The sequence below is a fragment of the Haemorhous mexicanus genome, chromosome 1 (genome assembly GCF_027477595.1).
Source record: "Haemorhous mexicanus isolate bHaeMex1 chromosome 1, bHaeMex1.pri, whole genome shotgun sequence".
Taxonomy (NCBI): Eukaryota; Metazoa; Chordata; class Aves; order Passeriformes; family Fringillidae; genus Haemorhous; species Haemorhous mexicanus.
Window position 1 is genome coordinate 134,639,768 of NC_082341.1, and position 71,421 is coordinate 134,711,188.

General features: G+C 42.5%; 2 protein-coding genes across 5 annotated transcripts; one reads left to right on the forward strand and one right to left on the reverse strand.

The window, feature by feature from the left end:
- Positions 1–702: 702 nt before the first annotated feature.
- ESRP1 (epithelial splicing regulatory protein 1) lies at positions 703–41,374 on the forward strand. Of its 4 annotated transcripts, XM_059863830.1 has the most exons (14): positions 703–1,119; positions 1,326–1,454; positions 2,299–2,412; positions 4,844–4,958; positions 12,146–12,244; positions 12,347–12,401; positions 14,247–14,357; positions 14,444–14,576; positions 14,676–14,718; positions 16,151–16,452; positions 17,964–18,182; positions 20,074–20,272; positions 22,098–22,266; positions 31,047–41,374. In XM_059863830.1, the coding sequence occupies exons 1-14, from the start codon at positions 988–990 to the stop codon at positions 31,135–31,137; spliced, it is 1,911 nt and encodes a 636-aa protein (XP_059719813.1). In that variant the 5' UTR covers positions 703–987; the 3' UTR covers positions 31,138–41,374. The 4 variants fall into 4 exon arrangements, with proteins under 4 accessions (XP_059719813.1, XP_059719785.1, XP_059719795.1 ...); XM_059863802.1 differs by lacking the exon at positions 31,047–41,374 and having other exon boundaries at positions 22,098–23,210; XM_059863812.1 differs by lacking the exon at positions 31,047–41,374 and having other exon boundaries at positions 20,074–20,260; positions 22,098–23,210.
- Positions 41,375–52,593: 11,219 nt separating this feature from the next.
- Positions 52,594–54,124, reverse strand: FRAT2 (FRAT regulator of WNT signaling pathway 2). Its single transcript, XM_059863872.1, has one exon. The coding sequence runs from the start codon at positions 54,022–54,024 to the stop codon at positions 53,425–53,427; it is 600 nt and encodes a 199-aa protein (XP_059719855.1). The 5' UTR covers positions 54,025–54,124; the 3' UTR covers positions 52,594–53,424.
- Between the last annotated feature and the right edge of the window lie 17,297 nt (positions 54,125–71,421).

The window sequence follows — 71,421 nt, forward strand, 5'->3', positions numbered from 1 at the left end:
ACCAGCTTATCAAGGGAAGTCTGCGACAGCCAAGACAACCAGCTGTTAACACACGACTTGTACCAGAACCGTAGAGAAGCTGAGATGCCGCTGCCTTAAGGACAACAGAGGAAAAGGCTTTACCGCCCTGAGCCCCTGGTCTCCCTCGGAGCTGCTCCCGGGGGCAGCCGGCCCGCACGCCGACACAGCGCTCCCGGGTACCACACTGGCCCCTCCGGCCCACGACCAAAGCGGGGAACCCGCCAGGGCTGCTACGAGCGGCGTGGCCATCTCCTCTGTCCTTCCGTCCGGGGGACAGCTGCCGGAGCAGGGCAGGAGCAGAACTGCCTGCCCTCTGCGACAAGTCCCGGCAGGACCGGGCGATCCCGCCCCGTCCTTGAGGAGTTGCACCATACCGGTGCAGCGCACCTCGCCGGCGGAAGGCGCGGCTCCGCTGGGTTCGGGCCGCCGTCGGGGCACGCTGAGGCTCCTCAGGGGCCCGGGGCTCCTCCTCCACAGTCGCGCCCCCGCAACATCTCCGCAATCCCGGTCCGCGCCGGGCGTCCCGCCCGCATTCCCGGCCCCGCATTCCCGGCCCCGCACTCCCGGCCCCGCACTCCGGCTGCCGCCCCCGCCGCGCTGCCACGTCCCCGCCCGGCGGGGCCAATGGGCGGTGGCGCCAGGTGTGTGTTACCTGCACCACGTGGGCCGGGGGTGGGCAGGTGCTACCGCGGCCCCGCGCAGAAAAGCTCGCAGCCATTGCACCTTTCCCAAGAGTGCAGTTAGTGTGGGAGCGGCTACCACCCACCTCGGGGAAAAGGGGGTGGGAAAGAGGGGGAGCCGTGCTCCTCCCCCACGCCAGGTCCTCGGGGAGTGAGGTTGCAGCTGGGGGTTCTGCCGCTTGGGTCTCGCTTGGAAGCGCCTGGGGCAAGGAAAGTTTCCGGCTTCTTCTTTTTCCCCGCTTCTCCCTTTCCTTCTTTTTATCCTCTCTGCTGGCCCGGTGGCACGATGACGGCGTCTCCCGACTACCTGGTGATTCTCTTCGTGACCACGGCGGGCACCAACGGGGCAAGGTTGGGCTCAGACGAGCGAGAGCTGCTCCAGCTCCTGTGGAAAGTGGTCGACCTGAGGAGTAAGGAGGTATTTTCACCCGACGGGGGAGCACCCCGACCTGCTGCTCCCCTTGGCGCCTGCCATGCTGGATGCGGGCAGGGCGGTCTCGGCGCTGGGCTGGTAGTGGGTGTCCCAGGCTGGAGCAAGCTCTGGTGGAGGGTAGGGGCTGGTGCTGCAGGTGGGGACTTTCAGCCTGGAGAGCTGACTCACCCCCTCCTCTGCTTTCTCTGGAGCTGGGGCACCTGCATGACGTGCTGGTCCGGCCTGACCACACAGAATTGACGGCTGAGTGCCAGGAGATCACCCAAGTGGATGTGGAGAGCCTGGCACTGGCTCCACCGCTGGAGCAGGCATTGAGACAGGTGACACCCCATAACTGACCGCTAAGTGCCGGTCTCCTTTGGGAGCTCCCTCGTGGGGTAGAGGTGGTATTATCATCTGTTTATCCCCACCATCAGAGCAGTGGAGCCTGGTACAGGGAGCACCACAAACACATGTGGGCCAGGAAGCCTATAAGTGTAGGGCTTTATGGGCCTTTCTCCCTTTTCTTGATTTGCCTTGGGAAGAACTGAACCCCAAGAGAGGACGGGTAGGGTTAGCTATTTCCCTACCCCACTCTCCTGCTATGCTGGACCCTGAGTGAGTTTCAGCTGAGGTTGAGCCCTAATCAGTGTTGGAAGAAGCCAGCTTTAGGTGTCCCCTGTCAAGGCTCAGTGCTCATCGGTCCTGGGAAGATGATCTACTGAAGTCTCTAGATTAACAAGGAAGTGTGTGTGATTCCCATTGAGGGTAGGGCTGAAAGCCTGTCTTCTTTCTGACATGTTTGAGTGCCCTGTCTAAAAAGCTCTTCTGCCCCAATACTGCCTCAGGTCTTTGCACTGAGCTTTGTCTCATTGCAATACTCTTGCAAATCTTGAAAAGGATTTTCTTCTGTGGTGTGGGCTGTCTGTGTAGCCATATCTCATTAGAAGGGGAGAAAGAGGTGGTTTACTTGTGAAGAGATTTAGAGATTTATCATGGAAGTTAGCATGTGCTTAGCTAGTAAGAAACAAATCTACAGAAGTGAAGGAATAGGCTTATATGAAAAGGAATTTCAGCTCTGTGTTCCTGCTGCCTAGGAATAACATGTTACCAACTGATGACGCTGCCTAGTGGTGCCACTCTGATCTCTGTAACATGTATGTCTTTTCTTGTTCCTGCCAACAGTTTAATCAGTCCGTGAGCAATGAACTGAACATTGGTGTAGGTACTTCTTTCTGTTTCTGTACTGATGGACAGTTGCACATTAGGCAGGTTCTACACCCTGAAGCTTCCAAAAAGGTATGTAGTTGTAGCTTAAATCCTACTCTTAATGTGCTTTTTATGATTTCTTGCAAAACAGATCAACTTCTCTCTAGTATGAGGGTACTTCTACACAACCATAGCGCAAGCATTGCTCATATGTAATGTGCTTAGAGGCTGAAGAGCCTGTCTGTGTGGAAAGCATATACAGTGCCCTGTCCTTATGTGGTCTTGAGATGCCTTTTTAAGTTAAATCAGAAGGAAGAGCCTCTTAAATGTTTGAGAAAGGAGCAATGTATTGACAGTACTTGTAGGTTCTACAGGGTTAACAGGTGGGATGTGGGATTGTTGCTAAATGATTAACCATCTTAGCCATAAACTGTTTTTTGGAAATTTACATTCATGCCTGGTTATAGCAACTTTCAATCTTTGGGTATTGAGTTGACACTCCAAGGAGCAGAACAGTAGAGTGAGGCAGGCTATGAGTGATGATTAGTCCTGTAGTCTGGAGTTTTCCATAACTTCAGAGTTGCCAAATCACTAACAGTGTTATGAAGTCCTCCGTGCTTTTCGTTAGTGATAGGGTTGCAGCAATATGTGAGTCTCTCTGGTTCTGAAATAACTGCCTCAATATTAATAACACCTCATTTTGTGGTTTGGTATGAACATGCATTGCTCTGTAACTGAGCTGTTCTGCTCCTCTCATTGTACCTGACTTCTGTGGCTATCAATTTGCTGTCCCATCTTTGAAGGGACACTGCTGCAGGTCTGTGCTGTTACAGAAGTGATGCTGAATGAGCTTGGTTGTAGTACTTGTTTGTGCTTTAAGTATTGATAACTTTGAAGGCTTAGAAGAGGAACAGTGAGCGTTACTCACTGTTCCTCTTCTAAGCCTTCAGTGAAGGGACGGTTCTTGTATATATAACTTGCCTTCTATGACATAAAACCTGAGAAAATGTGGAAACAGGTTTTTAAAACACTTTCTTCTTGGCTAATAAAGTAAAACTTGCTAACCATTTAAATTATGTGAGTAAAAAAAGGGACACCTCCTACAATTATTTTACTTGGCTTGATGTCAGGGATCCTTTTTCTGTATCATAACAGGGTCACAGACAGGCATCACATCTTTATCAAAATCTTTTGTTGCTCTTTTGTTAAGAATGGTTCATTTGAAATTTGCTTTGTGCTGCCTGTAGATTAAGTAAACCAGATGCTTATGAGACTTGTAATTGTTTTTTGATGAATATCCTAATGCAGGGATTGGAGTGTAGGATCACTAATATCCAGATAGGCAGAAATCTCTAGGCTCTTGAGAAGATACTTGTTTCTAAAATATCCATTCTGAAGCCATCTAGCAACTCCTGGTATTCAGAGAATGAATTGGCATCAGCCATTCCAAAAGAACATAAATGAGGTACAGAACTTCATTTCACATCAAGGAAGAAAATCATGCTAAAACTAGAGCAGGAAATGTTGGCAAGCCCATCTACATTTTCATAAGTCTTTAAAGAGTATCGTTTGCCTAATACACCTGTCCATATGCTAAGATAACCTCTAATGTTCTCAAAGCAGAGTTTGTTTTAGAGCCTAAGCTGTGTTCTTTGGGCTCCCAAAATGTGCTTTCACATAGGCTGCTATCTGTTATAATGCCAACATGCTAACTAGTTGTTAAATCCCAGAAAGCCTTTCTCTGTAGTCTAGAAAGGCCTTGCAGGCAACAAACAGCCAAAAGGAATATGTAGTATTCTGTCTGGGGTGAAGAGCTAGCTGAAGGAGTAAGGCTTTGCATTGGTTTTAATAGCTGTCTCCAAGACTTCTCCATGTCTTCTCCTTTCCACTCCCAAAAAAATTAGAAGCATGTGATAGATGCAATGGTAGGACAAGGAGGGTTTCATTGACTTGTAGTGGGCTGCATAACTTGCTTCTGGCTTTGAATGCTGCAGTTAAAGCAGTTACCATGCATAGGCTGACAACCTCTGCACCATGTCAAGCCCTCTTCTGCACAGTCGGATTTTTTATTTGTTGGAAATAAATATTTGAAGTATGACTATTCTCCAAAAAGAGCCTTTTCTATAAACTAAAATATCTGCTAGTCTTGCCTAATTCTACAAACTGAACAAATTACCCTCTGGCTTTATACAGTTAAAATTGCAATGGAGAATTGATGATTAATGTTGCAATAGAGGCATTTGCTCTGCTACATATATGTTGGGTTTGAAGCTCTAGTAATAATGGTAAATGTTTTTCTGGCAGTGCAAAAATGCATTTGTCTTACTAAACAATATAAAGAGAAAACTGTTTAAGAAAAAAAGTTTATAAACATACTTACCTGGCTAAGAAGAGCTATCTGTAGCAAAGATTGTTTGTGTTTCCAATCTAGTCTAAAGCTATTGTTAGAAAGTTTGGTATCTATACACAAAGTAGATTAAACTCACCCTAATTGACAGTGGTTACTTTATTTCTTTTACAGAATATTTTACTGCCTGAATGCTTCTACTCCTTTTTTGACTTGCGGAAAGAGTTCAAGAAATGTTGCCCTGGCTCACCTGAAGTTAGCAAACTCGATGTTTCAGCCATGACAGAATGTATCCTTTTAACAGTGATGGTGTCTCTGCTGCTGTTACAGTCTTGGCTGAATTTTAGGACAGAGGTGTATGAGTAATGCTTGCAACACATGTTTAGGGGTGGTATAACTTTAATGAGTGACTCGGAGCTGTACTTAGTTTTCTCACAAAGATAAAGATAAAAGCATATGAGGATGAATGCTTCCTTGGAGAAAATCCTGTATTTCTTCTTGACTTCTGTATGTTTTCTTTACCATTTTTATATTAGTCTCTCTTTAAACTTCACAGTTTGGTGTAAGCAGCACTTTTATTTTTTTTCCTCCAAATTGCTGTTGTGAATTGTAATATTAAGTATGGGGGTTGAGTTTTATAGCATCAGTTAGAGTTTTATTTTATTTTAGGCAAGAGCAAATGTTGGGAGACCACCTTAATTTTCAGAAGAGGAGATGGTTATTCTTTGTGTGACCTAGTAGTGAATCTCTAACACAGGAATGCTGTTGCAACATATGGCGTTCAGTCTCATAGAAGGTGCACATGTTACGCCTCACAGGGTGAGGCTTGGCTGGCACCAAGATGCAGTATGTTTCCATTTTCAGTGATAGGGATGTCTAAAACTGCTTTCTGAATAGTCTGAAGGGGTCTGTAACCCCATCCTGTCTGGCTCTTCCCTAGTCTGAACTTCAGAGCTGAAGTTGTGATTTGTCTGTGCCTTCTTCCCTGGCAGTCTCCCCTCTTGCTGCAAGCTTCTGTCCTTATCCCAAAAATAGTCCTCGACACAGAGCTACTGAGCTATTGGAGTAGTGGTCACAAAAGTCAGGTATCAAGGAGGAATAAAGGAATTTGAGATGTTTGTCTTTGGTATTGCTGGCTGATGGTGCTGCTATTGTTTTCAGTAACTTTTCTTCTGACTTGCTTATTGTGTCCCTGGAGTGGTTGCCATTAAGAGGTGATGTCTGTGGCTTCAGAAATTTTTGGGCTTTCACTGCAGAACTACTATTGCCTGGGCTTTGTACCTGTTGGTGGCTTAAAATACACATATGGGGTGGATTTTTGTTAACCATTCTGCTCTGCTTTGTTATCTGCAAATTAAGATTAACCTTGGCTAATGAAGGGGCAAAAATTATTTCTCCCCATATTCTGAAGGAAAGCAGTACACTTAGAGTGCGAATGAATCTGAATCTTTATGTAGAAAAGTGAAATAAATGCTGTGGTGCATTAGAGCTGGATGATGGAAACTTCTTAAAGTTATGGTCAAAACCCTAATACATTGTTTAGGGAATGCTTTGACATGATCTGGGGAAATTAAAGACAATGAGCTACTTCAGCTGTTTCAGAGTTGCCCTTGTTTTCTCCTTATGTGAATGTCTGGGGTATGCCTTTCCACTCTGGAAGGAGTTGTATGACTGTAGCTGCCTGGACTGTCACTGGTCAGCTAGGGCATGGTGATGAACTGTGCATTCCCTCCCTGCTGGGAGAGGGGGACAGACCACCCCATGTTACCTGACTGTCAGGAAGTCTCCTGACAGTCAGATAACTGTCAGGAGTTACAGTTAGTGCTGCCTGAAAGTAGTTTTGGCAATTGCCAATAATGTTTTCTCCAAGCTCTTAGAAGCTTAGTCAGTCTATCCAAATGCACTCAGCTTGAGTCCAAGTTCTGGATAAGATATGCTTCTTAAGGTAAATAAACTTAACTTCATTCTGGTCTTGCATTTATTTTTGTGGCTTATTTTGTTTTGTGACTGCTGAGGCTCTTATTTGTAAACTTGCTATGTTTATGCAACATAGCTAAAATCAATTCTCTCCCCTATTATTGTGTGGGAGCAGAAGATGCAGAGACCAAAAAGACTAAAACAATTTTTGTTCTTCTTTTATTGTCAAATATGATAATTTTCTTTCTTCTCACCTTGCTGAAATGTATTAACCTAATCTCCTCAGTTTCAGAAGCTGCATAGGGTAATTGCCCTTGTAGACTATGGACGTGCATGTGATGTTTCGGATAAAAAGATTGTTTAGGCAGGTGTGGAGTCTAAAGACTAGTTCCATAATTTGTGTGCAGAGTTGTTTAGTCCTTCTTCCTTCATGTGTGGATATGCTGGGGTGTGGACACAAAAACAAATCAGGAATAAGTACAGTAGGTTGAAATGAAGCTGCAGATTAGCGCATAGAATGTGATCAAGCTCTTTTTATTCTTGTAGAAAGTGCAGCTTCTTGGCCTCACAGCTAAAGAGGGTGTGTGAATCTTCTATGATTTCTGCCACAGAAACTATAGTGTGCCAGATACATTAGCATTTGGTGAGGATGGAAGGTTTTAGTATGGAGCTAAGGTACTGACTAGATATTTGAGACCTGCATTTACAGACTGGTAGAAGCATGAGTAGAAGGATTTTGGGGCATATCCCTTCATGTACTTACATCTCCATTTATGTGTGTGGCCTGGTTTTAAGAGGAAACTTTTATGATATTAAATAGTTAGGAGAAAGTTGAGTATTAATCTACAGTCATTGGAGTTATTAAGTTCTTCAAAAGCTTTTGTTTTGATGGGTCACTTTTGTCAAAACAACAAATTACAGGCAAATGAGAAATTTACACAGCTGTTCCCAACTGTCAGGGGAACTAACTTCCTACTGCACAGTCAATTCCAGAAACATACTTCAGTATACAGTACACTGGATTGTAGGTGTTTGGCTATGTATTTCTTGCAGACAAGGCAAGCACAATCTTGTAAAAGAGCATAGAGGTAATAGACTGAATAACTGGTTGGGTTCTCCTTTCTTTAGAAAGTACTTTGTGGACTTACTCTTTCAGGAGGCTACTTGAAATTTGTGTACAGCAATGAAACCATGCCAAACTTAAGAACTCAGGTGAAAGCTTTACAAATCTGTATTCCCAATCCCTGCAAGAAGTTATACATTTCACAACAAACAGCCACTCATTTCTTTTATCTAAAAGTAGAGCAATGTTTAAAATGCTATGAAATTCAAGGGACTAAGGCAGAACTGAGACTAGTTGTAATTATCTGAGTACTACTGCTGCCTAACTCATAGTGTCAAAACAGTTCTTGTGTATGAGACAGTTTTCTGGCAGACTTTGTCAGAATTGTGTAATTGTAATGACAGCAGGACAATTATGAGAAATTTTGAGTAACAAAACTTGAGGGAAGTGATCATGTTCCAGCAGAGAAAAGGACTTGGGTCTGTCGACATTTTTTTTATGTGTAAGCATACAAAAGGAGCAGGGTTGTTCTTGCACCCTCTGTACCTCCCATACTTGCTACACTTCTTGATTTGCAAAGCTTGCTGAGCCAGTTTTCAGCCTGTGAGTGCCTTCAGGGTGGAGTGAATAAAGCTTGCATGACTATTCCTATTAGGTTTGCAGAAGACTCATCCTTTGCCTCGAGATTGGGTGTGCAGAAGCTATTAAATGGCAAATAGCTCTTGCTTCCTCCAGTACTTGGTTTGCTCCATTCACTTCTGAACTGGATGTGTGAGGATAGCTTCTTACTAGAAGTATCTGCCAGTGTTGTCAGTAGAAACTCAGGGGCACTGCAGAGCAGCTTGTTTAGTGTGCTGGGTATTGTGGTACGGAAACTTGATTTGTTGGGGTTTTATTATTTGGTTTGCTTTTCTGGTTTTACCTAGGAGTCCTGGAAACAATAATGTGGAACACAATTATAACCAATAGTGCTTAACTCTGGCATATAATACCCATAATTGGATATTCGGTGAGAATCTTGGATATTGCTATTTGTATTTCCTGTGATAGTACTCAGGAACTAAGTAATATATTACCTTTATGCAAAGCATTGTGTAGAAAGATGTTATCTTCTGTCTAAAGGGACTTAAATAAAAAACAGAACAAAGGGGAAAGGATCAGTGCAGAGCACAATTGCAATGCTGTTTCATGTCATCTCAGGTTAAGTTAGTTATTCAATGAGAAAGGAGTTAGGAGTTGAGAGACAGTGGGAAGGAATAAGTCCTGGAGGACACTGGCAGTGAATGAAGCTGTGGTGATACATCTGAGGAAATAATTTAGAAATTTTTTCCATGTTAGAGAGGCCACCCTAGCATAGAATATACCTTTCCTTCCTGCTCCCTTTAACCTGCTGAGTATTGCAGGAGGTGGTACCACAGCTGCACACCAAGATTAAGTAGTTCCTTGTTTCCCATCCTGCCTTATTTGGGACTGTCTTTTGCTTGTTGCTTCATTAAGAATATACATGTGGATGCTACTGCATATATTAGCTCTGGACAGCCATGTCTGGTTTCTAACACTTCTTTAAATGTGAACTTGGCTTATCTCTTGTAATTGTCTTTCTCCAATTGCCCAGGAGAAGCATCCCTTAAATATAAATATACAGAAACATATATGTGGTCTCCTATGCCTTCACAGAACAAGGAATGGGGTTTATAGACTATTTCATTTATATTTTTTCCCAATTACCATAACTTCTAGTGCCTCTGTCTATAGGTGTCTACCTCTGTGTAGTCAGTCTTGTTCATTAGAATACAGATTTTTACTTAGCATGTTTTTTAAACATGCAGAAAACATTCAGTTTTCTTCTCCAGTCTTGCCTAAAAGCTGTGCTTCTACCTAATCAGAGGTGAAGGTGTGAGGTTATGCCTGCAATAATGTTGATGACTTACTTCCTCCTCTCCACTGTGTTTATGTTTCTCTAGAGTTTGACACCACTGACTCCCTGTGTCTGACAACTAGTACCGGCTTCTGTTGGCACTAGAGCATTTTCAGGAACTGCTTCTCCTGTGGACCAGTGTTTTCAGAAAACGTTTCCACTGAAGAAAATTATTATGGGGTGGGGTCCTTGTTTGTTTTCCTTGTGTGATCGCTTCTCTTCAAATTCCTGCCCCTTTCACATTGCTCATTCCCCTCTCTGAATGCTGATCACTTGTAGGGATCTTTGGCTCAGCACAAAGGAAATATTGAAATGTCTTCAGTTCTGACAGCACAGTCTAACAGCCAAGCACATGTGTATGCATGTCCCCTGCTGGAATAGCTATTGAAACTCCTGCCCCATTTCTCTTGACTTTTGACAGAGGAAACACATTTCCAAAATCTTCATAAATCTTGGTCAGGCAAGACCAGGGTTCCAACACCTGCACCATCAGCGGCTTCTGGTTCCCTCTGTGAACAGCAGAGGCTCTGCACAAGCCCAGTGTGGAGCTGTTAGGTGCTACAGGAGGAACAGATTCAGGACAGGGAGGAGGAGCACTACTCTGCTCTGATACACAAGGTGCCCAGAAACATTGTGTGCTGCTGCTTAGGCACCTTCTCTGTCAGTCTGTTTGTGGGTTATTTTTCTTTCCAACCCCCCCCCTTTCTGGGGGCAGAGGAGGTAGTGAGCTTGAGTGTGTTTAAAGCTTAGGAAGAGAGACTGTGATTAAGAAATTTTTTGTTGTCATAAATAGTCGTAATCTCTTAAACCATGCTTTGGAGTTGCTCAGGCTTTTTGACTTGTTTTTTAAGAAAACTATTTAATGTTCACAGTACTTTACTCCAAAGAAGGAACTAGGAGGGGGAGGGTAAAGGCGATGACTAGGAAACTATTTATAGTCCAGCAGTTGAAGGGGAGGAATCCCTGGTTTAAGTATTCTGGTTTTTAAACTAAGATAATTCACTTAAGCTTCAAATGTTCTTCTAAGACTAAGCATCATCCTCTCACATTCCATACTCCAGTGCACATTTAAAACCAACAAAGTTTCAAAATCAAATTAGCCTGAAGTGTCTTTTGTTGGCACAGCAGCTTTCCTTTCCTTGCTGTGGAAGAGGAATGCATTAATTCAGTTCAAGTTATTTTTCATTTGCAACAACTGTTAAACAGTTTTTTAAAAACCTGTTTCTGTAGGATGTCTTGCTGTCATCCTACAAATAATAGGGAAGACCTTATCTCACAAAGAAATTTGTGCTGGCTCACCTGTTGATGAGATGAAACAACAAAGCCGGTATGAGGTGTTTGTTTCAAACAGAAACTGTTTTGTTCCCTGCACTTCATGTAGGCATCTGACAACTCAAATGTTGCTCAGTTCTAGGTGGATAAAGCAGATTTCTCTTAAAAGAGGAATACTATCTTAGACTATGAAGCAACCCTTGAACATCATAATGAGGGCTCTGGAGCATTTGAAATGGGTTTAATGTAGTCTGGAGGGGCATGTGGGCAAATAATTGGTGCCCTTGGCTGTTTCCAGTGTGTTGCATTATTGTACTTCCATGTCAGGATGGGTCTTGTTTAAGAAACTAATTTTTGCTCTGAAGTCTTAATGCAAACTGATAAAGCTAGTAAAAAGTGCAACACTTATTCCCAGATTTCCTTATTTCTTGTTCTGTTCTTGATTACATTTTTTACCCTTCAGTCCTCAAAGAAAAAGAGTGAAAAAGATAATTTTTAAAAATTTTCTTCATAAATAATGGAGTAAAATTGCAAATAATCTTGCAGTCCTGTAGCCTGGTGTTGGAGAGGGGCAAATATGATGGAAAGCAGGAGATAGCATAGTAAACTGTTTACAGTTGTCTGAAAAAAGATGGTCTTTCTAAGGCCTTCCTGGGACCACCTTCCTGCTCTCTATTGCAGTCATTTCCAAAATCCTTTAGCCCCACAGCTATGGGTTGTGGGACTCTGTTTTGCCTCTTGACAAAACACATGACTGATGGACTCTAACCATATTCTCAAAATGCTTCTGTGCAACAGCACAAAACTTGGGTTGTAACTTCTAATAGGTAAGGTTTAGACAAGGTGTCACTTATGAATTTTGTTGAAGTGGTAAGATACTTGCTCTGCTTTGGGATTTACCTGATCAAAAAACATGTGGTATATCCCTCCATTTCTGGAGCTTTTAGTTGATTGTTTGCTTCTTCTTCTGCCCCAAATCTTCCCCTGAAGATTAAAGAGGATGTTAATTAAAGAGGACAGGGCTCTGGTCTCTTCCACATGCAGCAGTGTATCTGTCAAACATACATATTAAATACATGTCCTTATTATGGAGTCTCATGTCCCCAGACACTTTCTCTAGTGACCTTACACTCCCACAGGTGGCAGTAACTAGAGGCCAAGGCAGAACAGCTAATGTATCCCAGCAGGAAGATGGATTAAATCTCCCCAAGAAGCAACATACAAGGATGACATGAAAGTGTGTTGCTCTAGCAGAAAACGGCTTAGAAATCTGTTTGGTGATGATTGACTTAACTCCAGCAAAAAGATTTAAATCTTGACAAGAACAGTCCAGCATTTCCCTATGGTGCCTCTCAAGTTGAAGATATGGGGAATATTATTTTAACATTAATATCTGACCCATACAGTAAGTGATTATGATGAATGAGTTTTCTTTGTTCCTTCTTTGGTTTTGCTGCCTGTCCTGTACATTGACAAAATAGGAAATAACTTGTGCTGTGTTTCTTAGATCACCGATTTTCAGATCCAGAAAGGGTGAACTACAAATTTGAGAGTGGGCCTTGGTAAGTACTTCCTCCCTCTTCTTGTTGCACATGTTTCAATCCCCACCACTTTTTATTTAAGGTTACTGTTTAGATCAGCTGTACTTCTGTCTTCCTAATTTGCTGATAGTTGTTACCATTATATTTATTTACATTCCCACTGCTATGGGAATTGATTAGATCCTTTAAGTGGGAAAGGGAACAGGCAATCTATGATCAGATGCAAACCCATTTTCTTGTTAGGCTTCAGTGTTGCCTGTTAGTTGCTGAGAGTTCTGTGTTCTGCTAATAAGTGCTTATAATGGGTACTAAGTGTGTTGTGCTATTAACAAAGAATGCAAGCAGTGTTTCAGAAATAACCCTATTAGTTACTAACTCTTGCACTCTTCCTGCAATTTACTACACAGGTACTGCATCTACATAATTTTTTTAATAGGGAAGAAACACTTTCATAAAGATACTGTGCCAAGAATACTGTGTTACCACTCAGTTGTTTCATCTATGGTGATTCTTATTCCCAAATATGTTTTAAACATAAAGGTTTATCTGTTTTTGATGCCTACTTTGTTGCTTGGGTAGTTGGTTTTGTTTATTTTTTTTTTAGCGTAACTGCCTTTTTTCTATGTGTAAATACAGATTTTTCTTAGTGGTTTTCTCAGTGATTTCTCTGCAATATCACAAGATACTAGTGTTAAACTGACCTTATTTATATTCCCATCTTACACAAACACTTCCCTCTTTCAGATTAAGGATCTGTCATAATGGTAGATGATGCTTATACTTTTGAGTCAAAAGAAGTAAGAAAGAAAAAAATGCAACATTGGTGGAAAGTATCCAGAGAGACTAGCTCAGAGGCTAATCTGTTCAGCCTTGTTCTAAGCTTTTTCCTTTTCACTAACAAAATTCTGGGATGAAGTGGAAGATTCACATTTCATTTGAGATAACGAGAAGTACAGAACTAGGAGGCAAGGGGGAACAGTTTGAGACAGACTGCTACAGAAAGGCCACCTGAGAAATGAAAATGTGAGTGAGAAACATGACCCATCAGGCATAATACAGCCCTTTTGTATAGAGTCCTCTACTACTGAGCAACACTTCATCTACTTAATCAATCACTTAAGCCCTTTCGTGCAAAAAAAGCTGTTCCTGCGATAACTGGAAAGGCAGGCTTGGGTAGCTGTGAGGTTTTGTTGAACTTGACACTTTCAAGAAATAAGGGAACAAAAGGGACTGTAGTAATGACCAATTAAACCTGGCTTTCTGTGGCTAAGCTATTCCCGTGCTAAGCAGCCAATGTAGCCTTTAGCTATGTTAGTCTCTAGTAGCCCAGTGATGGCCCCAGTCAGCAATGTTAAGGCTTGACTCTTCAGGCTAGAGTCCTGTGTGTGCTGAGTACAGCCCAGAACAGATTTGGTGTTGGCTTGTGACTGGTTCTTATACACTGTTACAGTAGAAATGATAAGCACTAATCTCTGTTACATCTAATTATTCTGCTTTAGTTTCTACCTAGCTAGATTAGAACTGCAGGTACTTGGTTTTTATACGAGTAATGCTCTTCAGATAATGGAGAAGCACAAATGATGTCAGGAAAGGGAAGTTAATTGGGAATATGATTGAAGAGATGACAGCTCAAAGAGTAAATGTGGTAAAGCAGGAAAGGGGCAGCTTAACAAAGCAAACTCTCCCTTGGAGAAACTTGTACAGTAGCTTTCAATTGTTGGTGGCACTTGGGCCTCACTGCCTTGGCATTGCTATCCAGCAGACATAAAGCAGGGACAGAAGGCTGTTCCTGGAGTATAAATGACAAACAGACAGGTGGGTATGTGGCAGATGTCTCTGCATTACTACTTATTTCTGTGCCTGCAGCAGCAAGATGGAACTTGTGGATGACAATGCTGTTATCCGAGCAAGAGGATTGCCATGGCAGTCATCTGACCAGGACATAGCAAGATTCTTCAAAGGTCTAAATATTGCCAAGTTAGTAGTGAAGAATTTACTTGTACCTTTGTGGCTCTTCAGTTGCACAGATCATGGAGTTTCATCTCTTGATTTAAATCTTTCAGAGGAGGTGCTGCACTCTGTCTCAATGCCCAAGGTAGGAGGAATGGGGAGGCTCTTGTGAGGTTCGTAAGCGAAGAGCATAGAGATCTAGCACTACAAAGGCACAAGCATCACATGGGGAACCGATACATAGAGGTGGGTGACGTGTGACATGATGGGCTTTGAAACCCTCTTCTCAAAACGAATGCAAATTACATGCCAATCCCATGTTCCTTTTTTTTTCTTTTCTTTTAGGTATACAAGGCAACAGGTGAAGACTTCCTTAAAATTGCAGGAGGTAATTTTTAGGGGATGAAAAGGGATGCTTTGTTCCATCAGCATGTCTGACTTTTGACTGTAAACTGCTCCTGTTGAATGTGGCCCTTTTTTCTGTCTTTGAAGAAGTTGGCTGGTGTATTGATTATTATGTATTCTGCTAGCAGCAGTCCAAGGTGGTCCATGATTTATCTGTCTGCCTCTCTTCCACATTCTTGCTGTTTTCAAGCAGCCTGTCAATCAGGATTTGATTGGGCAAAGCGATCTTGTATGTGAACTTAATTTGTTAGGTCATCGTCATGATGGTAAGAATCTAAATGCTATTGATTGCTGAAACAATGAAACCAGAGTAGTTTTTCAAAACGATGTAACTGCTGTTGCTGTGGAGGCTTGCACATAAGAGCAAACAAATATCACAGTGTAAATACAAGGGATTTATAGAACTGATTTTCTTCAAATCAAATCTTTGCCTCAGACTTAATGGGGAGGATTTAGGGGAAATACTTATTTAAGGGGACTCTTGAAATATTTGCTGATAATTGAAAGACTGCGAAATTTGCTCTTCAAACTCTCTTGATCTCTTTTTCCTTCCTCTTTGTCTGCAAGCATACAAAATTTGAATTAAGAGCCAGTAAGCTTTTTTATCTGCAATACTACTTTAAGTTCCTCTTTGCTTCCTGACCAAGATTTGGGGTTGTAAGTGACTAACTGGAGATCTGAGGTTGAGGCTTCAGAGTGGGAAATGCTGTTAAACTGTCAACTGCATATCTAACTGATAGGTTTGGAAGTACTTATGCCATTCCAAGGAAAGACGTTGCACAGTGACATTTGTGAAGAATGGTGTGTCTGGTACAACCAAATTTTGCAGAATAAGAGAGCTGTTAGTGAAAGGAATGTATTAGGATATTAATTTGATGAGCAGCTACCTTTGAATAAGGTAGTGTTATTAGCATCACTTGTTTTCTGAAGGTACTGAGAACAGAATTGTCAGACTTTGACAGTTCTGTTGGGATAGGATTAAATCCTTGAGCTGTTTTCAACCTGCTTTTCCAACTCTCTTTCCCAGGACAATGATCTGGGCACTTGGTTGCCATCTATTATGGCGCCAGAGCATGCCAGAGGTATTCCACAGTTAGACAAGGGGCACAATAGCACAGGCCCTGCTCACACAAGAGATTGATCTTTATTCAAAGGAAAAATAGGCAGTACTTGCAACATTCAAAGCTCAAGGAAAGCACAATCTGTCAATCTCCTCTAAATGATGGGTAGCATTATTATACTTTAATGGGAGGTGTCCTATACAATATATCTAGTTTATCAGAGGGTCATCTTTCCTGACTTTAGAGGCAAATATTGCTCTACCTGCTCAAAAAACACCAGTGGGAGAGGATGTAGTTATGCTCATGATTTTTATATACTGGACTGAAGTGCTTCTGTACTTTTTCTTGTTAAAGGTACTTCCAATGAGGTTGCACAGTTCCTGTCAAAAGAAAACCAAGTGATTGTCAGGATGCGAGGTCTTCCTTTCAATGTAACAACAGAAGAAGTGCTGACTTTCTTTGGCCAGCACTGCCCTGTAACAGGAGGAAAGGAAGGAGTCCTGTTTGTCACTTACCCTGACAGCAGGCCAACAGGGGATGCCTTTGTCTTGTTTGCTTGTGAGGAATACGCACAAAATGCACTGAAAAAGCACAAGGATTTGCTGGGGAAAAGGTACATTGAACTCTTCCGGAGCACTGCAGCAGAAGTTCAGCAGGTAAATGCAAACCCTTCAGACGTTGGCTTTTTGTAATCCAGACTTCTATGCTGGCAGAAGAGGAAGCAAATAATGCTGGGCCTTGACTTGAAAGCTTATTTTGCCTTTTGTCACTCTTGACTCTTGCTGGAATGAGTATTGTATGAATTTCTTAGACTCTGCTCCTTTGAAATGTAAAATCTTGTGGTATAGGGATGTTCTCAATCATAAACAGACCTTTGGGATTTTGGCTTGCAATAGCTTTGTAAAATGTGGATGTGGGTCTTGTGCTTTACACTATGTATTCTGGATTTGACTACGTCCAATGATGACCTTGAGCCAAAAGATTTATCTTAGTCAATGACATAAAAAAGCAAAGCCTTTTGATGTAGTTGTCCTCTCCAGTGTAATGTATCTGAAGAATTCTACAAATTGTCTTTAAGGGCAGATCTCTGCTATCTTCTGCAAGCACAGGCTACCTAGCAGAGGGTGGTTGGGAGTTTGAAACTGATGAGTCTGGCTTGGTGGACCATCAATTGCAGCTAAGCTGTCAGGGAAAGGAAGGAGAGCTGAGCAGACTGTTTTAGTCTCCAAAAATATTTGCAGAGCTTCAGTTGAGGTAAATACCTTTTAGAGTCATGTCTAGAAGTTATCTGTGATGCAAATTGTAGCCATGTCATTGCATCCAAGAAATTATGCAGCTCTGTTCTTCCTAATATGTAGAGATTTCAGTGCTTTGTTTAAAAGGTGACATTAGTGATTAGAAGGCCACAGTGCTCACTTGTCATTGCATTTTTCTCAAGTATTCTCATATGTTTCTTTGTTCAATAAAATCTTCTGATAGCTGTATAAATGCAAATAAATAGTAATCTTGCTCAGAGAGTTAAGGAGTAGTGATTGAATATTCAGGCAACTTTTCACCAGACAGGGTTTTTACTGTTAAAATTGTTGACAAGAAATGTCAGTGTGTCACGGGTACTGTGACTTCGTAATGCTACTAATGTTTCTTGAATGGACTATGGCAGGCACAGTTAGGGATGTGTGGTAGTGAAATGTGCTTCTAGTTCCCAAACTCTCCTAAAGTTTTGCAGAAGAGATATTTTTGGGCAGAAGTGTCATTGTGACTGTAGATGACTGTAGATGGTAGAATGTTTTAGGATAGTTTCACAATAAAAATACTGTAGATATACAGGTTTCATGTTCTGAGATCTCTATTGAGACTTGCATTATCTGTTCAAGTAAATTTCCTAAAACAAAACTGTTTTTCAAGAAAAAACAAAAACCAATTTTTTTTTAAAACAATAGCATGACTATTTATCATAGAATGACTATAGAAGTCAGCTAGATTCTGAGCTTAAATCACAACACAGTGCTTAGAAATCAGATATTTTACAGTTAATACTTGTATCTAGCTCATTAGTATCTTAAAATACTGCTCAGAGTGAAAACAGGTGGCATAGGGGTTATGTTTACTCCTTCTAAGTTGACAAATGAGTAAGGAGACTTCTATAATCTGTTTTTGTTTTGCGCAGGTGCTGAACAGGTACTCTTCCACACCTCTCATTCCTCTCCCAACACCTCCAATTCTTCCAGTATTACCTCAACAGTTCGTGCCTCCCACTAACATCAGAGACTGCATACGTTTGCGTGGTCTTCCCTATGCTGCTACTATAGAGGACATTCTGGACTTCCTGGGAGAGTTTTCTACAGATATTCGGACCCATGGAGTTCACATGGTACTAAATCACCAGGTTGGTAGGCAACATGTTTCTAGCCACTCTGCCAAATGCTTGTATATATGAATACAGTCCTGATGATGATATCCATAGGGAAGCACCTTTGGGACTAGCAGTAATTGTGTTAATGTGCCTCCAGCTCTCCTCTGAAAGTGAACTGGCAATAGATGACTTGAACCCTCCTGTGCCAGCTGCTGCATTTGCTGTAGAGTGGTTTCTTTCACTGAGACCCATGTGCTGAAAGCTAATCTAGTCTTGGAGGGAGAGTTTGGTGCTCCCAGAAGAGCAGCCATGATCCTGAGCTGTGGGAGGCTTGAAGTGAAGAGTCTTGCTCAACAGTGTGCATGATTCCTCTTGTACCTGGTGAGAAGTGCCATCAAAACACAAGTGTGGGCAATGTTAGCTCTCAGAGGAGTGGTTTGTCCCTGCCTTGCTGAACAATGTGCCACAGGTAGATTTGAGGACAAATGTGACTGCAGCCTTCTAGAGACAGGAATTCCCGTGTCAAAAGTCAGAAGGTTTCCTGTGTTCTTTCTTTCTTTAACCAGTCACAGCTAAGCACCAAGATTAACAGCTCATTGATGTATATGAAGTGTCACATCTTTGCCATTGTTTTCTGGAAGCAGTTTCTATGAAAACCTTTTAGACAAAGGATTGTGCATTCTTGTGATCTTTATCTTTCTATTCTTGTGACTTCAGGGGGAGGAGTCCTTTAACTCCATGGAGATGCTCTGAGTGGTTCAATGGAACAAGCTGATTTAAAAACTGCATAAAAATTAGGGTTCTTAAATTGGTTTAGCTTAGGCTGAATGTCAATCAAAACTAAAAAGTACTTCCTGGTCCCAAGTAGGACTTTTGTGTTTCAGGAATATGGGGATGGAGAAGGGACTGTAGTTATTTCAGTACTTGTCTATCTAAAGACATTCCTGTGCCTGTGGGAACTTGACCTAGACAAGGCTAAAAAACTGTAATGAATGTGTAGTGCTGGGAGAGACTAAGAAAAGTGCAAATACTAAAGCACAAGTAATGATTTACAGTAGTATCAGCCCTTGACAGCACTAATGAAAGAACCTGGATGAAGAAATTGGTGTATGCATATAACCCTAAGGTTGTCTGCTACTCTTGCCTTGCCCAAAGCTATCAGACTTTTTTTTTCTCCCCAAATACTGCTTTTACCTGACTACTAGTTTTTTATCTTTCTCAAAGTTCATAAGTTTCAATCCTCTAATCATAAACGACTGTGTAAAGGATGCTGATAATGTTGTCCCCTCCAAAACGAGAAGGACTGGCCCAGAACTTGAGTTAGAGCCAGCTTCAGATTTCTCTCTAGTTTTGGCTACTTCAAATCAGCAGCTGCATGTGGCTAAAAGAACTCCTCCCAGTGGTGTATCCCACTCATTTACACATATAAAGATGGTTTTTTTCCTCTCTGCAAGCTCATATGTTAGACTAGTTAGTACTAAACATCCCAGCCCATGTTTGTCTTCAGAAAATAAAATTTAAAACAAATTGTTTAGCAATGAGCACTTTTATAATGAATTTTAACAATCACAGGTAATAAATGGGGACTAGATCTTCCAATTCTGCATTCATAGTAAATTTCTAAGAGCAGGTCTCAAAGCACCAAAGTACTACTGAATTAGTCTCTTCCATAGGTGTCTTTTTTTTTTAGATCTAGATGTAACAAGTTACAGTGTAGCTTAATCAAAACAGGTGAATAAATACAATCAAGTTATCACAAGTGGGAAAAACTTTAGAGAGGAGAGCTTAAACATGCTGATGAGTGCTCAGGATGACTGGCTGTACTTGACTTTGGAGAGACTTCTTATAACAGCACAAATTATTGCTATTCTGCTCCTTCATGGAACCTACAGAAATATGTCTTTTTTGTCTGCCTTGTTTGTAGGGACGTCCATCGGGAGATGCTTTCATTCAGATGAAATCTGCAGATCGAGCTTTCCTGGCTGCACAGAAGTGTCACAAGAAGACTATGAAGGACAGATATGTTGAAGTCTTTCAATGTTCTGCTGAAGAGATGAACTTTGTATTAATGGGGGGCACTTTAAATCGAAATGGCTTGTCCCCGCCACCATGTAAGTTACCATGTAAGTTTTGCTTGGGTCTTGCCACTATGCTCTACACTGTGTGTGGGTAGGTACTGGAGCTGCTTTGCTGACTCTTGTCCTGGTTCTTGGATAGCATTGTGAAATGGGGGTGTTAAAATAAGGTCTTTTGTCTTAAATCATCACCAGCTTGCAATCATTATTTTTCCCTTTGGTTGTAAATTATTATGACTGAAGAACTACTTTTGCTTTTCCAGTGGCAAATTTTCCCTCCCCTCCCTGAAACTTTAATTGATTGGGGTGAGTGATGATTCTGAAAAGTAATTTCTAAGCCCCGCCTAGACCTTAAAGCACTGTTTTGTGTTTTAACTGACCTGTACTTATATTTTTTTTGTCATGGTGAGCATGTTAAGTAAGAGACCTTCCTTTTTCACCTCCAAAACCTAATTTGAGAAACCACAGGTAATGCTCCCCTTGGAGACCTAATCATGTGTTCTGCCTTTTGAACTGCAAGTGACTGAACTCTTCCTTTGCTTTTTGCTGTTCATATGAAAGGGAGGTTGGCTTTGTGGGAGTGAAATACACATGGCTTCTGCCTCAGAGAATTGCAGAATCTGTATTTCCTTTTAAATTTTGATTCTCAGAGCTACTAGGATGAGCAGTGACTTCTACGCAAACTTTTGGTGGAAGTACTTCAGGAGCTTAAGGGCTAACTTGCTAAGCATCTGTGCCACATAAATCTGAGCCTATGGGAAAAATAATACTTTGCTTCCAAAATGATAAATGGCAAGGTAGTCAAGTAGTAGCTTTCTCTGTGTCTCTCTATGCAAGCATATTTTTTTTGGTTGTAGATCTTTTAAGAAATGTCCTCTACATGCTAGTCAGAATTGCCAATACAACAGCAAACTTCCTTTGGGATGGTTTCTTTTGAGTGCAAGGAGACCTTCAGCTAATCCTTGGGAGAGTTTTCTTTCAACAAAAGTATCTTGAGCAGGGTTCAGCAGTAGATAGTCCTGGGTATGATGGCTGTTCCAGATGGGTTGGAACCTGAGACCCCCTAGGACAGGTTCTTGGGCAGAGTCACCAACTTTTGGAAATGCACAGGTCAGTGTTCCCATTTCCAGCTACAAATGCCTGTGATGCATTCCTCAGATAAGGCCTTTTGGCCCTGTCATTCCACATGATACAATACAGTGAGATGCTGGCTGTAACTCTGAATAGTAAAATTAAAGGCTTACTTTATCTAAGGCTTTATGTTTACTTCTGTGGCAATGGGGAGGAGAAGAGTTGAGCAAAGGAGGAGGGTGAACTGTAATCAGTGAGAATTCATTTAGGGCCTAACATCTTGTTGAAACAGCACAAAGCACACTTTTGGTTTTTGGTTTTTTGTTTTTTTTTTTAATTTAGTGCTAACACTTCAAGCTGCAAAGCCATGAGTTTTCTCACTCTGCCGTTGATTAATTAAGGGATAAGCAGTACCAGGATGAAAGTCTTCTCTGTTTTGTTGAATGTTAAACAGATCTTTGTCACAGAAACTTACTTCTTACTGTGCAGAAATCTTGTAGTTCTTGAATGCAGACTTCATTAAAGTCTTAGGTCAGTTTTGCTTGTCTAGGCTACGTATCAGAAAAGGGACCCTATTCCCAGAGCAAGAGATGATTTTTTTGTGTATTTTTGACTTTCCTGTAGACTAGAGGCTGAGTGTAACACTTTGTAGTCACACTTGCATTGGTGGTTCACATTTCTTTCCTGTAGTGAACAAGGATGAGAAGGTTCCTGATGTACTATGGAGTTGTGTGTATATATATGTATGTATTAGCTCTGGAATTTCAGAGGCCCTAATCTATTTTCCATTTGCTCCCTGTAGGCCTTTCACCCCCTGCCTACTCCTTTCCAGCTCCTGCTGCAGTTGTGCCAACAGAAGCTGCTCTGTATCAGCCGTCCATGCTTCTGAACCCACGAACACTCCAGCCCTCCACAGCCTACTACCCTGCTGGGGCTCAGCTCTTCATGAATTACACAGCTTATTACCCCAGGTAAAGCAGAGAAGAACCCAAGCAACAACGAAGTCGTCTTTTTTTTTTTTTTTTTTTTTTTTTTTGTCCCCAGCAAGTGCACAAAACTCACAAAAGAACATTGTCTGCTCTGCTAAGGACTTGTGATCCCGTGAACAGGTTAATGTGTTTGGTTGGTTGGGTTTTTTTTTAACCTAGGACACACATTTAAGTGGGACATTTTTTATTATTTTTGTTTCACCTAACATTCCTCTCAAACGTACTAGTTTGCTTTGTTATGCCCTCAGTGGGAGTTGACATTTGCAGTACTCTTTCCCATGTTCATAAAGAAACCCTTGGTCCCACTTCAGAATGGCTGGACTGGGGTCTGCCTTAGCAACTTCTGAAATACTGCCTCTTTGTGTTTGTAACAAAGTAACTTTTGACCTTTATGATGAAAATTGTTTACTTCTATGACTACATATTGTATTGAATGCACACATAAAGCATATAGAGGCATGTGTTCTTCCTGTCCTCATAACACCTCTCACAAAGGGCTTTTTGTTCTTCTGGATGTATTAGCTACCTGCTACAGAACAAAATCTCTGGATACCTGTTGCCCTCTGCAGTCATGAGGCCTTGGAAGGAGCCATGTTCCCTTTAAGCCATAAACAATTTCTCTGTTAGGAAATCTGCTAAACAACTCAAGTTTTTTATCTCTACAGCAGGGACCAAATAGCTGCTTAGGAAGCTGTTAAGCAATATGAGCACTTCAATACTTGTAAGATAACAAAGGTTTTCTTATTACTTTACCTATGTCTGTGAAATGACTGTGTTTTTTTATTAAAATGTTTCCTTCACTCATGAGTTACTTTCTATAATGCCTTCAATATCTGTTTTATGGTTATAATATTACCAAACTCAGCCTTGTTAATGTAAGATTAAGAAAAATAAAATTCCAAACTTGCACTGGCAATATAAAACAAGGTTCTCAATAACAGTTCTATATTTCATGAAAACATAGTAGCAGTAAAGGTCTGTGGTTACTGACATGTTTTACTTCTTAAGATAAGAATAGACTGGCCACTGCAGGCTAAATGTCAGGCCCTAGTGATTTCTCACTGAGTGAGTTCCCACATGAGTCTCATCACTGGCTGCTTTGGCTGTGGGCATGTATGTTGGTCACAGACTGATCAATCCCAAGCCCCAGAATATTCTTTTTATATTCTTGTCTAACTGGCAGTTGTTCACTGTTTTTAGGAAACCATTATTACATAGCTTCTCTGCCAATTACAAGTACTGCTCTTTTTAAGAAAATAAGGAAAAATTTCTGGATTCAAGTTGGCTTCTTTGTTGTGGGATTCAGTGTTTAGGTATTGCTTTTCTATCCAGAATGTTTGATCTACAATTTGTATGTACTCCAATAGATGTAGTGATTCTTTGTAAAGGATGTTTTTAGCTTGATTTTTTGGGGGTTCGGTTTCGTTTGAGTTTGTTTGTTTATCTTTTTTTTTTTTCCTTTAATACTTACTGCTTTTCAGGCAAGTTCCTGTGCTTTGTCCAGGATGCAAAAAATAGAGTCCCTTTGAAGTAGCAATAAGAACTCTCCTAAATGTAGCTTTCTGGTTCTGAAGTGTAAGTCAAAAATTATGTGCAACAGGAAAGAATGGGGTATCCTCTGTACTAAGTGTTCCATTTAAAAGCACATCCAGGAAAAGTAATATAGAGCTTGTAGGTAATGATTAGACAATGGTTCATAAATCTAACTGGTGAATATTTATGGAAATAAGGAAAACTTCTTTGAGCTGCTGCCAAAAGCTTCTACAACTTGTGTTTTGCAAGGTCAAGTTGCTTTATAATAGTCCAGCTCCATTTTCTGCACAGAAATCAGCCTAAGTGGTGGAAAGGAGGGAGGTATTGGTTTGGTTTTCAGTACCTATCAGATATCTTGAAACTCTTAGACTTGTCTTAATGCTCTTACAGCTTTGGCAATGAAACCAGTGGTGTAAAGAAACGGATGCCTTCTAAGCTATTAAAATAGCTTTAGTGAGCTCCTAATGAAAAGGAGGGAGAGCAAGTAATTCAGGATCTGTCAGTCTTTGATATCACTGTTCAGCTTGTAATTATATCTGGCAACATGTTCTAACAGCAAATCAGTGGTCTTGCTCTCTACCTAGTCTCAAGCTTTTAAGAAAGAACAATAGGATTCATAGGAAGGAGGAGTTTTCCTTTATCTAATCCTAGGTGTACTAGGTGCTGTATGTACATTGGAAATAACTGCACTACTTGGCACTTGCTAACACAGCCTATATAAACTTTTACTGTATACAAACTTGGAAGCTGTGGCTACAGGGTAAACAGTTTTTTAAAACAAAGCTGAATCTTAATTTGTTTATTAAGTTCTGATGCTGTTTTTATCACTTTTAAGCAGGGCCTTCCAAGCCTCAGAAGTATCTGTCAAAATCCATACATGTAGTAATACATTTATGCTTTTTACTTTTAAAAAAGTTTTTAAATAGCATAGTGGAAAGAGGAGATTCTTAATTGTAGGACTCATAGCCAAAACATGATATGGAAACTGCAACCTGGTGTAGGTTCAAACAAACTAGATAAATTCCATGGCAGGAAATTCATTGTGAGTTAGTGAATACACAGAAACCACACCTGGCTCAGGAAGTCCTTGAACTCAAAATAAGTGGAAGAGTGTTCTTGTGTTCTGTCCCCTGTGGTAAATTCTTGTGCTGTTGAACCAAGGTGGATAGGTAAATTGTTTGTTCACACCTTTTTGGGACTTGTCTTGAGAGATACAGGTACTGCTTGAGAGTGTGGGTCTGTTCCATTGTGTTTGTCTAATAGTGGCTAAGCTGGGGTTATCTCTCTGTTAGGCCAGTGTGTACAGTTCTCTCCATTGGAGTGGTTTGAGTTAAAAGGCCTTTTTATGTGATAAAGGTATGATTCTGACACTTGCTGCACAGGGAAATGCAGGGTAAAGTCTTAGTGTTCTCATGTCTGCTTATGTCCCTTCCTGCTCTGCATAAGATATGGGTTTTCTCATTATACCTTGTAGAAGTATATACATGTGCAGCATACATATAGCACTAATATTTATGTATGCACACATGCAGAAGTATGTGTAAAAGTAAAATGAGCAATAATCAAGGTTAGAAAAAAGTCTTACTTGCTGTCTGTGATGAATCAGATTCTCCATAATGATCAGCAAGGGAAAGAAGTGAGTCTTTTCTAACCTTGGTTATTGCTCAGATTCTTATTGAAGCACAATTAAGTTACAGGGAATTTAAAACTGGCAATCCTAGGAACAAGTGGGCGATACCATTCAGAGCTGCTGCCAGCAGCTTTGTTTATGTATCTCTGTGTCTGGCTAACCAGCATCACTTGACAGAACTGGGTTAGGAAACAACCATATGTGTATTTAGCCTGGGAGCTCTGTCACAGATGGAGAACAGCAGCAGCCAGAAACAAAACCTCTTTTAGTTGTACTCACAGCATCACATCAACACTCTGGACCACATCTCTTAAACTCTTGTGATTTTGTTTTTATTATTATTATTTTTATGCTAAGTATGTCATCTTGGATTGCATGATATCACATCTGCAGTGATGGACTCACTGGATATAAAAGCTTATTGGTGGCTTTTAGTTGCTGTCCAGTAAATGGAGTTCAAATGTTTTAAATGAAGTGTCTGAATTTGGGACTCTTCATTACCTGTCCTTGTTCTGTTGAGCTGTTCTCCATCATGACTTTGTCAAAATAACCTTAACTCTTTTGTTAATGTCACAAATTTGTCACCAGAATGATTGTTTGGGGGGACACTTAATTATTCACTTTCAAAATAAATGTAGCTTGCCAAGGATTAGAACAGCAGGGATGCCTTTAACTACTACCATATTTCATTGGAGGAGGAATGCATTAGCAGAGAAGACTAATTGTTGCATGCCTCCATAGGCTGTCATTATCCCTTCATTTGTAGGTTCTAATTAGTAAAACTGCCATGATGTATGAAAGCAGCAGAACAGTAATGCTCTGATCAACAGCTATCTAGATATCAGGACAGCAAAATTATTTAAATTAAAAAACCAAACCAAACAAACCCCACCTTTCTTCAAGGCTGGTACATCTCTTAAAATGTGGTTGCTGGTAGCAGTGTCCAAGTTTTCACTCGGCCCACCATAGAAAATGCTGCCATGGACACTGGTGGGGACCTCTTCCTTTTGTTGATATACTCAATGACTTGATTTTCAGGTAGCAGCTCTTACTGTCATCTTCTGACTGTTCCTCTGTTAACTAGTGAAACAACTGGATTTGTATGAGGGATTAATTGTTATAGCAGCATTGTGCAAGCTTGCTGCAGAGATCAGTATGAGTATAGTTTTTCCTTGTATCTATTTACAACACAGTTCAGTGGTGGGAGAGAAGATCTGCCTGTTGTGCCTGAAGGCATGTGTGTCATCCATGCAGGTGGCTTTTTAAAACACTTGCAATGATCTCAAGTTATTCATGGCACCAAGGTACATTGCTGGATGCTTCACTTTACTCAGAAGCAGCCTTCTACAGGGGTGTGTTGGAAGTCCCAGCACTACCCAGGGCAGACTATTGCAGTCTTCTGTGGCAGAGCTTCTGGATCCATTCCCCCTGCTTATTGTTGTCATGTTACCATGGCCTTATCCAGCTGGGAAGTTGATTTCAGTAGGCAGAGTGAGCAGCAGGTTATCTGGTTAAGTGTGGGGAAAGTATCTGTATTGAAGGAGCTTTGTTTCCAGGGATAGGTGGAAGGAGGGTTTTCTTGAAGGAGGATGTTTCCAGGGGTAGAGCTGGGTTGATCTTGGAATAAGACTTCTTGGACTCTAAAGCTTTTTTTTTTTTTTTTTTTTTAAATTAAATAAAGTCCGCCTTGTTGAGTATACCATCTGTAATATTCCTCCGTGATTATATAGTCATAGGGATCTAAATGTTTCTGTTTGATTAACAGGTGGCCTGATGGTTTAGTGCTCCTACTTCTGCTATTTGTCAAGTTATGCAGCCTTTCTTTAAATGTGGCTAAACATTCCAGTTGTGGAACAGGAAAATCATTCCGGCTGCATAAATACTTTTGCTAGTAACATGTCTTGTTAGTTTTTGTGAACAAAGTACTGTGTTAAAACTTTCAACTTTGGTGCTTATACCACAAAATATACTATTAACTTTTGTATGAACCACTTCTAAAAAAGAGAAGCTGCATTTCCTCATGGGCTGCTTTCCAGTAGTGAACACTATAGAAATTTTGCTGTAAGCTTGTGTATATGTGCACATTATAGTCATGTCCCATACCAGCCCCAGGAGTATTTAAAATCCCTACCAATTTGTGAAAAGATCTGCTCTTCACTGAAGTCTGGGATCATCTGTCAAATTTTTTTGAGTATTTCTGAAGGCTCCTTGGTAATGTGTGTCCTTTACTTTCTCTGTTCCTCCTGCTGGCTTCAGTCAGAGGATCTCACTTTGAGCTGCTGCAGAAGTACTCTGGGTCTGCTGAGCTTCCTAGGCCTCGAAAAGAGGAGACATAGCTTAATCTTGAAAACTAATAGATGAGTCTGACAAGTTCTTTCACTGCTAGTGCTCCTCTGAGTATTAGAGTAAAGGATATGAAGTAAGACTAACTTGCAATCAGGACCTGTCTTACAGTCCTGAAATTAATAGAAGCTAATCAGTAGTTTGATGAAAGGATATTGTGAGTATCTGTCACAAAGCAGACAATAGTTAATATACTTCCTAAACAAAAAACTTTCAGGGCTACAGATAAAAAAAGTCAAAGGAAAAATAGGGATAGAAAATCTGCAGGGAGAGAGCTGAAACCTTTAGATGGTGTCTATGCACGTATTTGTTCCTATGTGCAAATAGTGCTGGGTATGTTTGTGGTTCTGCTGATGGACCTGCAAGATACTTGGCAGAGATCTGAAAAGCTGCTTGGTTATGTATGCTGACTGCTCCCAAATCACACCCACTTGTAATATAAACCACAGCTTCCTTCTGGATATTGGTATCTGTTAAGCAAATGTATAATGGAAAAACTTGTTGGGAAATCAGGAGAGACAGTGAACCTCAATGTTTCCACCCAATATTTTAGTGATGAATATTTGGGATCCCTTGAGGTGTATAAATGCTGCTTGAATGCCAATATCAACCTTTAGAACATGTGAAAACTTGTTCTTGCATCCAAAACTGATTTCTGAAACTTAATTGTTTTATTTTGAGATTCTTTGGAGAATAAAACAATCTCAGAAATACTGATTGGAAAAAATCCAAAATCTGCCTGTTGATGAGATTCACAAAGAGGGATAAGTTCATAAGGAAAAAGGTTTGCATTGGGAAATGCTTCATATCATATTTGATTTCAAGAACTAAGCAGATATAAACAGAGTTCAAGCTCTTGCACTGCATTATTGTATTGTGGTATATACCTACTAAGAACAACTGTAGAAATTCTGTTTGGCCTGATGTAAAACATGCAAGTCTTTGTTCCTGAGGCTTGTTTGATTAGAGAATATAGGCTGGAATACTTGTATGCCTGCCTTGATACTTTTCACTATGTTTTCATGTGTCTTCTATTGACTTCTTTTCCATCTGGAGACATGCCCACTCTAAGTCACTTGCTGCTGTTCTTCTGGGAGGTTGTCACCCCTCAGTCTGGGTGAACATAGAATTGGCTGGGAACAGTCTGTATGTCATCTTCTCTTAGGGAGTCAGAGCAGGTAGCACCCTTAGCCTTTGAGAAATGCTGTGAAAGACCTGAAAAGGAATATCAAAGTTTCTAACATCTACAGATTGAATATTTTGGGCATAAGAAAATATTTTTCTTTATTACTCCTGTATAAATTATATTATTGTGGCATTAATATTGCTTTAAAACAAGACAAACCTGTATCTTTGTGGCACTAACCTTTACAATCTGGCAGTTGCCATTGACCACAAAAGATGCTGTGTCTAAACAGTCCATGAAACATAAGTAAATGGAAGCAAATGCTGGAAGCTGTGAGGAGCTCCATTCCCAGATGAATTTGGCAGATACTGACCTGGAGCTTGCATCCAAACTGTGGGTGGGCATATCCGCCATGGATTCATATCCTTACTCTATAGCTACATTACAAAAAAAAAAGGTTGGAGACAGCATGTGATGGCTATAAGTTCTAAAGCTGAATGGTGCACTCGTGGGGAAGACTTTTTTTTGGCTTCATTAGTGTCATAAGCTGACCCCTGGGTATTATGTTTGAGAATCTGAGTACTACAAAGGTGAATTGACTGTGGTAGTTTTTTAGGGATTAGTATGACTGCTAATGTAACAGAAAAGGCATGCAGGAAATGATTAGTAGGAAATGTTGTGATAAGTTTGTATGAAGATGGTTCTCTACAGCATAAAGTCTTACCTTCCTTCAGCTGTCTTTTCTGACAATAGGCTCAAAATTGACAAAAGTGATTATAAGTGTTGTCCTCAGCACCAGATTATCTCTGCTATCTAGTGGAACCACCAGTGAAGATGTTGTCACAAACGTACCCAGGAAGGCAGTTGGGATAAACAAGCATTATAAGCAGTTCCTGTGGAAAAAGGAAAAGCAGCTTTCTTTCTAGACATGAACAGCTGTTCCCTGTAGAAGCAGCAGTGTTAAACCTCAGTCAATTTCATTCACTTCCTGAAACACCTTGAAGAGGGTTCTCTGCAGGGAGGCTATAAACATCTATATATTGTGTCCAGGAATGGCTTGGCTGCTGATTTACTTGTTACCTGCTGTGATGAAACTCTTCTCTTCCATGCTCTGCTGCATAAAGATGACTCAGGGCTTTGCAAATAATGGGAACTTGGTGAGGTCAAGACTGAAAACTGGTGAGGACATATGCTTGGGGGCAAATGTACCTACTGGACTTGGAAGCTACAGAGGCACTCAAGAGGATGAGTTTTAATTTAGAGAGGTGCAATATAGGCTAACATTGTAGTACTCATGTGGAGGGAGGACTCTTCCACAAGGCAGCTTAGGACAGTAGCCTTTGGGCTAAAATTAGTCTTCATGAATACCAGCATAGCTAAGGATTGAAACACCAATGTAAGGACACAAAGGGAAGACTGATAGAGCCCAATAGAAATTTTTTCATTATATTTTCATAGCCTTGGGCTGGGAGTGCCGAAGTGGAGGTCATCAGAGCTACCTCTCTAGTGTGGTGTGGAGAGGTTATCCCAGGTCTAAGGAGTAGCATTGAAATAGCAATGGAAATGGTTAGGTGCTTCATGCCATGCTCAGGAGATAAAGCAAAATTATTGAGGTAGCTTTGAGCAAGCATGAGCTCTTGGAGGAGTGAGTTCTTAATTTTTTTTTACTTTCATAAAATTGAGTAAATAGGAGAAGCCAGTGACATCCTTCAGTATTAGCACAACTTTAGGGGTGAGTAGTCTATGCAAATCTGTTTAGTAGTGAGCATGTTAGCTTTTCCTTCAGAGACTTTGGGCATGTATGGCTGTGCAGGAGGTGTTTGTCTCCAGGGACACTCTCTTGAGGTCAGTCAGTCGGAGCTGCCAGAGTCTGGGGACAGTGGTCTTCAACAAGATCCTGTGTGTACCCATGCGCTCAGCTAGGGAAAGCTGATTACCCCGGTGTTGCTTCTGTTGTTGAATTGCTCTTAATGCCATGGTGGTGGGAGCATTATGAATGTCTAATTCTGTAGCCTGAACTTTACTATCTGCCCAGCACTCTAAGGGAGGTTAAGGTTGCACAGCCAGCTGCTGGCTCTTTTCTGCACTAGTTTGGCTTCTGATTGCTTCTGTCTTAACTTGTGTTTGTAGTATGCAGCAGAGGATGGACTTGTACACACAAATTATATGGCCAGGACAGTGTCCAAAGAATGGATTTGCATTTAAAGGCTCCAGCAGTTAGACTTCCTTAGTGAAGGTAAGATAACAAATCCCAGGAGATAGGGTTTGTGTGTATCATAGTGTTTTATTCAGATAACCGCCATACTCAACATAATTTGTCATTTGCTGCCCTGAGAAGGTGGCTACACTTTGCTGCGTCCAGAATGTCATGCTGCAATATGTAAAACCCTATGAAATCCATAATTTAAAGGATTTTAACTACTCCAGTCATCTTAAGGGTTGCTGCTTTGTATGTTTCCCAGGGCTTCGAATGCATGCTACTTTAAGCTTTAGTAGCAGTGCTGAGAGCCTGCAGAAAGCTTATCAGAGCCAATTTTCTCTGTGGAGCAAAGTGTGGAGATGATGTTACTCTCCTAGCAATGCACTAAAATGAGGTGTTGGTTAGACAGAATAAGCCAGTTTCTTAGTTAACTACAGAATCCAATGTCTAAGCTTCACACTGATGTAAAATTGCAGCAATGAAGTAGTTTGTATAAGAGCAGCTACTTTCTTGCTGTTGTTAGCTTTCTGATCAGGCCACTTCAGCCTTTCAAGTTTGGTTTACTTGATCTTCTGTATAGGAGCAGTCAAAGGGTGAAGTCACCCAGAAAGCATTTGTGCAGAAAAATGCAAGTTGAACTGCAAGGCAGTGTATTGATGGACCATGAGACTTATCGTGTCGTAGTCTCAAAGGAGGATATAGAAATGTATTTGCAAAAAATGCTTCTGGAATCTCTAGTCTTTGAAAAAAATAAGTAGTTAAAGAAGTGATTAGATTTTTTTATGCCCCTTTCTTTCCTCTATTCTGTTTTTCAGTTTTCCCTCTGAAAAATAGCAACAAAGCTGTCTGGTTTTTCTAATTCTTCTGCTTTTGACACAGACAACTTAGCCCAGGGTGTAATCTACTTCTGGTCAAAATCTTTACCTGCAGCATCACCTCACTGTCATCTGCTCCAAGTGTGCTACTTTTGCATGTGTATGAGTGACCACTTCAGCTTGTTGTCTAACAAGCTGGCCTTTGGCTGAATTGATGAAGCTAAATCCTGTCCCTGCACTGACAGTCAGAGCCATAATTAGCTGCTTAGTGGCCTCCTGGCCAAAACTATACTACATCACTTCCATCTACTTATTGTGTTGTCATCCAGTGACTAGATCAGGAAGCTTCCTTATCCCGCTGGAAAAACTCTTGGGGTTTGTCTTTGTTTTCAGCCAGTTTACAGCTTAGCAGTGCTAGTTGCCTGTGTTGGCCCAGAGACAGGAAAGAAGTGGCCAAAGCAGGCACTGAGACATAGGAATGGCATTGCCACATTGGACTTAATTATAAGGCTTCACCTCCAAAGGTAAAAGGTCATGGAATAGTGAATAAATTCAGGTATACTCTTAGTGCAGCACTCGTAATTTAAATGACATTTTCTATTAAAGTTATATGTGTGTAAGGTGAATACTAAAGCTTTTGGTTCTTCTGTAATGATTTTTAATTTAGGAAATCAAGAAATTAATATTTGCTTTTATCATGGTGTTCAGTGATCTGCACAACTCTTTCATGCAGATTCCTCTACCCTTTATGATGTTTTGAACAAACACAGCAAGCCTAGATGGAGATTTTGATTATGTTTCCAGCTTTACTGCTTCTCAAGCCAGTTGTGCTCAAGAAAAAAACTACCAGATCTCTGAAAGTGACCAGATGGGTCTGTTACTGTTTTAAAGTTCATGCACAATTTTCAGACATGCACACCCAGACCACTAAGCCCTTCACTGAGAGCACAGGTGCTGAAATTGTGCAAATCCTTGAGGGTTTCTGCTTGATAAAGTATTAAGCTGCTCTTAACACAAAAATTGTTCAGCCTGAACCTACAAAGTCTGATCTCTTTCATTCTCTGAAATAGCAAAAAAGTCTTTTTTACATAATTTTGCACACAGTTTAAAATAGTTCTTTTTAATTAAAGTGTTTTATAACCTCTAATTTTGCATTTGACATTTTAATAAAAAAATCTTTTGTCTTGTATATATTTGTCTAATCTCTGCAAAAGAAGCCACTGTAAACTTTATATGCAGGCATATTTTACACAGTGCAGAAATAATTAGGAATGTAAAATGGATTATCTAAGGAAAAAAATGCTGTAACTTTGTAAAAATATGTGTGGGATGTTAAATGCTTTCTCTGATTCTTATCTTGCAGGCTTTTCCTATGCACTCAAGTATTTATATTTTAAAAGGCTTACAGGAGTAGGCATTTTCAAACTTTGATCACACTGTGTACTCAGAAAATGAGAAATCCAGTTAACCTCTCTCCTGTGGTCCTACTTTCATATTTCCACTTCATGTTCTCCCCACCCTTCTTGGTGTTTGACTGTCTTCTATGCAAGAAAAGCAATGTGACCTGCATTTAAGACCCCGTGCCTTGTCTGCTCTAAGAGAGGGTCGTTCAGAGCTGGTAGTTTGAGCTTGGTCTCTCTGGACTATAGCTGGTAACTCAGCACCACAACTCTCACTCTTACCAGAGAACTCAGATGCTATACATGCTCCTAAATAACTGCTGTCTGTGAGCAGCCCTGGGTCTCCCTGCCTGCCCTGGGCTGGGCTTCAGGCACAGGAGTAGATCACTACACCTTTCCATGGCAGTTCAAATCCTCATTTAAGCCCTGAAACAGAAACGGATGAGGCTAAAATTGGATAGGTTCTTTGGCACCTTCAAAATAAGTATTGCAGAACTGAAGAATGCAGGCACTTTAGGTAGGTGGTGCTGTAGGAGTTTTTAGTTACTGTGAACCCAAATCCACAACAGTGCCTTGGTATCCCTGAAAGTAAATACAAGGGAAGAAAAAACAAGAGAGTGTGGTGGGGGTGATAAAGTAGAAAAGGTCTTCCAGACAAGGCAAGTTGATAATCTCATTTCTAGTATCTAATAAAAAAAAAAAAAAAAAACCTCAATCTTTCCCCCTTTAATTTTTCCTTGGTTTTTGCCCTTCTCTTCCCTTGGTCCGAGCTTCCCCTGCTCACTCAAGCCATAGTAATCTAGATTTACATTTTATCCTGGAAAACTTCATACTGTTGCAGTCTAAAGTATTTGACAGGGCCTTTTTTTTTTTTTTTTTAAATCACTGTTCTGTAAACATGACTACATTGAACATGATTATTTGATGCAAGATACTTTTAAATGGTATTTTCAACTTTTCCTTCTGAGAAAATGGTTCTGCCTTTAATTATGTAGCACAATTACAAATTAGTAGTTATGCATGAGGAAAATTAGCCTATATAAGCCACTAGGGAAGTGATGGGGGAGTAGAATTTTTGCCTGTTAACTGTGCAGGAGTATCTTAAGTGTTCAAATAGAGACAGATAATGAGGGTATGGGAAGCAGTAGGCCAGAAAAGGTTTGGAAATAAAAATCACAAACTGAATGCAACTATACTTAAATGCTTTTGCAAAAACAAACTTCATGTTGGGTTGCACAAATGGGCTTCTAGTTTGGGATGCCTTTGCATTTTTCCAAGTATTCTCTACAGAGTAACTGTAAAACTTCAGCAAAAACTTATAACCAACAATTTGCTCAAAAACTGTAGAGTGAAGAGAAGCAATGTGAAAACAGCTCCCCCAGGCCTGCTGAAGGCATTAGCATTACTTAATTGGGTGAAAGGAAGCTGGGGAGAGGCATGAGAACAGTATATTAAAAAATGTGGCTACAAAGAAAGAAGGAATAAGTTCTTCCCATTGTATATGGGACAGAAGTGAGGGACGGAGTTACAGGCAGGGATTAAGGGTTCAGAACAAACTTTCTCCTACCAACAGTAGTTAAACACTGATCTGAACTGCCTGGGCAGGCTGCACAGTCTCCACCCTGGTAATCTTTTGGGACTGGTTGGCCAAGCACTTATCAAAAATGGCACTGGTATAACTGATCCCACTGTCAGGCACAGATGTGGACAAGATGTCCTTTTCTGATATTCATCTGTGTGATGATACTGCTTTTTTCTTAGGACCCTGACCTCAGATATTGTAAAGTTAGCTGTACATCTTAGCTCCCAACTCAGATCGTATATATTTTGCTATTTTTCACAAGCTCTCTCATGTTTTGAAATTTTTGTATTCTATATTTTCAGAACTGAATTCTTTATATTCCTTTTCAACATGTCTCTGTTTAAATTCATTACAACATTAACTATAATTTAACCTAAAGCTGAATAGAATATTATTTCCCTGTTATAATGTCTATATGGTTTCGAAAACAAACTAGAAATGTTTCCCAGACAAGGGGGAAATGTGTATGTTCTGTTTTCTTTTTGCAAAATTAGTTGGTGAATCTCACAGCTTTGCTATCCCTTAATATCTCCATTATCTCAGTTAGGCAGGTTCTCAGCTAGAGGCGATTTTATTTATTTAAGCAGGAAAGCCTGAGACTCCATCAGTAAAGATGAAAGTCCAATTCCACAATGTAACTTTCTTGAGGTTAAGAGTATTGATTGAATTTGAGATGGGAATCTATTGCTCATGTGTTTGAATGTGTAAAGAATTTATAATATGAAGGTAACTGGAATTAATCTGAAAAAAACCATGAAAATACAGATTATACTTTCACAAAGACTATATTTAAATTTATTGTGTTACATGGAGAAAGTTCTTCTTTCTTCTCTTTTTTCTATGCTCTCATCTCTGCCCTGTTCTGCTTTTCCCAGTCACCTCCTTGGCCTCTCTGGAGCTGGGAATAGGGTAGAGTTGGGCTGTGCCCCTCACTAGGAGGGAAGGGGATGAGAGGAGACCCAAAGCACCAGCCATCCTGAGCAAATGTCAAAGTGCTGCCCCAGAGAGAGGATGACAAAGAGCAGGCATGGTCTGCTCCCCAGCACCTCCCATCCAGACCATGTCCCTTTCTGGTGCTGTACTCAGGAAAGGAGCCTGTGTTTGCTGGGCTTGCTAACCCCTCAAAACAACTGGTTATTTCAGCATGTGCTCAGACAGGCACGGGCAGCTCCTGCAGCCACACAAGCTCCTTGCTTTGTTGTCATTTAATCGTTAATCACTTGAATGGAGATGTAAACAACTGTGCTCTCTTGTACCCTCACCCAGAAAGGAGCCAAGTGATCCTTTTACACACTATAGGTCACTCTGGGCAGTCAAAGCAAGTGTAAGCAAGATGAGTTTGCTTTCCCCTACCTTTGCCACCTCTGCCCTGCTTGGTTTGTGAAGCTGATGGAAGGTCATGCTGTACTAAAGGAAACAAAGGGAAAAATTGTTTTCATGGTGTAAATGGAACGTGACGATAAAAACTGTTCTTCTGTGGCTCTGGCATGTTGTGTGGCAGTTCCTTGGTGTGTTACCTCCATTTCCCCAGGGAATGTGGTTCTGGTCTGCTCTGGGAGTTCCTGTAATGAGACACTGCAGTAACAGAGTTGCAGCAAACCCTGGTGAAAGGATATACAGCCAAAGCCCTGCCTACAGAACCAAGCTGGAAAACAGCTGCAAAAGCTGGCTGTGACTGCACTGAGAAAAGTTATTAAATACCAATTTTACTTCTTCATTTACTCCTGTGAGAAATGTGGCTGCACACATCAGCCTGGCTGGGCTTGAGGGAGATGACTGATTGAGTGGCCATAGCTGAGCAAGGAGCCCACATAAACTCCAGTAAACCCTACTCTGACTGCCTGTCATTGCCTGTGACAAACTGTCTGAAACAAAGAAATATCATCTCACACTTAAACTTTGGGTTTTTTTCCAACTTTATCTCTTCAGTTAATGAAAGATATCACTTCTTCTTACAAAATATGCCCCTAATCATATCCTGGGGCCATGATTTCATAGTATGAAAGCAACTCCCTTTGAAAATCCCTTCTCCCTCACCCACCAGCCATGCTTGCACCCAGCCCTGTGCCACCACACACCAGCTTGGGTCCTGGGCATAGCTCTGAGGGTCCGAGGATATTCTTGGGCATGGAGAAGCAACAGAGACCTCAAACTACTCTCTAGTTGGCTATTACTGAACACAGTTTGGAGCTGGATCAACAATGGTGGCTGCACGCACAAGGGAGCCGAGCCAGGAATGAGCAGTGCAGGACCAAGGAGCACCATCAACAGCACAGGTCTGTCACTAGAGCATCACGGCGTCACAGGCAATGAAACAGCCTGAGGAGACCCGGGGGGAATTTGGGGCAGGCCAGCTGGAGGCTCTCACCCCCATGATAGCACTAGCACATAAAATCATCCCACACTCAGTCAGGATTTCCCGTGATGGGCAAATGGGGGGAAGACACTTTTCCCACCCACTTTTGTTGCACCACAGAAGAGAAATCAAATGAAGGAGTGGTTTGGACCTACAAAGCTACAAGCCTTGTCTGCCCAAGCAATTAATGACTAATCTCATGCTGATTTGTGAGCCTGACTGGTGATAAAAGAATGGACCTGGGCTCACCACAGTCAGGGAGCCTGGACAGGGAGTGCTGAGGCCCTTCTGTGAATTGCTGCTGGTGTTTGGGAGGTTTGGGCAGGAGCTGAGGCTGTATGAACTCAGCTGCAGTGAGATCCTTGATGGGGAGGGACAGAGGGAGAAAGGGACAGAGGAGAGTCCTCTCTCAGTCACATTTAAGTGGGGACAGAGGAGAGTCCTCTCTCAGTCACATTTAAGTGCACTTAGCAGGGAGAGCCCACCATGGTAGCACAGGAATGAAATGAGAATGTACAGAAATGAGTGCAGAGAAAATTAAAGATGGCCTACATTATTCAGCAAGCCTGGTTTGCTTTTTAGAGAGCTGCTACACATTGGTGCCTGCAGAGAGAATCTATCCATCATCATATAAAGAAGCATCATCAGCAGAATGGGATTTTGTGAGTGCTTGCTCTGAGATCTCTAACACCAAATCCCATGTCTTGTGCCTTTCCATGCACAGGAGCAGTTGCATGGGCTGCTGCAATCCAGAGGCTGCTGGCTCTGTCCATACCGTCCCTCTACTTGCCTTTCTGGCTTCCAGGAAAGAAAGGATCACCCATGGCTTTGCTTAGCTTCCAGTCTGAGCCCCTATATCAGAGCCAGCATCAGGTTCCAGAGGAAGGTGTCTGCTGCAAGCTCCCCAGCAGCCCCAGCTTTCCGCAGGCAGCAGCAGCAGCGTCTGGCACGTGCTCTCCACATGAAAAGACACACAACAGCACTTCACCTGCATGTTTTAGGAGACTGATGTGTAACTTGGAGTGCAAGATTCAGGCCAAATACAGAACAAAGCAGCCCATGTATTAAAAAGTTTCAGGTTGTGCAAGTTTGCCTTCAGGTGAAGTGGGAAGGGTTATTACATGGAAAAAATGTCACTTAAAAGCTATCTCAAAGTAAGCACAAAGTGACAGAGTGACATTACTAGAGCACCCCATTGCTTGTGAGCTATCCCTGAAATACAGTTACAACCAGCTGGGAAAAGCTAGTAAGGCAGAGTTGAGACATGAGCTTTAACACTTGATTCTTTTTCTGACAGCGACTGCAAAAATAGTATTGAATGGCATGACATGTTCATTATTTCTTTCTGACTTCAGGTTAAAAAGCAGCCTATGTTCAAGGAGACTGTACCCAGAGCTAAAAACCCAGCCTGATCTTGAAGTCTCAGGCAGACTGGGTCTCCTTTCCATGTGAGGTCACCAATTGCAGCTACTCTGCAAGTTCAGTAACACCCTCGCCGGTGCCCGGTGAAGGCTTCTGTAATCTTGGGTTTACCAGCTGGGGAGCTCATGGGCTGTGAGAGCCCTTGGTCTGAAATGCTGCTGGAGCATCACACAACATCACTGTGGATGTTCTTCCCCTCCCACACTGCTCTCCAAGCAGGATCAAAAAGGTATAATGAGGTAAAAATAAATAAATAGTGGCAATGTAAAGCTGGGTGCTGTGCTTAGCTGTACACCTCAGGGCAGTAACAGCATATTTGAGGTCATTGCTCAGATCTTCATCCTTTGTCAGGAAAACAATGTTTGGGAAAAGCTCGGAGCCTCTGGCACAGCCACCCCATCTTCATGGGCAGCACCCTGCTTGGCAGAATCAAACCACCCACCCAGCACTGTGTGGCAAGTGGGAAAAACTGCTGGAAACCAAGCTCTTGGCCACAAAGGGTTTGAGAATAAACTCCACTTCTGGCCTATTGTGCAGGTGATTTTCTTCACCTCCCAACTCATTACGAAACCTATGAGCTGTGACCAGCTTTTCTGTTGCTACAAGCAAGTAATTCTGCCATTGACATGTCTGTCTGTGGCACAGTGAGACCTGGCATCGCCTCCACCAGCTGAGGCTGTGGCCACAGAGAGCACTTCCCAGCCCAAGAAAATGGAGCCTGGGAGGTAGAAATACAAAAAGGCAGTGTCTCCCAAATCTATCTCTGTACGTGCTCTGGGATAAATGTACAGCAGCTCAATGAACTGGAAGGAAGGCCATTTCTGGTTTAATTAAATGAGCAGAATAAGGAACCAGATGCAAGAATAAATAAAGAATAAAGAATAAAGAATAAAGAATAAAGAATAAAGAATAAAGAATAAAGAATAAAGAATAAAGAATAAAGAATAAAGAATAAAGAATAAAGAATAGCTGCTGCTTCTCCAGGAGACAACTTCAGAGCTGGGGGCTGGTTTGTGAATGGGCCACTTTCTACTGCTCCTGTCTGTCAGAAAACCACTGTATTGTCATGGCATGTAGGTGACTTGAACTGACATCAGTGATGATCATACACTTGCACTGGAGGGGAAACTGAACTTTCCTTGATGGCAGATGCTGGCTCTCCCTGCAGTGCACACCAGGATCACCTGACAAATCCCACCAGGGTGATGCACAACACACTTGGGGTACTGACAGATTTACAGAATCCTGCTTAAGGTAGAAGGCAGCTGCACAGCAGCTGTAAAAGGCACCTGCACATTCTTATTTTGTTGTGTTCAACTCAACTGAACTAATAAGACAAAAGGCAATTTCAAAGCACCTTGCAGATTACCTTGTCCAAGATATTCTTAAAAGCTCACACAATTAAAGTGCATTTGATATAAAAATAAAGTATCAGTCTTGACAGTGTGTAATACCTACAATGTTTTAACCCAGGAGAATCAGCTCTGTTAAGTGTATCATGTTACAACTGCTGGCACCTGCGAATAGCCTCTGTGTTTCTGGGTCAGATCTTTCAGATCCCAGTTTGTCAGACTAGAAGGGGCTGAACCTCTCCTACCTCTCTCTGTACTGTGCGCTCCAGTACATCTAATGGCCAGCAAAGTGCAACAGAAGCCACGTGTGCAGCTGCTGAGAGTGCTGGTGTCTGTGATTTAGACCATCCTGAAATCAGTCTCTGGCACCCCATTTCACTGTAATTTGGGTGCTATGGAAGTGTTTGTGCTGCTGAGTGATTTCTGTTGTTTCAAACCTGACAGTGCTCACTCTCTACCTCCTGCCCCACCCTGCAGAGCTTACCCTGGTCCCACTCTTTGGAGACTCCGTGACAGCAGAGTCTGAGCAACCACTGGTCTCAGAGAACCTGGGTTTCACCTTACTCTTTGCTAGCCTAGTGGTCTGACTTCTCTAGGGTTTAGCACTAGATGGCTACAAGCTTTATCTATAAGCAAGGGAAAGTGCAAACAGCTTTTATCTCCACAAAGCCAGGCAGCGTGTCCTCCACCGGCTTGGGGTCAACAGCGTCTATCTGAGAGGTTAAAAACTAACAGACTCTTATCTACAAAACCTCTTGCAACACCGAGACCTGAGATATCTTGTTTTCTGGCTCTCGAGACAAAGACCGTGGCTTAGGTTGACACTTTAAAGTTTCATTTTGCCAGTTGGGAGTTTGCAAGGCTTTGTGTGTACCATCCCTGGCCAAACAGTCACATCACAGGGCTGCTGTTATCACAAAAGTGAAACCTATTCAAACTGTCATCCTACTATCGAGTATCCCAGCCCCACTATGTCCAAGGAGAAGCAGGTAGTCAGCTACAGCTGTTTGCTTGATAAATATTGATGGTGCAGAGCAAGGAGTATTGCAACACTGCAAAAGGTCCTTAAAAATGTTCGGAGGATGAAAATTGCTGGCACTGTTGTGATTTTGAAGCTCAAATAATAAATGATTCAACAACTGTACAGTTACCATGGGGATGAATTCTCATTGAGCCTAAAATTACCAAGCTGCTGACAAGGAGCTATTTTTAGTATCAGCAGATGTGTATCTTTAAGAACATCAGCACAGACCTACTACTGTGTGTTTGTGTATGCATGCCTGCTGTAATTGAGTTTTCTCATGCTAATAATAAAAGCAAAAATAAGTAAATGTCTGACCGATGCAACAGACAATGCAGTGATTTTGGCTGGGGGTGATAAGTGGAAATTTCAATTAATACCTGATAAATAAAGCATGCAAAGAGGCTAGATTGCCAGTATGTAACTGAACTAGTAAGCAGAGCCCTATCATTACTGTCAGCTAGCATGCTGCAGTAATGGAGCATCTATTTTTGGTGTGTGTGAGTATCTAACGGGAAGCACTCATCGGCCCTGTCAGAGCCCCACGACACAGGAACACGGAGGCTCAAAGCTGACACGAGCCGCTGGCGCAGATCCTGAATCCCTACGCTCAAAGACGGCGTTTGTAAGCGCTCTCCCTCCACTTCGCACTTGAGGGAGGTGCAAGGATAACCGCGCAAGTGCGCGGCTGAGGCGAGGTGTGAATCCCTGCCGGGCCGTGACACCGCGCAGCCGGTGCGGTGCCGAGCCGGGCCGTGACCCCGCGCAGCCGGTGCGGTGCCGAGCCGGGCCGTGACACCGCGCAGCCGGTGCGGTGCCGAGCCGGGCCGTGACACCGCGCAGCCGGTGCGGTGCCGAGCCGCGGAGCGCTCGCTGCGCTGCCGGCGGCGCGGCGCGTCCCCCGTGCTGACTCACCGCAGCCTTGCCCGGCCGCCGCCAGCCCGGCAACGGAAAGGCCCCTGCACCGCTGACTCGCACTGAGCTCTCCTCATTAACTCTAATAGGACGGGCTGGAGACCTGCCTTTTTTTTTTTTTTTTAGTAGCCTCATTTCGCTAGAGGGTGAGGCCAGAGGGTGACTATAATGACATCTCGTTTGGTGCTAAAAGGATTGGTTTGTTTTTGCCAAACACGTAGCAGAACAGACGTATGGCCCCTTGGCACGCCAGTGCAGTACATATACATGCAAAAGGGGCTGGCTAGCAAACCAGCCAAGCAAAAATCAAAAACAGTACATTGCAGCCGGATAGGATGATAGGGTATATAGGAGACAGTTCAGCAGTTTTGTTAAAAAAACAAACAAGGTCTTCTCGTTTCTGAAAGGCAGGGATGGAGACAAGGGAGAAGACTCTGGTGGTGCAGAGCAGGCGGCAGTGCTTCTGCCTGCATTGCCATGTGAGGCTCTGGTCACGCCTCTCACAGAGAGCAAGAGAGAATAATGGCATTTCAGATAAGCGAGAGAAGAATTAAGCATCAAGAAAAGCCCTTCTGCTGAGACACATTTGGAAAAAAATGTGAATGGTCTACCCCAGAGAAAATTATGGCACAGGCCTGATTAAACCATCCAGCATTCCCCATTTTTGATAATTAATTGGGAAATAATGGTTGGTTCCTCAGAGCTGGCTCTTGGAGATGTGTTGGCCATATACATTCTGCTCTGGAATCTTCCATGTATCTGTTACAAATGTCTGAGTCTGCTAAGAAATACCACAGTATTCTGCCACTGTAGAAAACTCCACACACACACCTTTTTTTTTTTTCCTTAATAATTTATTTTATATACCTAAAACCTTGGGGGAGTTTGGTTCGACTTTGAAGAAGCCATCCCTGTGGAAGCTATCCAACCAATATTCCAGGTGAGATTTAGAGATGCTGTCATTCAGAAAAGCTGAACAACTTGCTTATGCTGTGGGAGATTATAGTGAGAGCTTCGGGAGATCTGGACAGCTGAACTGCCTGGGCTGGCCGTGCCCTGTTAAGATCATACATGTGGGCTTTCTTCTGAGTTTCCTAATACCCTTGCCAAGAGAAGAACAGGAGGGTGTATGTTGGGTAGCAGAGATGTACAGGGCACACAGATATGTCTGAAAGGTGGTCTCAGGCTCATGACTTATCTGAAGCAAAGGATGTGAATTTGATTAAGTACCAAACAGAAACTTGACCTTAGATTTAACTTTCATCTTGAACAACCAGAATTGGAGTGGTTTTGTTGTCCAGGCACAGTGATCAGAAACACCCACACAGGCACCAGCCTAGAACAATTTCTGAGATATCACTGGTACACAGGAAACTGCTTCCTGATACAGAAGGGGGTGTCAGCTCTTGTCAAGTCCCAAGGCACTGGGTTTACAGAGACAAGAGCTGCCACTATGAACACAGTCCTAAGAACGCAGGGGACTGGGTTCCTTCAAATCCAGGAAAAGGCTTTTTTCTTGGCCCCTTAGGAATAACCCTTGCCCTTGGGCACACATGAACATTGCACTGGTTTGTTTCCTCTTGAGTCCAAAGGTATGATCCAAATGATCCAGGTGTGAGCCATGGAGGAAAGTAGGAATGCCCAAACCACAAAGATGACATCTGCCATCCTTTCTGTCCTTTTTGTCTGTCTTTTCTACTGCTGGAGAAGAAAGTGCATGTGTTTGCCTGAGCAGTATCAGCAGAACAGTGGACGTCCTGCTTGCTGTAGATGAGTAATTGGTGCCAGGGGAAAGGATGCTGCTGCTTTTGAAGCCTCACAGATTTCAGTGAGAAACACCAGAATCTGAGAAGAAACTGAGAAGAATGGTCTTTTCGATCATATAACCCTAAATGAGAGTAGTAGTCAGGGTGAATGAACCTATGGCAGGAAAAAGCCTTGAAATTACATGCTTGATAAGGACTACATTTACATAGCCTAGATTCCTTATTCCTAGTTGAGATTTAGGGAAACACTGGGTGAATTCCATGTACAGCATTAGAAAGGAATATTTTGGTGCAAGCAAATGTGCCAGCTTTGTGGGGTCATAGGATAATTTGGGTCAGAAGCATCTCTCAAGAGGTCTCAAATCCAGAAACCTGTCTCAAGCAGGGCAGCTCTGAAGTCAGACCATGTTACTCTGTGTTTTTTCCAGTCTAATCAAACCCACCAAAGAGAGAGACTATAACCTCTGGGCAACCTGTTCCAATATCCACTGTCTTCATGGAAAAAAGGTTTATCCTTAAATCCAGGACATAAGGATGTGGTAAATTATATAATCAGCTTTTTTGTGGCCCAGAGACATCACCAAATAGAGTGTGAGTGTTAAGAACTGAGTAGCAGCAGTTATTCAAGGGAAGCTGTTGATGCCAGGAGCACTCAGGGCCATGAATTTCAGCTGTGACCTATAAATGACAACATAAGTACTGAAGTCTTTGGTACCAACAGAATTTTGTCGTCGTTGCTGAATGTACAATCAAAAGAGCAGCAAGCCAATAGATATTACTTATACTTAATTTTGTTGAGTGTGATATGGGTCAAAGTGCAGTAGCAACTAACTAACTTAAACAAAGAGAAAAAAAAGGCAAGTTAAGAGGAAGGTGTAGCACTGCTACAACTCCAGTGCTTTCAAAATCACTTTGCAACAACCAAGAGTCAATAACCACACAGGTTGTTTTATAGTCACAATTATAGAAATCAGACTGGGCAGTGCTGTACCTCTCCCACTTCCCCACTGAGGCTTCTAAGTGGAGCATTAGACAAAAGGTTCAGATCTCAAGTGCTAGAGTGTTGAGGAGTACTGATGCAGGGCACGCCCCCAAACTATGTCTGTCCAGCCATCTGTCCTGCAAACTCACCATCCCAGAGTCAATCAGTGACAGGAAAAGGGTAAAACCCCAGCAAGACCCAGGCCAACAGCCCACCAGAACAGGAGGAACAGTCAGTGCTGCCCACAGTCAGTGTCCACATTTCCACACCCTTTTGAATGCAGTCAGGCATAGCTATTCAAGCCTGTCTTAGTTTTCTCTGCCATGCAGCTACTTTTTCCCATCAGGAGGTTTGTTTCTACTGACAGTTCTCCAGATGGGTCTCTAACAATCTTTCCTCTCATGATAGGGCTCCATAAAATCTGCTGTCAAAGTTTCAGTAACATCCTTCTCTGGGAGTTAGTAAGGGGCATTGAAGCTTATGTACCCTTTTGGGTTTCAGTGTATATCCTTTGATCTAGACCGGTTTTCCCCAGAGTTGTTCCCATCTTTGTGTTGGTTCAAATCTCACCTCTGTGAAGTGCTGTCTCATCTTCTGTTTCTCTTCCTGGTCAGCTCCAACATGCCCTGAGGAGTCTTTCATATAGAGCATGACTTGCAGTCCCACATTCCTCTCTGGAGGCAGTTTCCACAGGAAACATCCATTCCTACTCTTTGATCATCAGCCCTCAGCAGTAAATGCAGAAGTCAGGTTTGATGGGCTGGCCAGCCCCTCTGTTTCTCACAGGGAGAGCCTTTCTCCCTGACCATGTTGATCAGCCTCCATCCACAGAAGGCAGTTTTGAATCTGAGTAGACACAGGTCACACAGCAGGGCAGCTCTCCTGGCTCGGAAAGCACTATATCATGCAGAGCTATCAGGAAAATCAACTATAACCATGGCCAAAGCTCCAAAATCCAACAGCACCAAAGGGACTCTAACCAAGAAGCAGCCAAACTGCCAGACATCAGGACAAGAGCTGCTGGGGGCTATTCTACCACACAGCAGGTGATATGAAGCAGCTGACTGGCATCCAAGATATTGAGCAACCCAGAGCTCGGGTCTTACCTAGTATGACAGTCCCTACAATTTTAAAGGTTTACTTAGGATGAGATGATTCTCCCCTCTGCTCTGTTTTCCTGAGACCTGGAGTACTAAAGGGGGCCTACAAGAAGGCTGGAGAGGGACTTTTGACCAGGGTGTGTAATGACAGGACTAGGGGGAATGGCTTTTTCTTTGCTCTGAGGGTGGTGAGGCACTTAAATGGGTTCCCCAGGAAAGCTGTGGATGCCCCATCCCCAGAAATCTTCAAGTCCAGGCTTGATGGGGCTTTGGGCAGTCTGGTCTAGTGGAAAGTGTCCCTGCCCAAGGCAGGGCAGCAGGAATGGGTTGTTTTTAAAGGCCCCTTCCAACTCGAACCATTCTGTGATTCTACCACCTCCAAAAGATCACATTTGGTGTCAATTTATTCAGCTCCTCTGCTGATTCACAAGAGCTCAAATAAACTGAACAACTTGTGGAATTGAAATTACCCCTGGAAAATCAGTACTCTATTTAGGTTTACCCTTCAAGTTAACTTCTCCTCTCCAATTTAAAACTTTCTAAAGTTTATGAACTTAAAAGTAGTGCCTCCTGGATAACACAAATTCAACTTCTATGTGTCTGCAACTGTATTTAAAGTTACTAAAGCTGAAATAATTGAGCCTTTCAATAACAGATAAACAAAGCCATTGCAATAATAAGGCAGATCTGTATTATGCTGGCTGCAAACTTAAGTCACTCCTGCATGAAGACATTCTTCAAAGAGTTATTAATCATTGATATATACCTTACAATAAGGATTTTTGTTATGTTTAGGAAGGAGCAGGAAAACCAAAATCCATTTGAAATTCTATTTTTTACAATAATTTGGTAGTTCTGGTTAGGTTTGATCTGCTTTTTCTAGGATAAGGCCTGTTCAGGAGCAGCTATGAAGGAAAGACACACAGGACATAGGCAGTATTACACTAAAACACATTTGCCTTAACTTTTACAACAAGACAGAAAGCAATCCACAGATTTTACTAGATTTTTTTCCCTGAAAATTTAGTTATAAATCTAATTAATAACACATGTCCTTTGTATAAGTCTGTATTTACTCTTAGTGTCAATAAAACATCTGCACATGTGATCCTGAACACAAGTACTGTTTCAGCCAGTCACATCTGATCCATGCTTGTGTGTGCACATGCACAGCACCCAGGCTGAGCATGTTTGCCCTTTAGCCCCAAAGCATCTTTGTTTCACTGCAGATTGGAGAAGAGGATCAACACAAACCACATGTGCTGTGAAAGGCTCTCCAGGAACACAAGGGCAAAAGTGAACATAGGGGCTGTGGATCACTTCTAAACCCCTACTGAGGTAGGCAGTTTGATTTCCAGAGATTCTTGACATCTGTGGCCTCTCTTAAAAGGAAAAAAAAAAAAAAAAAAAGGTGGGAGAAGAACAGAAGAACAGAACTATACAAATGCAGATGTGGAAATTTATGTTTCTTATTTCCATCCTACTACCAGTCTGGCACACTCCAGGCTGACTTACTCCTTTTTTTATGGGAATAAGTTTTCTGTGTCCTGTGATCCAGAATCCAGTCACATTAGGTCAGAGCTGACAGCAGCTGAGGAAGTTTGCATCGGAGGCACTGGAGGAAAGCAGCTGTCAAAGCAGCCTCGTGAAAGCTAACAACAGAGCAGAAAAGCAAGATGGAAAACATAAATGTCTGTTTTTTTACCTTCCAAAACAATGTAGAGATGAGATATCACACCAGTGGAGCATATCTGTGCACTGACAGATCAGTATTGCTGGAACAGCAAGTGCCAGTGCTGCCTGCTGGCACCAGGAGAGGATTAGGAACCCCCTCATCTTCCATTTTGCAGGAGAAGCTGGGGATGTACATACATGCATTCAGTCACCTGCTTCAGCCCTGTGTGGTTTCCTCTGGAACACTAAGTTAGTCTTGTAAACAAGAAGAGGCGTTGCAATGTGGATTGAAGAACACCAATAACCCAAATTTGCACTTTAACTGTGAGCCCATGCTTCTGTAGATTTAAGCCTTGAATCTAGGACAAATCTTGTTGTGATGTGGGTAGAATAAGCCCCAGTCTCTTATGGTAAAATGCTCAAAGCAGTAAATATTTACAATTAAGCCAGCCAGGATCCATTTCCTCTAATTAAAACATTTTTATCCTGGTGCTGTTTCATCCCTTACCACCAAATGAAAAATGTATTTAAGTCAGCACTGCTCCTGAAAGTGATCCCATTGAGCTGGAAGACTACAAATTCCCTGGACTGTAAAATCAATCAGAGATCATGTCCTGAGGGGCAACTGATGATACAAGCCCCATAGTGTGCCAGGGAGCAGTGAAGTTCCTAGGATAAAGACTGAAGTACCTACATGGGAGGAAAATGAAAGCAGGTCCATTTATTCTTGAACTTACCACTTGGCTTCCAAGTTCGAAGCTCCAGCAGGATTTTTTTGCCCCTAGCTTTAAAATTGTTGCTGCTTTAAAATATGTTCTTAGGGTTGGAATTGAACGTATTAAACTTCTTCATACAGCTCAGGAGCTTACAGCCTATCCTTGCACCTCTTCATGAATGAAGTCCTGCCAAGTCAGTAATTACAAGCAGGACAGAGAGACGTGGTGTTTTTTACAATTTCTTTTGATTGCTCATGTCCTACCTAATGTCTGCAGTGATGAAGAGCACCCTTAGCTGGCTGTATTACTCCACCAGACACCACCATATTATATAATGGGAAGCAAAAATAATACAATTTAAATACAGGATATTGCATAAGGAACAGCTAATGCTGCACGCCTCTGAATTTATGGTGCCTGATTTCCTGTAGCTTCCTCTGCTGTGGAGTTTACAGTGTTTACTAATGCAGCTCGGGCACACTGCAGCCTTCCTCTCTCTATGGGCACCAATTCTTTTCCAGCAGCTGCCTTTTGCCAAGGAAATTGCATAATGACAGTTCTGCAGCTTTGACAAAGGTGACTGAGGTTAGTCACACAGCTAAAACATAATTTTTGGAAGAGAAAAAGTGAACCAAACTCATTGACTCAGGAAATGAGTGTGCTGGTGTAATTTTTGTGTCCCCCCCAAAGGCGTTTATGTAGTTATTGTACCACTTTAAGTGGTATTTCCCAGCTACTTTCTAAAAAAAACCAGGAGGAAATTCCCATAGAAGTTGAAAATAATTTTTCTGTTAACTTCATCTGTTCATTTCATTGCAGCTAGGATTTCTACTCTGATTTCTGCCCTATGCTGTACAAACTGAAGATGAAGGACACTTGTAACTTGCCCTCCAACTCACACTGCAAGGTTTGTAAGGAGTTAACCAGATTGTGGCCACCAAGAAGTGACTGAGTGACAATATTTGAAAGTCAAGTGAACGAGCACATCAAAAGCACCCACCAAAAAGCAACTGAAGAGAACAAAGCTACTTAATACTTGGAAAGAGTAATATGACATGAACAAAAGACATGTAAAAGTGAAATACTTCAACCACAAGCTGAAAAAAATAGCCTGGCTAAGACAGGGAATGCAGGGTGAAGAGACAAAAATCATGGAGCCAGGGACTAGAAGGGAATGAGAAACGTTTTTTATATGGAGCTGGAGGAGAAGTCACCTACACTGGGACTGGCCCCAACTGACCAGAACTGAAATTGTGCATTAACCAGCATAGATCCTTCTTCTCCCTTCTGCCTTCCATGAGATGTGCTTGCTATTTGTTTGAAAGGCTTTTTTAAACCTCATTTTAAGGACTTAGGGTGGAGTTCCTAGTTTCCCACCATGTTTATCTTGCCAAGTACCATGCCAATGTAATTTTTACAGCAGATTCTAAGTGCTGGTACAATACACACTAGTGAGCTACAAGGGATATGGGTCACATGAGGGAAATAGCAGACAAAAATCATTCTACCTGCCAGACTTCTGGCTAAATTGAGGTACTTTTAAGAGCTCAGGGAACATGGGAGTAAAAAGAACAAGATATAACTGGGATGCAAAGCTGAGTTTTGGGCAGTCAAGAAAACAGTTGTTCAGTCATACAGAGAAGACTCAGGAGGAGTTAAGCAGCAATGTAGAGCACGAATGAAAAATCTGTGGCAGTCCAGTGCCATGCTAGTGCAACACCACAGAGGCACATTGAATAATGAGGTTGTGAGCCTCCAGTGCATTTGCTTACATTATTTAAAATCAAGTTTGCCCTCAAAACATATAGCCCCCTGTAGATGTAATGAAATCAGATTTCTTTCCCAATGCATTGAAATGTTACTTGTTACAGAAATCTAAACAGTTTACTTTTGACTCAACAGTTCATGTCATCCACTGCAAAATCTGTGTGTTTTGAACAATTTTTTTCTTCACAGTACAGAAAAAAAAGAGAGAAAACCTAGCTAAATGCCTATCATGAAAACCCAATTTTATTCCAAATTTAAACCTCTAAGTAAACTTACATTTTCACTCATTAATGAAGTTTAAGCATACTGTAAAGGCCAAACGTATTTCCATTTTGTTTCTCTAGAAACCAATAACTTGTATTTGAGGGCTGGCACAGACTTAATATACTAAAGAAACCTCACCTCTGAAACACAGATGTATAAAAGCTAGAAAAATTATTATTTCCTCAGTCAACACTTAATATCTTGCTTGGGAAACAAAGCAGATGATGACTTTCATACCACAGTTTGTATGCTTGCATAGTGTAGCACAAGGCAAAGGAAAGGAGAATTTGTAACAAATCAACGGAAACCTTTTGGCAATATTTCAATTGGTCACACATCTTTTAAAATGTATCTTCCAAAGCCGAAATGAGCCCGTTCAATCCGTTCCCTAATGAAGGAGTGACATCTTCTGTATTTTGAAGAAGACAAAGACTTATATGGAAGATGTAAGTGACAAAGATGTGTTGGTGAGTTATGCAAGTTATCTGAAACAAGGGCCAAAATTCCTTTTACTGAATCATCACACACTCTGCATAACACTTAGCTTCCTATAACCCTGTTCATATATACATCTCCCAGCCTTGCACAAAGGAGAAAGTAAAAGCTATTTTAGAAGTAATTTAGGAAGCTTAAAAACCAGCCACAGTGAAATTTATTAGCATCTTTTCTACGCCTCACTCCAACTGCCACTTTATTGAAAAGTGTTATTCTAGTAAAATCCTTAAAAGGAATGTCTCGAGGCTTTCAATGACTACAAAGGACACTTGTAAAGTTAGCTGTTCTCATTAGTATACAGGGGCTAGGGTTTGGGGAGGAGGAAGGGGGGGAGGGAAAGGAGATGCAAAATCGATGCATAATTATCAGTGGCAAAAAGTTCAAGTCAAACTCGCCAGCTTTTAGAATTCCAGCTGACCTCCACACATATATTTTTAACAATAATTAACTATTCAGGCTCCACCAGCTATGCCCAGCTTTTAGCTTATTTCCTCCAGCTTTTTTTAGTAATTAAACTACTCATCCCAGGGTTCAAATTCAGCATCTGCACAGCAAATACCTACTTCCCTGAGCATCTAAAGGACAAATACAAGAATAACTAGTTCTTCAGTTGTGGCTAGTGGTTATATTCTTTGTATTTGCTATTGAACATATTTTTCCTGTAGAAAGAAACAAGAAAATTGCAAATTAAAATTCATTTGAAGGATAACCTACACAGTACATCATTGTAGCAGAGAGTAAGAACTAATGGCAGATCTGAATCTTTTCCAAGTTGTGCAAAATGCCACAAAAGCAGCCCAAGTTATGAGAAAAAGGACTTCAGATGTTAGTAATTAAGGAGGTTCTAAAATTCACTGAACTTTTTTTTGCATTTTACATGCTTTGATATGGAAAAACCGCATTCAACTTATAAATTAGTCAAGATAAAGCTAATAATAACATCGCATACTGGTCCTAATGCAGGAGGAATTCAGTGAGACATCATAAAATGCTTCAGCATCAGTTTCTAGTAGCAGCTGTGGCAGAGAAAGAAATCTAAAATATTTTGTGGATTTAATGTATTCATAAAAGAACTAATCACACAAGTAAATGTAGCTGCTCAAATTGCTTTCTTGGACAAAGGCAAACATCTTCCATTTTCTTTCATGTGGGATTGCTACCTTCTTCAAAGGAGAAGCTTTTACCTCAAATTGAGTGGGGGTTGGGAGATTGTTAAGCTCCAGTCTGTCTGATGTGCTCAGTTCTCATCTTGAAGCTCAATGACTCTTAAAAACCCAGCATAGGATTTTACAAAGGAATCTATTCATAATAGGTATTCAAACTTAATGACCAACATCTAATTATCAAATTCACAGATTTAAAAAAAAATTATTACAGATTTAAAAAAATTATTTTGATTGCTGCCTAGACCTCTTCTCTTTGCTAGTCTTCCCCCCCCCCCATCCTCAGAGAAAGGGAAAAAAAAAAAAAAAATCAAAACAACCTGAACAAGTGACCAACACAAGCCATGTTCCTTCCCCAGTACAAAATATCTAATTTTTGTTTCGGTACGATTTGACTTATAAATTCCAACAGCCACATTCTCGGCTGCTCGAAGGGGCGTCTCACAGCTTACGAATGAACGCTGCTGGCAAACAAAGGGGCTCAGTTGCATCTCCGTGCATTAATAACCGGTGTCCCACTGCATCAGACTATGCGGATTGTTGTGGGGATTTTTTTTTTTTTTTTTTTTTGCTTGCAAAATGGAGATCTTACAACTGAAAGAAGACCAAGGGGGAACGTGCATACACAGTTTTGTTCTCAGGAACCAGAATTAATTTCCCCTTAACAATGAGACACAGACCCAAAAATAAAAACAAGACCACGTTTATTCAATACAGACAGGTTAATTAAGACAGTAAGTCCTGTAAATCAGGAACACATTTCAAACGCTCCGGTACGAAGTGCATATATTTAAAATCAACAGCTGCATCTTGTACTTGAGCCATTGAGTTTGTCGGGGAAGGGTGGATTCAGGGTTTTTCTTTTTGGTAGAAAAAACTTGTTTCGGCTACCTTATGTGAACAATGCATCTCAGGCTCCATTCACTCATTTGTTATTAAGTCCAGCTGCCCTCCAGCTTTGATATTCACATTTTTTAAAACTGCTTCATACAGTCACAACGAGAAATAATAACAATAAACGTTAAAATAACAACAAATAAACCCCCAACAAAAAACCAAACCAGCCCGGGAGGGGAAAGGAAACACCTCCCGCCGGGGTCAGCGAAGATTATTGCAAATGGCTCCCGGGAGACGGAGCAGCTCCGCGGCAGCGGGGGACCGGCGGCGGGGGGGTCCGCGGCCCCGGCCGTCCTGCCCCGGCGGGGGGAGGAGAAGGAGGAGCTCCCGGGGAAGGCAGAGGAGGGAGGGGGGCACAACAACAGCTCGGGGCGGGCGGTGTGCGCGGCCTCGCCGGCCGGGGCTCCACGGGGTCCGCGCCGCGGGTGACCTTGGGGCGGGGGCGCTCGAGCAGCTCCCGCCCGAACCGGCACCGGCCCGGGGGGCCCCGCCGCCGGGACACACTTACATCCTGGCGGAGCCCGCACCGCGCTCCCGCAGCCCGCCCGGAGGGGGCTCCGCCGCCGCCGCCAGCGGCCGCGCTCCTTCGCCCCGGTCACCGCCGCCGTTCGTCCCCGCCGGCTACTGCAGGGGCTGCACCGCCGCCGCCGCCTCGCCGTCTGCGCCGCCGCTCCCCGCCGAGGTGCTGCCGCTGGAGGCCGCGGATGCTGCCGCTGCCGCCGCCGCCGCCGCCAGTTGCAGCCGCCGGACGGCTTCTTTGATGAGGTTGCCGGAAAGGATGAGCTGCTGCAGGAGCCGGTGCGGGTCCTCCTCCTCCGCCGGCCCGTCGCCCGGCCCCGGCGGAGGCTGCTTCCTCCGGCGGGCGGCGCTCCGCAGCCAGCCCCGTCCGCACAGCTGCTTGGTCACCCGCTGCTGCCCGCTCCGGTCCGGCCGCGGAGGCTCAACATGTTGCGAGTGAGCTTGCGTCGGGGCCGGTCCCCGCGGCGCCAGCAGCCCGGCCCCGGCGCCGCTGCAGCACCGCGGCGAGTAGGGGGCGGCGCGGTCGCGGGCGCTGCCCGGCCCCAAGTGCTTGGGGGCGCGGGGCGGCGGCGCCCGCTGGGCGCTCAGTTGCAGCACCTCGCCCAGCTTGGCCACCAGCGCGTCCACCTCCTTAGAGCCCGCCTGTCCCACGGCGACCGGGCGCTCCAGCAGCAGGAAGCGCTCGCCCGGGCGGCACGGCATCTCTGCCGGGTCCCCGCCGTGCCGCAGCCGCCGCAGCGGGACCGGGGCCGCCGCCCGCCCGCCGCCCCGCGCGCGCGCGAGCACACGCGGCTCCGGCGCTGCGGTCGCGGCTGGAGCTCGGCCCGCTGGCGTTGGTTTGTAAACAATGGGTGACGCGCGCGCCCGGGCGCCTCCCACTGCGCCGGCCGGGGTGGGGGGGAGAAGGGGGGCGGCCCTCCGGATCAACCGCTCGCCGACCGCTCCCGGGGCCGGCACCCCGCGCGGGGAGGGCTCGGCCAACAGCGCGGGGGCGGCTTCCGCCACCGGGCGCCGCCGGCCGAGCGAGGCCGCCCCGCGACCACCGAACGCGCCGGTGCCGGTCCCGTCCCCTTCCCCCCCCGTCTGCGCGCCGCGTGGACCGGCCCGCTTTCAAACCCCGCACCTCGGGTCTCGGGGGCGGGGCCGCTGTGATTGGCAGGAGGGGGCGGGGCGCGCGGCGCGGCGGAGGGTCCCGCGCCGCCGCAGGACGGTCACTTGCAGGGGGCACGAGGGGCAGCGGGGAGCGCGAGCGGCGCCCGGTGACCGCCCGGCCGGTGCCGGTCCCGCCCCGCCGTTAACGGCCCGCGGGGCGCCGGTGCGGCCGCGCGCCGGTGCCCCGTGAGCGCCTGGCGGTTGCGCGCGTGCGGTTCTCCCGCGGCACCGCGCGCCCGGAGAGCGGAGCCGGCGCTTCCCAGCGGAGCGCGAGCGGCCCGCACCGGCCTCTGCGGAGCGGGTAATCCCCATCAGCCAGCGCCGTCTCCCGCAGGCTTCCGTGCCGGGATCGCGGCGCGCTCGTTCCGCATCGCCCGGCTCCGACCGCTTGGCTCGCGCTCGGCGAGCGTCTTTGCCCTGCTTGCTTTGCCCGCAGCCGGCAGCCGGCAGCGCACTGGTTTGGGGTTTAGCTCCTTGACGTAGAAATGCTTTCGGAGCCTGCCTTCGCATCACTAGAATTTGTACACGTGCAGCAACTCTGCAGGTGTTCCGTCGGGATTTCTCTCAGCCTGCGGTTTACTTCATCACTTACATCAAGGCTCTGTCCTGTCACTTCATGTCCCAGTCCCATTCCTTCCCCTGCTTCTGTCAATGCATCTTTCAAGCATGGGCTGAAATTTCTATCATGAGCCTTAAAAAAGGTTTTCTGGGTGTTGGAACTCTGGGAACGTAGTCCCGAACACGCTTATTCACGTGACAGGGCATGCGGTCGGTTCCGCTGGGAACAGCTTGTAAAGCGTAAGTTGCTCATACACATAACTGCTCTCACCACTGTGCCCTTGATTAATCAGTAAGCAGTTGGCAAAGGAGAGGCCATGTCCTTTGGTCTGTTTGTCCTCATGTCCTCCTGAGCTACTTCTACTTGCTGTACAGAGCAGGAGACCCTGTGCACAAATGCACGTGTTTGTGAGCATGCCTGCTGTCTGCACATGGTACTGGTCACTCCAGCTTAGGTGTCCAAGCCCTCTACTACATCCCCTGCCTGGATTTGTACCAGCTGGGCATAAATCATGTTACCTAATTGCATATTATTTATTCATGTGCATACTTAAGGTACCGAGACTTTCTTATTTTCAGCACCTTTTTGGTAACTGTCAGTTAAAACTCAGATCAAATTTTTCTACAGATGATGAAAAAGTGAGATTTTGTTGCCCCCTGCCCACCCCCAAATATTTTTAAGAAAACACTTTCACCTTTATTCCTTATTTTTGTGGTATCTATTCAAAAGCAATAGAAGCAGGCCTACACAGATGCAGTGGATGGATCTACTTCAACTCCGAGGGAGATCTATATTCAGATCACTTCTGAGTAGGTAATCTGGTATTCTATACAAGCAAAACTGCAATAAACCAGTACAGCTTATTCCAGCCTTTTCTTCTCCCACAAAAGCAAAATAAACTCTACCAGCAGAAGCTCAGTGCTGCTTGTGATTACCTCTACACCTGGGGCTTTCATGAGCCCGGGAATGATAATCGCAAATCGTGCTTCATTGCATCCCTGACCAACGGCAGTGCTGGGAAAAGCTTGCAGGATCAGTGCCACAGATAGGGAGCTCCGAGCGCAGTCGTTAGCAGAATCCTGATGTTCTCAGATCTTTTTAAATGCAAAATTTTAGTGATCAGTGGTTGACAATGGACTGAGTATCTGCTGAGGGTTTTAGGGCTAAACATCCTGCAGATGTTTACATTGAACAGGTTACCAGCTGAACAAAATGAGATTTGTGGACATTCAGGAGAAGGATGTTTCAGATTTTCCTCCTAGAGGAATTGGGAACCTCAGCCTTAGGTACTATCTGCTCTTTTCACTGGATGATGAGAGAAAAGCAAAAATGCTGAAGAAGATAGTATATCCTATATCTGTGGTTCTCCCTCAAAGATTTGTTTATGTGAGAAAACCGTACCAAAGAGGGCTCAATATGAATTTACATCATAATCATATCCGTGGAATGGATCTCTGTCAGCACCCAGAGACCTTTCTGGGACTTAACCCCAATCCATGCTAGGGGCAGATCCAAACTGTCTGCAGCCATTATCGGGTGTTTCTGGCAGAAACACCACAGCAGCTCCTGAACAGGTAGCTGTTTGCTAGTGCCTCTCCAAAGAAATGAGGACAACTTCAACAAATAAAGGGGCTGTCATAGGTGTCCCGGTGTGGAGTTAGTGAGCATAAGTGACAGGGTTGCCTGCCAGCTCAGCCCCAAAGAAGCTGAGGCCTCGTCAGTTGTAGCTATCAGGTAATTTGGCCAAGTCCTTAGTAAGCTGTAGCTTACTCACTGTGTTCTCTTTTTAATTAGGAGAATCACAGCCTGGTTATCATGCTTGGTCTTCTGCTGGAAATGAGCTCTGCAGCACTGTTTTTACTTTAGCAGTTTACCACAGTAATTGCAATTAAAAAAATCCCCAAAGCGTAGAACACTAAGGACAAGGAGAGGTTCCTTTTAAAATAAAAGTATAAAAGGACTTGAAAAACTGTTGACAAAATTTTTCTGACCCCTGACAGTATTTTTCTGAGAAGAAAATGACCGTTGCTGCTATTCTTTTTTTTTTTTTTTTTTTTTTTTCTTCCCCAGGGGCGGTTCTGTGTATGGTCTGCTGGGATTGCCAAAATTCTCATGGCAACTTGTCATCTAAGTTATTCTATTAGCTAGACATTATAGTTGAGAACAGTCATTGGTCCCTTTTTATGATTATTATTTACTTGCACTCTCACTTTGTATGTTAAAATGTTTAGAAAACAGTATTTAAGATACTTTTAGTAATACTTGTCTTTCAGATATTCCTAGCAGAGGAATAAGTCAACTCAAAATCTGAGTTTCATAAACAAGTACTAATTATATTAATTATATGTCCACCTATAAAAACTTGACATAATTTTATTGTGTTTCCTTAGGATACATTTTAATTTCAGAATATAAAGGTCAATTTATATATTTTACCTTTTGTACTGATCCTCACAACATGGACAACTGGATGTGAATTCAGTGCTTTAAATCTGTTAAAGACAAAGAAAGAAAACCCTTAAATCCTTTGAAGTCTGCATTCCAGTGTAATCTCAGTCCTTTGACTACATGTTCAGGATCATGCACATGTTCTAATCTGTTATGGAGACCCTGTAACCCAGTCAATGTGAAAATGATAAATAATAGTTCATTTATGCAGGTGTTTGCATTTCAAACCTTTTTGCTGGAGCTGCATGGTCTGTGCTCTCAGACTTTGGCATGTGTAGAAATGAATCAGGTTGATAAATTCATGATAGAGACTATGTAGTGTTGCATCACAGTGTAAAAGTATTTATAGTGTTGTTTACAAAACAGTAAGACAGCTTTGAACTGGGTGAACCCGGTGACTAGCAGATCCATTCCAGTCCTTTCTTTCTCCAGGCATTTCTCACGTCCTTTTTTTTTTTACAGAAACTTCTGTAATATTTGTTAAATATGCAGAGCTTCTCTTCATAACAATAGTGTCAATGAAGGGTGCTTGTGCAAAGTAAATTATTTTCCTGTGCACAGTTCAAATGCAGAATGCAGAGAGGCCAGAACACCATCCAAATAAGACAACTTTAGATTCCCCAATAATTGTTTTGTAATCTGCATTTATAATAGATTTCCAAGAACAAAAAACATTCCTGTAGAAACAACTGAGGTTGCTAAGTGACACAAATGTATTTACTGTGTCATAACTTGCAAAAGCCAAGCACATTAAAACAGGAGCTTTAATAAGCAGCAGTGTCATGAATCTCACCTTGACTCCCAGGGTAAATATAAACCTGTTGGCCAACAGCTTTGCATGGTTTGGGATGCCCAGTCTGAGACCTTAATGGAAACAGGAAACATTAGTTGTTTTAGAAAATAGAGGCTTTCATTCTTAAGGAATTGAAATATGCATACTTTGTGCCAGTGGATGTTTGGGATTTGTTTCTTTCCTGTGTTGTTTCTGTTTGTCCTCATTCAATTACCTAAGAATTTGTATGTTGGGATACTGCTTCCTAACAAGGCTGGAAACTACAGTCAGTTGTGAGGCTGAGTTACTTCTTTTTGCTGAAGTTATCATTGTTTCTTATATCTTTTAGACACAAAAATCCCCTCTCCAGTCTTTTTGAGACTGCAAAAATCTGGCACCTTCTTTTGTCTTCTCACCTTCTTCTCGTGTCTGACACAGCAAACTGCTGTATTTCAGCTTCTCCAAGCAGTCAGAGCACAGGGCCCCTATGGAGGGACCACAGGAACATTCCTTTGGCCTGATAAGGCTGATGCTGCTCTTTCCCTAAGCTGCAAAACCTCTTTTTCCTCCTCTGATACTCCCAAGATGCAGTGGATGCCCTGTGCCTGCAGCAAATGTGCAGAAGTGGACAGTGCAGGAATTCTACCTGTTCATTAGGAGCTGCCAGGCTGCTTGCACAACAGCCTCTGCTAGTTTAGGAATGAGACAGGAGGCGTGGGAAAGGAGCCTACAGACGTCTCAGGGATGCACCAAACTACAGGGCAACCAAGTCTTTGTTTGTTTATTCAAATAATTGACTCACTTCCAGCTTTCCTAATAACTGGAATATATTATAATGGTAACCTGTATTATAAGTAATGAGCCGGTGTAATGCATTGTGTGGGCTCTCATAGGTTTTCCATATAGGCAATATTCCTGAGAATAATTTCCATTTGTTCAATCTTTACAAATATTGAAATATGGAAAGCAGAGATGAAAACAATGTATCGAACCACTCCTAAAATGTCATTAAATGGACTTTAGGAACATCTCTTAAAAAATACCAGTTTCGAGAGAAAAGCCCTTTCATCTTTTGTCAAAATACCCTGCACATTTCTGTATATCCTGGAAAAATCCCTGTGCTTGTTTCTGTACCTTCAGTTGGTAATTGTTTGTTAACCAGACATGTCTCTTGACAGTTCTGTTAAAACAAGCCTCTCTGCAGTGAATACTGAAAAGCCACAATCAATAAACTAGTATATAATGATTACAAGTAATGTGTCTCACTCAGCATGTAGGGCAAAAAAGAAAAAAAAATAAAAGACTCCTGTCTAATTATATTTGAAGTAGACTTGTCTAAAATTAAGGGAGCACTTGTCCCACAAGGACTGCAGCCAATTCCACTGAATCAATGGAACCTGTGCAGGACTGCCAGCTTTCCTCATTGAAATTCTTCCTTCAAGCATACTTTTGGCATTAAGCCATTAGAAAAAGATGACTGTTACCTAAAAAGAAAAATGAAGACCAGGCACCACCTGAGATCTGACAGCTCCTTCTTGTTTTGAATCTGAACTGTGCTGTTAGTGCAGCTTAGGCCCTGGATTTGCTCCTCACAGAAGCATGATCAGCTTTCAGTAAGAAACCTCTCGGGGCAGCTACGGTGGTTATAGATGTGGTCACATTTCCTTCTTTTGCTCCCTGACCACAGCTCACTTTTTTTCTTCTTCTTTTTTTTTTTCTTTTTTTTTTTTTTTTTTTGGGGGGGGGGTGGTATTACTCATTGTGAATTCCTCAGTTTTCCTTCTTAATCTAATCCTGCAGAGCACTGTGATGTTCACTTGTACTCAGTATGATATTTAATCTCTACCATTTTTCCCTGTGAGAGAGATTAGTAAAATATATTAAAACCAACAAACTTCATTTTTCTCAAGACTTATTAGCCCTCTATAACAAGACAGGTAGATCCAGCTTCTTGAAACACCTTTCCTTCTTTTCTTTAAAAATATTATGTCCATGACAGCCTGATTCCACTGCACATGCTCCTTTTTGTTTTACCTAAAATAGTCTTTTTGATCTGTTTACAGTCCTTTTTTCTTTTTTTTTTTCTTTCTCCAGTAACTTCTAAGTATCCAAACACATTTCATAGAATCATGTAATGGTTTGGGTTGGAATAGACCTTAAAGATCATCTAGTTCCAACCCCCCTACTGTGGGCAGGAGCACCTTCCACTAGAACTGGTTGCTCAGAGTTCCATACAGCCCGGCCTTGAACATTTCCAGGGATGTGGCATCCACAGCTTCTCTGAGCAACCTCTCCCAGTGCCTCACCACCCTCACAGTAAAGAATTGCTGTCTAATAGATAATCTAGTCCTATCCCTTTAAGTTTAAAGCCACTCCCCATTATCCTGTCACCGTATGCCCTGGTCAAATGTCCCTCTCCAGCCTTCTTTTAGCCCTCCCTGAGATACTGGAAGGCAGCTCTCTCAGCCTGTCCTCACAGGAGAGGTACTCCAGCCCTCCAGCCATGTTCATGACCTACCTCTGGACTTGCTTCAACAGGTCTGCATCTTCCTTGTGTTGGGGGAGCCAGAGCTGGATGCTGTACTCTAGGTGGGATCTCACAACAGTGGAGTAGAGGGGCAGAATCACCTTCCTCAACCTGCTGGTCAGAGTGTGAAGAAATGGCTTATTTTGAGGGGTTTGGGATTTTTGTTCTGCTATCTGTGTATTTTATCTTCCAACCATCTATTAGGTTAGCCTGATTTTCCCTTTTTAAAATCAAGTCTATATATTTAGACAGTGAATTTCCCAATAGCAAAGTCAAGAAACAACACCCATAAATTATTACACAGTAATAATTCCCATCACATTAACAACTGTGTTTTCCTGTATATTTTTTTAAGGTCTAAATTCACTCTCAGTGGATGATGAAAAACAGCCCTTTATGTTGCAAACCTTTCAGCATATAATGTTCATCATAATACATTTCATGATATCCTTGGATGCTATTATAAATGCATAATTTAGAGTAAGTATCACAGGTCATGTCACTTACCTCCTTCTGGTGTAGGGTTCTCAAGACTTCTTATTAAAAAAGTCTTTGGCTCACAATAAGAGACATGGAGAATGTTCCTGCCTCATTCAATTTTCCTCTCTCCAGGGTCCTGCTGAACCACCACAGTTCACAGCCAGGGGCACACACATAAACTGGCCATGATTTTAAATTGTAGAATCTTAGAATACAGGTTGGAAAGAGCTGACCTCCGGGAACGTTTCATCCAACCTTTTTTGGTAAAAGCACAGTCTAGACAAGATGGCCCAGCACACTGGCAGCCTAATCTCAGGGGTGTACAGTGTTGGGGATCCACCACTTCCCTGGGGAGATCATTCTGAACAATGGCTGATTGTTCTCTTTGTGAAAAGTTTTCATTGTGTGAGTAGTTGTAACTTCCCCAGGAGTAACTTGTACCCAATACCCCTGTCTTTTTCATGTGACTCCTTGTAAAAAGGGAGTCTCCATCTTCTCTGTAGCCACCCATAAAATAGTGGAATATGGTGAGGAGCTCTCCCCTAAGCCTTCTTTTCTCAAGGCTGAACAAACTCAGTTCTCTCAGCCTTTGCCCCTGTCACAGGCTTCCCAGTCATTTGATCATCTTTGTGGCTCTTCTCTGTACCCTCTCCAGCCTGTGACCAAAACTGAGCACAGTTTTCCAGTGTGGTCTGATGAGCTCTGAGCAGAGTGGGACAATGACTTCTGGATCTCTGCTGGTGATGCCCTTGTGGATGCATCAGCCTGGATTTTTTGTCCCCACGGCTGTGAGCCAGCAGTGCTGGTGCAGACAGAGGTGAAGGAAGTGTTGAGAACCTCTGCCTTCTCAGCATTGTCAGTGACAAATTCACCTCTCTTATCAGCGGGACAGTATTTTCTTTCTCTTCTGCTTGTTGTTTATGTATCTGAGGAACTGTTTCTTTTAGCTTTGAGCAGACTCAGAAATATGCAGTTAACCTGAATTTTAATTTTCCTGTATAGCAAGACTTTAATTTGTTGCAGTTCTGTAGCTGCAGAGGAGCTGACTGAATTGCCCCTGAAGCAGGAAAACTGGGCAGTGCAGAAGTGGGGGGGGAGAGGATCTTTCAACCATCTCAGTGAGAGGTTTGCCTTCCCACTTGGGCTTGGAGGGCTGTGCTCAGATTGAGTGGAGAACTCTGGAATGAAGATTTACAGGTAAATCCTTAGGGGAGCCACTGCTTTTTTGCATGATCTGAATTGTTCTTGTTGGACTCCCACTGTTGCTTTAGATAAATGTGCTCTTCTACCTTTGAAAACATTCAACACTTCTGAAGAATTTCCTGTCTTCTATATAGCATCTCTTAAACTAAGAGCAGCAAACCAAAATTCCTGACAAGTTTGAAAGTTTTTGTACACTTTAGAGCCAAATATCAACAACTCTCCTGTCTCACTCTGTGTTTCCTCTTCCCCGTGCTGCTTGCTACAAGGCAACTATGATTGGACATTTTGATTCCTGTGTTACATCCTTTTTGCTGAAAGATATGACTGTATTTCAAAGGAGTGAGTCATGGGGATTAACGTGGGATTTTTGGTCAGGAAAATTTCAACTAGCTCCCCCCCCCCCCCCCTTCCCCCCAGTACTACCTGAGCACTGGCTGCAGTTTTGAGGGATTTAGAAGTGTTCTGTGTACTCTTGCATTAGCTTCCTCGAGCCTCTTGCTAGTTTATGAAGGTGCATTTGCAGCCTCTGCCCCTGGAACATGTCTTTATACCTTCCCTTGTGTCCCCTGCAGTTGTCACAGCTTCACAATGCCACATGTTTTGTAAAAATATTGTTTCAAGCTTTCTGACCCTGCTTGCCCCTGCCATGCCCATGTTGCAGCCCTCACCGTTGTGCTGGAGAGGTGTGTTGTGCCACATGAGGAGCCACACGAGAGCTGGTCTTCAGAAATTTATCTTTTTCAGGACTCTAAAAATACTGGATCAGCAGAAATGAACAATGCAGGGGTAGAGGAGGGCAGGACTGAGGAATGATGTTGAAATGGGAACACTAAAAGCAGGTTCTACCCTTCAAAAACTTCACACCCTAAGCCCATGCCCCAGGATTTCTGCCAGCCTTAAAGGTTCCTCGCAGTACCACAAGCTGGTGTTGCTACTGATTCTGAGGCAGGCATGAGCAGGAGGCCTGTGGCAGTAAGGAAGGAGGAATGGAAAGGCATTGGAAGAGTAATAGCATTCAAGTGGTGGAAAAATGTCCTCATAGTACAGAGTAGCTGACAAGACAGACGCTTCAGTATCAGCCTTTATCCTCCTGTTAAACTGGCTGCCTCAAATCAAAAGCAACTACAGGACTGAGTTTCACATTTTTTCCTATAGAAAGGATTCCAGTTATACCTGGAATAACTTACAACTCAGGTTAACTTTGCAGTGAAATTGAGTTCAAAGAGCTTATAAACAGAATTCTTGTCTGCAAAATTGATTTCAAACTGTTTAAAGTAGTTCTGTTGGCACGATGCTATTTTAGCAAGGATGACAGGACCCCTAAGGCCAACATTTCTAAGGCAATTTGTCCAAGAAAGAAACTCTTTTCAGTTAATGAACCACTTTATAAAGAACTTAATATTGTTAGCTTTCACTATAACTTTCCTGTAAAATGCTTCTTCAGCTAGGAAGTTATCCCTTAGATTATGTACCATTGACATCATGAGTTCATATATTTTAGAAGTTCCCTCCTTAACTGTTTTCACAAATTGACCTTCATGATCCATTTCCAAATGGTCCCCACTTAAAGTTTGTGTTTCTTACTGAATGTGAAGCTGCAATAAGAAAACTCCACCACATTGACCAAAATTCGTTGGTGTTGCAGCCTGGTGGGTTTTATTACTTTCCTTTAACGTTCATTTGAATAAGATAGTAAATTGGGCAAAGCCCTACTGAAACCAGAAGTTGCAACATGGTTTGTGAGGACACAAACATAAAAATGATCAACAAGCCAGGAACCAGGGAAACTAGATATCATCTGTCTACATGCTTGAGTCTACCTTTCTTCTACTTCAAAATCACACTTGACTTGAAAGACACTCACACAGCAATAAAAAAAATAAATTAAAATATCAAAACAGTAAACAACCATGGCAGTTCCAGCTAAGTGATTACTTTCTTCCTCACAGCTTTCCTGCTCTTCATCTTTATCATCACTGGGCATTGCAGTCTGCTACAGCAAATTGTGGTACATCAGAGTAGGAATTGAACTGCAGAAAATAAAATGTTAATGATGATGATTAAAGTTTTCCTGGGATTCCCATATGCACTCATTATCACTGCTGCCATCATTCACTCTGTGCTGTGCTCATTGAAGGCTCTGCAACTGATGTAGGTAGGATATACTGAAACTGAAATAATTTCTTGAAAACAATGTGAATCTAAATTCATCATCCTTCACAAAATAATTCTGAAAGAACAGTGCAGTCCCAAAATCCCAAAAGAAAACCTCTTCTAAGATACCAAAAGAGGAAGTTGGTTGCATTGCTCAATAAGAAACCCCTTGAAAATGACAAGCAGAAGGGAGTGATCACATGAATATTTCCTGTGCTGATGTATCCCAGCTTTTGCAGGAGTGTTGTAAGGTGACTTGTGTAACTTGTGGGTAGTCTGGATGGCACCTCATCGTGGAGATGGCATTTGATAATGACCAAACCTGACTAAGCCAACATAATGCCAAGCTGCCTTTGAAAGCCCTTCCCCACCTGCTTGCCTTTCTGGGTTTCTAACACATCCCTTGTGCTGTCTCTGGTGCTCTTTGGAGCCACAGGCAGTCAGATCAGAGGGTCCAGACAGCCGTATAGATCAGTTTGGCTTTCTGCTCTGGATTATTTATGGTTTGAGGTACATCCCTAGCAAAGCCTGGCTGGCAGGCAGGAGAGGGAGTGGGGCTTCTTTCAGATACTAAGTCTGGTTTAACTGAACCATAAGCCTGCAGGAGAAGTCTCCCCAGTACACAGACTTTGGTAGTGAAGCTCTTTCAAACAGCACCTGCCATGCTCCAGGCACAGCTGACTGCTTTGCTTTTCTGCTGAAATTCATCGCCTCTCCAGGTGGGTCTGTGAAATCAGTCTCTGTGGAGCTAGACTATAAACTGGGCTGTGGCTCAAGGTACATAACTTCTGATGCAACAGCACAGGTGATGAGCTGTGGTGTAACACCAGGAGTGAGTAGCTGGAGGTCATAGGCAAGAACTTTACCCACGTGGTTGCTGCAGCCAGTCTCTCATGAAAATGCATTTGGAGTGGTCTCAATGGCTCATGTTCCTTGAACTCATCAGCACCTGCAATTTCTATGTGCTTTTTAATTAAAGAAGATGCTCTGTGTGGCAGCTACACTAGTGGATTCAGTTTTTTTCCCAGAAAACTATCTGCTGAGGGAACAAATTGCCACATAGCAGTTGTAGCATGGCATTGTGGGTCTTGTATAGGACACAATGGTTATCCATAATTCAGTGTTGCAGCACAGACAGGCATGGCAGAGAGGATACCAGTACAACAGCAGTGCAGTTACTGGGGCTTACTGCTGTCACAGATCTCCTTTGCAGAATGGAGCCATGCAGATCTGCTCAGTGTAGACTCACTAGCTGACATTACAGACCTTCAAAATCCATTGCTTTTACCACGATTAAGGAATAAAAAGAAACCAAATTTCTTTAATGCTATCAACAAACGATAGGTTGTGTTGGGGATAAAAAGTGCCTATAAAAAGTGCTTTAAGAGTGGCTATATTTAGCCTTGGTCCAAAGTGCCTGAAGGCATGGTCTTCATGGGTAGTCTCACTGTCCCACTGGGAGTTTGCATGCAGTCAAGTCTCCAAAAAAGTGTGATTCTACATGCAACCATATGACTTGCAGAAGTGGTGTCAGAGGTAAGGACCAGTCACAATAAAAATCTATCTCTGTTGTGGCTGGTGTAAGGGATGAGTAAACTTTTTGGACTTCTCTGTCCGAGAAAACATTGTAAAATACTTTACTTATAACACATTTTCTTCTTGGAAAGTGTGTCAAAGTCCAAACTGCTTGTCCACTATGAGTGAACTCTTTCTTTTGAGTGACCTCCTTGGCTCTTTGAATTGCCCAGCTCCCAATGGACGCCTTCTCTTATTACAGCCAAGACAAAATGCGGAATGGATTTTAGCAGATCCCCTCCCACCCCTGCCAATAGGTAAAGGAGGCTAATACTGTTTGTGAAAAAAAAAAAAAAAAATCATGCACACAGTTTCTCATTCTGATCACAAGGCAAAGCCAAGTATGATGGAAAGCATTTTTCCTCTGAACTGATTTATTGTATGTATATCACTGTTAGAAGCAACAAAGATGCCATTGTAATGTAAAAATGTCAGTCATCAGGTTGAATTTGTAGTTGCAATTATCTAATTACATAAAAAGAAATGCTGAAGAACTGTAAAACTCAAATATTTATTCAGCAAAAAAGCTGAATCCCATAGACTCTTCCTTCACCATGCACATGTGCATGTTTCTTGTATACTATTTAGTGTGTACTGCTTTTTATAGCATGGTTTGTGTAATTTGTTAGTTTGATTTACTGTATTATTTCCTGAGTGTGAAGCAATCCTGAAGTAAGTGCCATTTTGTGGGTAGCAAAGTATTTGAGTGCAGCTCACCACCTCCAATGTGTCAGCTAGATCTATTGCACAACTATTAATGGCATGTTCAGAAGAACTTTTACACTAATATTGAAATTCTTTTAAGACCATATTTAGCTTTGGCAAATGTTTCCCACATGTCTTTGAGTGGCAGTCCATCTTTTGATGTTTATATTTGCCATCTGGATATGTCAGCTTTGTGCAACAGAAGTATGAAATGGTGTAAGTAAATCTCAAGAAGTGGAAAGAACATTTTAAAAGGTTTACAAACAAATTTACCCATAAATAGTATAGAGAAATGAGTGTGTAATGGTGTGGACATACTTTTTTGGCAAGCCACTCTACAGTCTGATTTTTTTTAATCTTATTGCTACAGATATCCCAAAAGGAATTTTAAGGAAGTTATATAAGAGAAAGAATATACATTGTAGGTTTTGTTTGTTAATTTTATGCATATGATCATATGTTCTGTATGATCAAGCTCACATTTCTTCCAGTACTTCTTATAAAGAGGCAGATTTCCTGATTTTCATGGATTTTCCCACACAACTTTTGTGGAAAATATTTGAACAAAGGATAAACTACATATAAAACATTAAAAAAATCCTTGGTTCCTCGGACAGGCAAATGCAAGAGTTATGCATTCTGCTGTTGCCATTACTCTTTGTATTTACAAGAATTGAGTGCAGAATCTGTTTTTCCTTGTACTCGGCTACAACTCAGATAAGCATCAGGAGAGATTAAATAGAACTGTGTAAGGGACGTAACCTCCTGTTACACTGCAGTAGGTTTGTTTTGCCACCAGCTACTGCAGGATAACATGAAATTCAGACCTTGGCAGGTAAAACACATCCAAGTTGAACGTGATAATTTCTGTAATGTGGAATATTTGAAGCCATAGCCATGTTAAGTATAATTAGATGGAACCAATGGTTGTATACCACAGAACAATTAGAACTCAATCCCTAGAAATGTGTTAAAGTTCTTCCCAGTTATTTATGCTGTTGAGATAGGCAGAGCCATATACAGTACTCAGAAGTGATATGCATTCATCTGTGTTTATATCACCAGGAAAGGCACTGCCATCTGCCCTTAGCAATTCTCTCTCTACTCTTTGCTCTTTGTAAGACGAGCCCAGCTTCAATGTCATGTTACAATTTATTGCTAGTGATCTGCTTCGAGTTGTTTTCTGGTGACCAGTAGTTTGTTTGGATTCCCTTTTTTCTTGTGTGTTGTCTGGTGTCACTGTGGAACTTGGGCTTGTCAGACTTATTTTATACATCATTAGCTCAGGAGTGCAGGGGATGATTACTTTCTCATAAAAAAGTAATTCTTTCTCAGAAGACATGTGTAAATCTTGGCTGTTGAGACAGTGCTTTTTGCAAATTTCCTTGAAAGTCGAAAACTCAGGATTTTATTCTTCATTGCCTCACACCTCTTGCTGTCATTTAAACTCCTGCCAAAGAACATCACTGAAGCAGCAGCTCTGCACTCTGCGGTTTCCAACCTTTGAGACTGCTGCTTTGTAATCTTGATGTCCTTGTACACAAGTCTTATTTACTTTTTTTATGTCATCCCAAGTTCATTTCCTTTAATGATCAAAAGTCCATGGCACGGTTTAGCCCTGAAAAGGACTGATACTACAGCCCTCACTGCGTTGCTGAGTGTAACTAGGGCAGAGGCCAGCTGGGCAGCAGCCAGTGCCTGGCTCCAGCATTTGAGAGCTGGGAAGCTCTAAGGTGAAACATTATTGGACACACTTGAGAACTAGAGGCTGTAAATAGAATAAAGCAAATAAAAACATTCAGAAAAAATGAGTGCCACAAGAACCGGTCTCTTTCCAAACACTCTTCCTATTTATTTTTTTGTTTTGTTTTGCAAAGTCTTCATTTCATTTGTAGGATAATACAAGTTCTAGATCTTGGCTCTGCCCTTTCCACTGCACAACATGTGCTCAATTCTTCTTCTGTCCTTTTTCTTCTTGTGATGTAGTTTGCTGAAAGGCTCTGGTACGTGGTTGTTAAAGCTCATGACAAAGTGGCTGGTGGGGTCAGGACACAGCAATTTTACAAGTGTGTTTGTTGTGCCTCAGTGGTCATCTGCCATTTGTGCACCAGGGGACTCATTTTCATAACCTGAGAGCTGCTCTGTCATTGAAACTTGTAAGAACTTGGAGCATTCACTGCTGTTCCATGTTTCTCCAAAGAGAAACAATCAAAGTTTATTGTAGAATAATTTCTCCAAAGTCCTGTTCTGTTCCTGTTTTGCTGGTGTTCTACTGCTACAGCAGTGTCTGCTGTTAATAGGGAACCCAGGCTCCCAAGGAAACAGGTACATTGTGGCAGTAGCAAAGTTGTCAACCATCACTCCAGAATCCAAACTCATCAACAAGCTTGTATTAACCAAGCTTTCAGCCTGACTCAATGCCTTTTCCATTCAATTTTTATGTTTTCTTAATTGCCCAACTTCATTTTTCCACAATGAGCTCTGCCCATCATTATCAAGAGCAGCAATTCCTGGAGTAATCTGGAGGAAACTTTGTGATTCCTTTGCCTTCCATTTATAGCATTTTATTTTCATAAAAACTAGATTTTTTTTTTTCAATCTCCCTGCACTGTAGCAATATCATTGAAGGAATGTGTGTTCTACTCAGGTAAGGGAGGATTGTTCCTCCTATCATTTATTTGTGAAGTTCCAATAGTGTTTGCTTTATTTAATGGCTGCCCAAATTACCTCCCGGGGGAGGCTGCAAATTTAATGAATCTTATGGCCCTTGGCCTAATTATCTTCTATCTTGGTTTCTTGTGCAAGATGGATATCCACTATTAGGAGGAACATATATTTGGGATTCAGCAGCATTTTACTTTCATCCACAAAAACCTACAGTGACCCTAAGTCATGCCAGCAATACTGCACTTCTGTCCAAAGCTGTCTTTTGGTGTGACCCACTTGCAGGGGTGATTGGCACACCTGTAGTGTAGAGCTACACAACCCTTCCAGATGTACACCAGCCCTGCAGGAATAGACAACTCATGATGGAGAATCAAAATCCTTACCAGTGGAGACCAAGCTGGTAAGACCTAGAGCAACTTCCACAAGCACTTCAGAGAAGTTTGCACCCTTAGGTCCCCATAAAGGACTTTTGTGGTTGAGATTTTGAAGGGGACAGAGAGTCCCTTGGTGGAATTGTTTGGCAGTGAGCATACATCATAGCCAGTGGGTTCCTACTGTGATTTTTTTGTGATGGAAACAGGTTTCAGACCACAACTCCATGAAAGGAATCATCAAGGCACTGATAACTGCAGGTATTTGCATCTCTCACATTTGTCTCTGCCCCTGCCAGTGCTGCTGCAGGCTGGCCCTTTGGTCTTCCAGCTTAAAAAAGTAATTCTGGTGGTAAATAATGTGCTGACTTTTCAAAGCTGGACCAGTTTTTCAATCCTGCCCACAAAGAGCTGGGGTGGCTTCCTGATGGAGTGTTGCATTGTGATTTGGGGACTGGAGACTTGTGATCAAGATGGATAGAGAAGGATAGAGAGGGGCTCTGTGGTTTTGAAAGCCATCTTCTTGGTGGTTATGTTCCAGATATGGAAATGTATTCTTACTGAAGCAGATTTACTGGGGTGCTCAGGAGAGAATGACTGTTCTGCAGTCTCTGTGTATGGGTGAGTTACCATATAACATGCACAGGAACTACAAAATGAAATATCCAAATGTATGACTGCCTCTGTTCATCCTTAAAAACACACTTTAAAATATTACTTCATGAGAGGCTGCAAGAAAGAAGCCAGAGCAAAAGGAAAAACTGGAATAATTCACAGTTGTCAGTTAGAAAGTGATGCAGTATGTCAAAAAAGTAGAGACTTTATGAAAGCCAACTACACACTGCAGTCATTTATGCTTAGTAAAGCTTGTAACTATTGCTATATGTAGAAGGATAGCAAATAATTAACATAAAACTGGTTAGTTATTACTTGGGCATGGAGCCAAAGTATGTTATGGCTGATTTACTGTAAAGGCTTATCTGCACTCGGCTGTTCCCACCCTTGCTCTGGTACCAGCGTGGCTTCACTTGTGGTAACAATTGCAGGAGCTCTTGTTTGACCAGGCAGGGGCACTTTTACTGCCATGTGGCCTAATCTGCTTGTGCAGTCATGTGTGCAGAGAGCAGCATACGGGTGTATGGTTTACAGCCTTTCCTTAGAAATGGCTTTAGTATGCACACCAACAGTCAGCACATAAAAATCATTTCCATCAAGTGATTTGGGGATATAGGAAAGACAGATTTCAAGGCTTGTTATTATGCTACTGCGATGGGCTTTAAAAAGGAAACATTTTTCCTAGCATGTCATAAATATCTCATCATGCCATTATGATCACAGACTAGGAAACCATCACGGCTATGCATGAGAAAGGCAACACTGCAGTAACATAAAATCTCTCACTCTCTTTTGTTTTCCTGGTGGATTGTTGCAAGAAAGAAAACTTGATAAAGTCTGAACATTTTCTTGCCCTTTTTTGAAAATCAGA

What these genes read in the sequence shown, in the direction of transcription:
- ESRP1 (XM_059863830.1), top strand. Translation starts at nt 988, where the DNA reads ATGACGGCGTCTCCCGACTACCTGGTGATTCTCTTCGTGACCACGGCG. An exon ending in TCGACCTGAGGAGTAAGGAG is followed by an intron (nt 1,120 to 1,325) that starts GTATTTTCACCC and finishes CTTTCTCTGGAG; the next exon opens with CTGGGGCACCTGCATGACGT. An exon ending in TGGGGAACCGATACATAGAG is followed by an intron (nt 14,577 to 14,675) that starts GTGGGTGACGTG and finishes CTTTTCTTTTAG; the next exon opens with GTATACAAGGCAACAGGTGA.
- FRAT2 (XM_059863872.1), bottom strand. Translation starts at nt 54,024, where the DNA reads ATGCCGTGCCGCCCGGGCGAGCGCTTCCTGCTGCTGGAGCGCCCGGTC.